This window comes from Conger conger, chromosome 1 (assembly GCF_963514075.1).
Source record: "Conger conger chromosome 1, fConCon1.1, whole genome shotgun sequence".
Classification (NCBI taxonomy): Eukaryota; Metazoa; Chordata; class Actinopteri; order Anguilliformes; family Congridae; genus Conger; species Conger conger.
This window is the reverse complement of record NC_083760.1, coordinates 87,119,806-87,190,491: the sequence shown is the minus strand read 5'-3', so window position 1 is coordinate 87,190,491 and position 70,686 is coordinate 87,119,806. Positions and strand designations below refer to the sequence as shown.

At 43.1% G+C, this 70,686-nt stretch overlaps 5 protein-coding genes and 1 long non-coding RNA gene across 10 annotated transcripts; all 6 read right to left on the bottom strand.

Annotated features, from left to right (window-relative positions):
• Positions 1-128: 128 nt before the first annotated feature.
• LOC133129502 (ornithine decarboxylase 1-like) lies at positions 129-7,989 on the bottom strand. 4 transcript variants are annotated; one of them, XM_061243649.1, is made up of 10 exons: positions 7,925-7,989; positions 6,325-6,469; positions 5,728-5,901; positions 4,915-5,087; positions 3,617-3,833; positions 3,102-3,188; positions 2,681-2,840; positions 2,134-2,249; positions 1,748-1,962; positions 129-359 (listed from the first exon to the last, which is right to left on the bottom strand). In XM_061243649.1, the coding sequence occupies exons 2-10, from the start codon at positions 6,424-6,426 to the stop codon at positions 215-217; spliced, it is 1,389 nt and encodes a 462-aa protein (XP_061099633.1). In that variant the 5' UTR covers positions 6,427-6,469; positions 7,925-7,989; the 3' UTR covers positions 129-214. The 4 variants fall into 4 exon arrangements, 2 of the variants coding, with proteins under 2 accessions (XP_061099633.1, XP_061099641.1); XR_009708817.1 differs by having other exon boundaries at positions 237-359; positions 1,748-1,949; XM_061243657.1 differs by lacking the exon at positions 129-359 and adding an exon at positions 938-1,469.
• A 29,570-nt stretch (positions 7,990-37,559) lies between these two features.
• On the bottom strand, positions 37,560-40,057 carry LOC133129357 (ornithine decarboxylase 1-like). Its single transcript, XM_061243392.1, has 5 exons — positions 39,882-40,057; positions 39,586-39,701; positions 38,725-38,939; positions 38,232-38,378; positions 37,560-37,788 (listed from the first exon to the last, which is right to left on the bottom strand). Exons 1-4 carry the CDS (start codon positions 40,036-40,038, stop codon positions 38,237-38,239), a joined length of 630 nt encoding a protein of 209 aa, XP_061099376.1. The 5' UTR covers positions 40,039-40,057; the 3' UTR covers positions 37,560-37,788; positions 38,232-38,236.
• Positions 40,058-40,367: 310 nt separating this feature from the next.
• LOC133139737 (ornithine decarboxylase 1-like) lies at positions 40,368-41,871 on the bottom strand. Its single transcript, XM_061259276.1, has 3 exons — positions 41,852-41,871; positions 40,961-41,177; positions 40,368-40,544 (listed from the first exon to the last, which is right to left on the bottom strand). The coding sequence occupies exons 1-3, from the start codon at positions 41,869-41,871 to the stop codon at positions 40,368-40,370; spliced, it is 414 nt and encodes a 137-aa protein (XP_061115260.1).
• LOC133129364 (ornithine decarboxylase 1-like) lies at positions 41,818-44,958 on the bottom strand. Of its 2 annotated transcripts, none has more exons than XM_061243405.1 (4): positions 44,813-44,958; positions 43,465-43,616; positions 42,936-43,109; positions 41,818-42,291 (listed from the first exon to the last, which is right to left on the bottom strand). In XM_061243405.1, exons 2-4 carry the CDS (start codon positions 43,564-43,566, stop codon positions 42,037-42,039), a joined length of 531 nt encoding a protein of 176 aa, XP_061099389.1. In that variant the 5' UTR covers positions 43,567-43,616; positions 44,813-44,958; the 3' UTR covers positions 41,818-42,036. The 2 variants fall into 2 exon arrangements, with proteins under 2 accessions (XP_061099389.1, XP_061099398.1); XM_061243414.1 differs by lacking the exon at positions 44,813-44,958 and adding an exon at positions 44,076-44,226.
• Positions 44,959-47,711: 2,753 nt separating this feature from the next.
• On the bottom strand, positions 47,712-53,428 carry LOC133129375 (uncharacterized). The gene is made up of 2 exons (XR_009708809.1): positions 52,497-53,428; positions 47,712-50,344 (listed from the first exon to the last, which is right to left on the bottom strand). It is a non-coding gene; the product is annotated as an uncharacterized LOC133129375 (long non-coding RNA).
• A 3,503-nt stretch (positions 53,429-56,931) lies between these two features.
• On the bottom strand, positions 56,932-67,490 carry LOC133129341 (ornithine decarboxylase 1-like). Its single transcript, XM_061243356.1, has 10 exons — positions 67,366-67,490; positions 65,507-65,649; positions 65,000-65,173; positions 64,206-64,378; positions 62,908-63,124; positions 62,400-62,486; positions 61,828-61,987; positions 58,999-59,114; positions 58,613-58,827; positions 56,932-57,750 (listed from the first exon to the last, which is right to left on the bottom strand). Exons 2-10 carry the CDS (start codon positions 65,606-65,608, stop codon positions 57,606-57,608), a joined length of 1,389 nt encoding a protein of 462 aa, XP_061099340.1. The 5' UTR covers positions 65,609-65,649; positions 67,366-67,490; the 3' UTR covers positions 56,932-57,605.
• Positions 67,491-70,686: the final 3,196 nt, after the last annotated feature.

The following is a 70,686-nucleotide window of genomic DNA, read 5'->3' as shown; positions in this document are numbered from 1 at the left end:
ATTGTGCGCTGTTCGTGTGCGGAGTTTGATAATTAAAATCTTTCATTCAACAGCCAGGAAAGAACACGTCGTCCCTTCACCTCCAGCTATTCCCTCATTGGTCTAGCTGTGCAGGTTCTACAGCTCCAATTCATAAAAAAAGAAAATTCACACCCTACACCATCGAGGAAAGGATCAACATGCACACTCTTGCCTCTCACCCTCCCTAAACTAATCATTTCCCCTCCTTCCCTTTAAGGTTGTGCTTGCGGGCGAGGCCAGGTTTCACAAGGCAGCAGGCATCCGGCTCATCATGGGGACTGGGCTGTTGAAGAAGGACTTGGTCCCCCTTAGCAGCAGCAATCTGCAGAAGGCGTTGCCTGGAGACAGGAAAGGAGGAGTGGGCGGGGGTCGGGGGTCAATGGAGATTAGTATCTACAATGGCATCCAGCAGCTAGTAGGTTGAGCCAGAGGGTCTACCAATCAAGAACTAACCAAGCCCACACCTGCTGGCCATGTGCAGTGTGCTGGACATGGAGCAGGGATTTCACCTGAATGCCAAGATAACCTTTCATAACCTTTTTTCATTCACTGTTGAAATCCATGTTGTCATTATCAAACCACATTATCAAACCACTTTTTGAATGGAGGCCCAAATGAGGAGTTCAGAAGTATGCTGGAAGCCTTGCTGTCAGCTTCTTGAATGAATTGATCTGATCTCCAGAAATAATCTATGATTTCTTGCAGGAACTTTAAGCAGGCTAGAGAGGAATAGCTTCATTCGGTGATTCATTTTAATAACTTTTTTATGTTGCTTAGCCAAAGTCTAATTTATATACTGTGTTGTGAAGCATTGACAAGTTTTCTACTCTGTCAACTAAATACACTGACAGTGGACACACAGATGTTCAGAACAAAATACAGATTTGAAAAAAACACACCACACCATCATTGACCAAGAGACCGAAATCAGCCGCACAGCAAAAGCTGGCACCCTCGCATTCCAGCATGTTTTTGTCAATTTTCATCCACCTTCCCTGTAAAATAAATGTTTGGCAGGTTCTGTGTTTTCATTGTCAGTTTTTGTCTAAGTTGTTCGTGTTTCTGTGTATTCATTCCCTCTTTACTTACCGTAGTCTGTTTCCAGGTTGTTCCATTCATTCATTCATTTAATCTGTGTCTTGTTTCATGTCTCCGCCTTCCCAGTCCTTATATGTACTTCCTTCCTATCTGCCGTCATCGATTCCACGTGTCTCGTTCTGATCCGAGTTTAGTTGCGTGTATTTAAACCCATTTGTTTCTGTCTTTCGTAGCCAGATTGTTATGTGTCATGACCATACTCACCAGTGTTTATTTCTGTGCAGATTTCTGTTCTGATTCATCCTTCTGCATTGAGTTGATCCATAGTTTTTCGATCCTGTTTGGTTTATCGGTTTTTGTTTCTGGATTCTGTTTTTATTTGGACTGCCCGTGTGTTATCATCCCTTTGCCTGTGACATTGACGACATCTTGGATTACCCCCGCTATATCTGTTTGCCGTTGTACCGACCCCCTTGTTTGAATCTCGTTTACGAACCGCTTGATCTCTGTTGCTACGGCTTGCTGGTTAATAAACCCTGCCTGTCTACTCTGCTGCAAGGTTAATAAAGACTTTAAACTTACTCCTGTGGTCATGCTGCTGGGTCTATTGTTCTGGTCCCTGACAATGTTACAAATAAGGGAGAATTTCAGGTAAAGGACAGAAAACATAAGATACTCAGGCATATACCATGCTTTCCGGGTCATCACAAATTGGGTTTCAGGCTTTGGGAAGCCGTTGAATTCGGTCATGGTGGTGACAGTGTAGGCTCCCATGTGGTTGAACAACATCCATTCACCCTCCTGTGCCTCTGGCAGGCTGTAATCTTCCACAATCTGGTCGTGCCCATCACAGGTCTGTCCGTAGATGGTGCTGGGGTAGAAGCGCTCACCTGGCTTGCTTCTCTGCAGTGAGACAGGGATACATGAACTGAAGAGGACTCAAACACAACCTGGAACTGCAACAGTACATAGTTACTTATGCAGACACACTCACAAATGATCTGGCACTGCAGATTGGCAGGGTTGCCAGGACTATAAAAGCAGCAAAACCAATGACAAACTTTGTGCTCGTACCTTGTGTGTACTTGGCAGGACATAGGCATAGGGGAAAATGACGCTTCCGAATGAAGTGTGGATGCCATCATTCACATAGTAACTAATAGTCTTACTGTTGGCCCCGTCTTCTTTGCCTATGGGAGTGAGAGGAGAGTTGGAGTTGAGAGCTGCATGAGAAGAAACAGGTGCCATCTTACAGGTGACCTTGCTCCACTTCATTACATTACATTACATTACATTACATTAATGGCATTCTTATCCAGAGCGACTTACAGTCGATAAGACTGAGCAGGAGACAATCCTCCCCTGGAGCAATGGAGGGTTAAGGGCCTTGTTCAAGGGCCCAACAGCTGTGCGGATCTTATTGTGGGTACACCGGGGATCGAACCACTGACCTTGCGGGTCCCAGGCATGTACCTTAACTACTGCATCTACCTTAACCACTACGCTACTACGCTACAGGCCGCCCAACTTCAGATCTCATGAAGTATGTTGTGTGTTCAGACTATGTGGAAACAGAACTGTGCCAGACTGGGGATAAGGCTTAATTACGGAGCAAACTCACCATCATAGGCCGACTTCTCCATGTCCACCCTCTTACCGATGATATTGACAGCCAGCGTGTAGGCTGATGATGGGAAGAAGCGACCCGGCTCGCTGATTATTTGGACTCCGGTGCTGACGGGGAAGTACTTGTCCAGTGTTTTGTTTATGTCAACCGCCATCTGGGAATGGGGATATCAGGGTCAGATCCAACAAAGGAACACTCTGAGTAACTCTTGTAAAAGTGGTGATTGTCTAAGTCTGGCCCTGAACGGCAGCAGTAATGTTTGTTCTCACTTCTACCTGATTGTTAAATGACTGTCTGATCAAAGTCACTGATTGGCCAGAGACTCCACTCACCTGGCATTCAAGTTCAAAACCATTCCCTGTGTGGTGGTGAATAATAGAAACCAGCAGCAGTAGCAGAGTTTCAGAAAAATTACCTCCTTAAATAGAGAAATATTGGGAAGGCTAAACCCAGGGTATCCTCCACCAAGGTCCAGAAGGGTCATTTTGTAGCCAATCTTTGCCTGAAAAACAAGCAGCCATGAATGATTCTTTACATCCTTTACACAATACAGACTCAAACCACACACACAAGACCACAGCTCATCAAGCCACAGATGCTTCAGTGTCATAACCATGTAACCAGCTGTGACAAATCTCCAGTCCAGTCCTCGATAGTTACAACATCTACTGGTTTCTGGTGTGTCTCAGTACTTCAGTAATTTTAGTTGTGTACAGTATTAGCTAAAGACCCACACAAGGGCGTGGCTGCAAAATGTAACTTGATCGAAAGATCAGAAATTATGAGAACAGCCGCCCTTCTAGGCCTGGAATTTGAGATCGCTGATCTGATGGGTTTATTGTCAAAATGGTTACATTTACAGCATTGTATGGCATTTCCAACTGTAGCTGCCAACCGAGTGGAGCTTTTCACACGGTGCCAGGTGCTCACCGCCATGTCGAAGACGTCACGGGCATTTGTGATGGCCTTCGTGTAGGCCACTGGGGTCATGCAGTAGCTGCCCACGTGGAAGCTGACCCCGATGACGTCCAGCCCCAGCTTCTTTGCTTGCTTCAGGAGCTCCGGGCATCTCTCCAGCTTCGCCCCAAACTTTTTGCTCATTGTCAACATGGAACCCGAGTCATCCACGGCAATGCGGAGGAGCAGCCTGAGGAAGAGGAAAGGGTGGGAGGTCAAGGGTGAGTTTTTCCAAAGCAGATGCACAAATGTGGAAACTCAAAGTGTCTGCAGAGTATCGTTTTTACATTTGAAGCATCCATCTGTCCAAATATCTGACCAAATTTTTATCATCCATCTATTCACCACCCCAAATATCCATTCCATCCAAATGTCTGTATATCCAAATATTTATAATATCTATTACTCATCCATCTAAATATGCATCCATCAGTCTACCCATCCAAGCATCAGCCCGTCACACAGTGCAGTCTGTGAGTACTTTGAAAGTGGCACGGCTTCTGTTCTTTTGGCTCTGCGCTCCACCACATTGAATTTTAAATGAAACGAGGAAAATTGTGTTGAAGTGCAGATGGTCACCTTTAATTTGAGGGTGTTACCATCCACATCGGGTGATCCGTGTAGGAACCACATCCATTTTTATACAGTGTCCCTCCAATTTTAGGGGACCAACAGTAATTAGACAGTGTGGGGGAAATTCCAAGGAGGGAGGTCTTGCAAGCAACCTTTCCCGTTTAAAAGAACCCAGTTCTTTCACAGCAAGGAGAGTTTCAATAATACAAACTTTATTAACCCTATAACAAAGCATGGAGAATGCCTCACACCAATGTGAGAAAACACTCTAGATTTTAGCAGACAGGGTGTCTATTCTTATACCATTACACATCCTAAGTTGTCGCATGCATACATTACGGTGAAAGCCAATCATCTTCATACAGTGTTTCAGTATTTTTCCATCACGCGTTGTACTCCTGGGCCCACATCTGCTCCTTAAGTCATATAACATTTGTTTTGCAATTAACACACTGCTAAAGGTTACATTTATCATCTGTGGTTCCTCCTAGGCTGGTTAAGGAGGAACCGACCTTGGATGCGCTTCCTCCTCATTCTTTTCTATCATAACAAGCACCTGAGCGCACCCAACGATGGGAGGGTGTTCTGTCTTATCTCCTGAAGCCGCGGTCGAGCACTCATCCCTCCCTTACATTTTTGCTGGTTATCTGGGTGGAGTGCCAAGCAGAAAAGAGCAAAAATATATAGAAACCACTCACTTGGCATTTTCACAGCATTGGGCGATCTTAACAAGCTCGGCCTCGTTGTCAAAGGTCATCTTCTGGATCCCATGGGCAGTGGCGTATTTGAGGTTGGAGGGCTGCTTGATGGTGTTGGAATAGATGATCCTGCTGGGGTCCACCCCGAGAGACATCATGAGATGCATCTCATACTAAAAGCGGAGAGGGACAAAGGAAAAAACTGGCTCACAGGGCATCCCGAGTGGTTCAGATTAGGACAACAAATGTTGAACTGGAGTCCATTCCATGAATGAACTAGCACACTACTAATAAGCAAGCATGAGAACACACTCAGCCCACAATATCATTTGTATCCTGATACAGGGGTCAAAAAATATGTATTGAAAGAAAAAAGAAAAACACCCATTGCCTAAACTCGGAATAATATATACATTTAAATCACTGCCATGTATAGCGTATCATGTAAACCAGGGCCGCCAAAACCTGTTCCTGGAGATCTACCGTCCTGTAGGTTTTCACTTCAACCCTAATTTGGCACACCTGATTCAACTAATACCTACTAAGTAGCTCAATGAGATCTGAAGCTGTTGAATGAGGTGTGGCTTTGTTAGGGTTGAAGTGAAAACGACAGGACGGTAGATCTCCAGGAACAGGTTTGGGCCGCCCTGATGTAAACAATGTCCTGAATAAGCAACCTGGAGCAAATATCAGTGTTTAATATGTGTAGCCGACATTTTGTTACATATTTACTAATTAGCCAGATAAAGCCCAGGTAATTGCTGAGAACACAATCATGCATACACTGACACACGTCTGGCTTGGGGTTAGTACCTTGCTGGCGCAGTCGAACCCTGTCCCCAGAGCGGCGAGCGTCCTGACAATGGGGCGGCTTGCGTTGCACTTGACAGCGTAGAAGGGCGTGACTCGAGGTATCTCACGTACCCACAACAGGTACCTCCTCATTACCTCCCCCAGGTCCGCCACGTAGAAGGCATCCTTGGCATCCTAGGGAACGGCGAAAGGGGACGTTGAGGACACCGAGCTCGAAACACAACAGACAGGCATCAACGCAGCGGCAGCAAGGCCGGACGCCAAACCATGGATCTCGAATTCTGGTGGAGAGAGATCTGCCCTTTCTGCAGTTTCAAATGCTTAACACTTGTGTTGTGTTAAGGGTCATACCTGCCAGTATGTTTAACAGCAGAGAAAACCCCCTAAATGATCTTTTCTCAACCTGAAATTTAATGAAAGTTGGTGATGAGTGACAGGTTGTTGTTTTTTTTGTTTTTTTTGGGGGGGGGGGGGGGGGGGGGGGGGGGGGTAATTCAATTCAATTAAGCTGCTCTATTTTAAGGGTTTAGTGAAGGCTGTATACAACTTGTTTCCAAGACCTGACCAGCAGCCTTCCGGGACAGCTCAAACTCTCACCGACGCAGACAACGCCTTGATCCTCTGATCGATTAAGTCCTGGACAGAAGTCCCATCCTTCAGGAAGGTGAAGCCAAAGTCCTCTGGAGTGAAAGTGCTCATGGTTGCCAGTTTTTTTATTTGTTTCTTTTGAAGATGTTTCTATCTGTAAGGACAAGGGGAAAAGAAAACACCTCTGCTTATATGTTAACCCTTGTCAAAAATGACCCACCACTATGTTTAACAGCAGAGGAAAACCCCTTAAATGATCTTTTTTCAACTTGAAATTTGATGACAAGGTTTGTGATGAGTGACAGGTTGTTTCTTTCATGCAAAATAGATTTGCGGTTTAAAATTCAATTAAGCTGCTTTATTTGAAGGCATTTTCAGAATTATTTTTGTACGTTTGTATGTGTGTGTGCGTGCGAGGACATAACTATTTAAATGTTTTTAATCTCAGCAAATCTTTCCATTTTCACCACTGATCTCATTATTATTTTAAGTCTGCCTGGGCAGGGGCAGTGCTCTTGCGGACTAATAAAGATGGGTAGTTTCTCCACTAAAAACTTGAATTATTTGGTTGAGAAAAACAGATCACTAGGTGCTCAAAGAAAAGGCTGAAGAGCTCAGGAGAAATATGAGGTAATGAGCAGAAAAATACAGAGATGGTGCCAAGAGCGTAGTAAAAGAACTGGGAAAGTCGAACCATGTGGCAAGCCAAGACAAGCCACGCCCTGATGAAGGTTTTTGTTGCCAAACGCATTGGCGTCAGATGTTTTAATGAACCCTTATGGATATACCAGGTCTATAAGGTAATTTAACTCCTCCACGACGTTTATGTGCCTCGAACCTCACTTAAGTAAACCCAGTTCTACATTTTTTTCTGAATTATTTGGTTTGTGAAAAGGATCACATCATCTTGGCTCAAAGGTAAAAAGAAATTCCAGGAGCTGTGATTTTATATATTCAGGTTTATAAAGTGATGATCTCTTGTGACAACAATTGCTATGTCTTGTGCTTATAATATTCTAAGAATATAATTAAATATTTTCAGTCATTTGTCACTGACAACTAACCCATTTGTACAAACAATGCTGTGAAACCATTTTGCCTCTATTATTTCAAGTATTGTTTTTCAATCCTCCTTTCCTCAACTACCCCCACACGTCTGTGTTCGACAAAGCGCAAGGAAATGCAATGCGTCGTGATTTAATGGCATGATAAATGCGCATCATTCAGTAAAAGCAATGACAATAATGATCACAAGTCTCAGTAGTGATGTGTATTTAATTACTGAAATTAATTACTGAGTCACTGAATCTTCCATATGAATGCATTCTTCATGGCATGCAATGGCATGCTATTTCTGATTCTAATGTGGCTTAAGATGGTGCAAAATTCTTCTAAACATGATGCAACCCATTTTAAAAATCAATGTTGACTCATAGGTTTCCCAAATACAATATTTGAAATTATTCTGAAGTGATGTCACTGGGCAAAAATAACTGTGGTGAAACCCTTTTTTTTTGGCCATTGATGGCTTTCCATAACCTGTGTTCTTGCCTTTAAGCAGAAGCTTATGCTGTTAATCAATTGAAATAAAGCATGAAAAATCACTCACCTTATAAACAGCATTCACAATGCCCTGACCAGCCGAGCTTGTAACTGTAACTATGGTACTGTTCCCGGCTGGGAGTGGCATTGAGGTAGTAGGCTACCTGTATTTATAGGCAGGGAATCGTTCTATACAAATTGCAGTGTCAGTGATATCTTGATATGGTTGGTATACACAAAAACAAGTGACCTCCTTTCCTTCACTTGTCTCCTCCTCTTTGGAACTATTCTGTCACTGTTTAAGAAGAAGAAAAGTACTGAGGTGTGTTGCATGCAATAGAAAGGCTACTTGTTGGCAAACATGCATTGTATAATACTTTGAGCTACGAACATTGAGTAGACAGTTTTATAATTTCCCTTTGTAATATAAGTATTCTGTTGTACAATTGTATCTATGAAATGAATGAATGAATGTGGTTTTCATTTCCAGTCAGCTCACATATTTCGATAGTTGGTGTGTTAGAGTTAGAGATGTTTTCTCCACGGGTAATGTCAGGTCTCAGCAAAAAATATTTTGCCGAATGATTTTTTTAAGAACCGTCAAAATGACAATTGTGTTTTTAACTCCTTAAGTATCACCCCTTTTCTTGAAAATGACATACCCAAAATTAAATGACTACTGTTCTTGAACTGTTCTTGTCTTCTGAAAGGTAACCCTTTGGGGTTTGTTTTCCACGAGTCAGAATTACTCTTGTAAATTTTTAAGTATTACTAAATCAAAGTTAAATCTCATACACATTGGAAGTGGAAGATGTTTTTCTTTTTATGATTTTCCATTTTTGAGTGGATCCAGATTATTGTGGCAGTGCCTGGCACGCTCGGAGCCATAGCCAAAACACTTTCCCCTTTAAAATTTGATGACAATGTCGCCAAAAATGAGCATTCTGTATTTTTTTCCATGTAGGAGACATGGAAACTAAATTATATTATGGGTCTTATGAAGTATATAAATATAAAATACTGTATTTTGCTCATTACATTATACAACACCTTTAATTCTGAAAAAAAAAACTTCTGCCCCACCTGTCACCCTCCCCCTACCTCTCCCTCCCAGGTCGAGAAGATTGTACAAAATCAGTACAATAATCACAATGATAACATCTTGTATACTAATATATTCATTGAGGTCCTTTGTCACAAATTTGTTGTAAAATGTTTTGGCTTTAAAATCTCAAGAACAGTTTTTGCCGAAGTGTACCACTCTCAGTGTACGTATTGACAATGCTAAAATACTTCTCAACCGTTACTTCAACACCGTACTGCTAGCTGGTTGTAGGTTCAGCTGAAGGTGTCCTGTATTTTTTCCTGACGGATGGGGATCACACATTTACTGGACAACAGGATTACCCATACTGGTCTTTGTACGTGGGCTCTTCTTGCTCCAGAGAGCCAATACAAAACGTAGGTAATAGCATTTATATGTACAAGTACTTTTGTAGAAGTATGCAACATAAAAACAACAACAATGATAATTCCCCCAGAGAACTTCTAAGTAAACAATGGACATTCTATGAACGTTTCTCCAAGTTTTCCAGATTTTCTGAATTACATTATAATGAATTTGGTCAGCTGGACACTTGCCATTGAAAGAACACTGACATTACCTTATTTTGTGTAGTATATGGATTTCCAAAATGTGAGATCCCCCCACATTTGTTTTGCCACCCACATGTTACAAAATAAGGAACTGTTGTCGCTAAAGCAATGGCATCTTAAAATAGGTCATATGGATAGAATTGTGAGTTTTAACGCTTTCAAACTGTATCTCCTGTTACCACAATGATTGAATATTGCGCCGTTAAACATGGAATGGAACGAAGCCCTGGGCTTGTGAGACTTTGGCGACATTGGCTCGTCTGACAGTGGGTTGGTTGCCGGTTCGATCCCCCGCCCTGGGTGTGTTGAAATGTTCCTGAGCAAGACACCTCACCCCTAAATGGTCCTGATGAGCTGTTGGTGCCTTGCATGGCTTCCCCTTCATAATGATTAATTATCGCTCAAAGCTAGGGAGGGAATGTGGTCAATTAAGGTGCTGTCCACCAGTTGGCAGCACCGGCCCTATAGATAGGTGTGGCCACAGCTGTGATTGATTGTAATCACTGTAGTTGTAGCCAATTACCTCGTTACTTTTTCAGTGGAGAGAGGTTTTGGGTTTAGAGAATTGGAGTGGTATGGACTGCTGCCTTTTCGGAAAGTGTTTGAAAGAGTTCTTCTGTTTGGGTTGCCAGTTTTTGCCTCGTTTCGTTTTATTAACTTTTGTTCCATTTTTGACCAATAAAAGGCTTCAAGCCTACCCTCCCCTTTGAGTTCTTCTGTCTGTTCACCACATGAGCAGTGGCCACCCCCAGCCCTGCATCACAGGGGTTAAATTATCGTTGTTATTTTTGTTTGCCATGCATCCATAAGTATGCCCACAGGGGGGCCCTCTTGTAACTCACCCAGGGTTGCCAAAATGGCGGCTTACAGAATCCATAAACTCATTAACATATGTGACCTGTTCTATCATGATCAGTCATAAGTCGTGAAGGCAAATTTCACATGAATCGTTTATGTAAAGACTTTGGTTTAAAGTTTTCATCTTCATCTTGTGGAACAATATCTTGGCTTTCATAACCAGCATGTCTTAATTAATTTCAAATTTAGAGTAAAAATAACACGGAGTCCTGCATTATTTAGAGGCCAGCCAGCTTGTCAGCATTCACTAGTCACAAACAACCAAATTTACTTTCATGGTTGAAAATGTTGTGTTATTTGTTCTGTTTGGTTTCCTTGATTGGTTCTCGTTAGGTTGTGGCTCTTTTTTCCTTGCAAATGCCCCCTTATCAAACATTGTGACAACAACAGCATTTGGTTTTGTTTTGTTTTGTTTTGTTTGTTTTTCCATGTGTGCATATCTTGATCTTATCAAAAACTGTTGTCCCGACAGCATTCATGCCTTTTTTGGCTACATAACATGTCATCTGCGGGATTTTGTTTTTTGTGTTAGCTGGTAAATGTTGCTTTATAAAGGATTTTGGTGAGTTTGTGGCTCTTCTTTCCATGGGTATAATCAGGCCACATATTTTTGTAGCTAGCAAATGCATCCCTATCAAAAACTATCAAAAGTTCAACTGCATTCTCTTCCTGTGTACATGCATAAAATGAGAGCATATCAAGTCATCTGATTCTTATCTGTGTTTTTTATGATGTTTTATGATGTTTTTTTAAATGTTGCTTTGTGAACAAAGTGACCCCCAAAACATTTTCTACCTGTTAACACCAAACATGCTGTTGAAAAACAGAATAGGATGTTGTCACCAGAAGGATTTTGATTAGTTTGTGCCTCTTTTTTCCATGGTTATAGAAAAAAATATGGTTATATTTTTGATAGCGTGCAAATGGGCGCTCATCAAAAGTGTTCTGGCAGATTTCCACGAGCACCCCAATGTTGCTGATAGAGGTAGCCGAAAGCTCTGTGCTTGAAAATTGTTTTGGCATGTGTCCTTACAGACCTCATGTGAGGAAAACCCATCTTTGATTGCAGTATTTTTGAGCCTTTGAGGAGAAATCCAGGCTTTGCGCATACACACAACCTGAAGTAAATGGTTGGCATTTTATATAGCGCCTTTATCCAAAGCGCTGCACAATTGATGCTTCTCATTCACCCACTTACACACCAATGGTAATTGGCTGCCATGCAAGGCACCGACCAGCTCGTCAGGAGCATTTGGGGGTTAAGTGTCTTGCTCAGGGACACTTTGACACACCCAGGCGGGATCGCACCAACAACTATGCCATACCGACTGCCAGACGACTGCTCTTACATCCGGAGCCTATGTCACCCCGGTTGAAAGCATCCAACCATTCAAATATCTATCCACCCATCTAAACTTCTATTATCCATCCATCAATCCATCTAGTCATCCATCCACACAAATATTCTTCTATCTAGATGTTTATCCATCCAAATATCATTCATCTATCCATCTGTGAATCCATCTATTCATCAATCCAAATATCCATGTAGCCATGGATAGTTAACAATTCCCTTGCTGGAAACAGCCATTTTCCTATAGGGATCGGATTGGTCACAACAATCCTAATATTTTCACACACCAGTCAAACAACAATTTTCCCAACCGCTGAAAGAAAGAGACCTATCACAGACCCATACCAGAGGATCAAAAAGGGCATACAAATGACTAAATTCAGCGAATTAATAAACATTAAACTTAGATGTGATGTGTAAAAAGAACTAACTATTACCTCACAAAACTCAGTATCATATATATTTAACATCAGATCACTGATCACTATTTTCTTTTGATAAATGCTTTTATTTCTGAGCTAAGACTAGATCATGGGTATTTAACAGAGACCAGGGGGGAGGTATTTCACAAAGCTCGCTTAAAAAGAAAGCTTGATTGCTGCTGAATCATTGAAGCTAATTCAAGGGTGATGAAAACCTGGTTTGGCCGATGAAGTTACATGCCCGTTCATTAAGTGTTTAAACAGCCCAAATAAGTGAATGTCGATTGAAACATTAGATCTGAGTAAAATAGCAAAATAACATGTAGTGTTGTTTGGAGCACAGGAGCTGGTACTCATTGTGGATATTTAAGAAAGATTAAATCTATGATAATAACCAGTTCCGTCTGACTACTGACAATGATGAATTAAGCAATATCTCCTGAGGTGTAATATCAATGAAAACTTTGGCATCGGCTCTGCCTCTCATCATTCTCTGCGGTAATCCTACCAAAACAGGGAGTGACTACAAACGCCCCCTCATGGGGATCTGAGAAGCAGAGCTCACCGGCGGTTGCTGTGGTGGTGGTGGGAGCGCAATATTTTGAAGGCATGAATCAGGAATAGCAGGATCATTCGAGCAAGAGCTGCCAGCAAGTGTGGCAATAGCAAGCAATATGGGTAGCTCCCCCTCATCGTCAAAGGTCATCATCTGGATGCCTTGGGCGGCGGCATGTTTGAGGTGGGAAGGCTGGTTACAGGTATTGGCGTAGATGATCCTGCTGGAGTCCATCCCGAGAGACTTCACCAGCTCCACCTCATACTGTGAAAGGGGAACGGTGCACAGCCTTAATAGGATCACAGGGCATCCGGAGGGGCAAGCGTAAGACACTCAGCCCATGATATGATTGATATTCTGATATAGTGGTCCAACTTTTATGTTTAAATCACTTTAAATCAATAAATATACTTGATTATTTAAACAATTTCCCAAATAAACTGCCAGCAGCATCAGTCAGCATACGTATATGTGTAGCCGAATAAGTCAACATTCTTTTTTCTAGACAATTTGAATATATGTCATGAGGAACAGTTGACTTCCCACATAACTGACATCATTGGCACCAGATAAACTGCTAAAACCTTGATTACCTCAAGCTTCTTTTTTGCAAGGAGGGACGCAGGGATGGTTATGCACATTGCAATGTCATTGCAATGGGCATTGTGCAGCAGAGCACTAAAAGGTGCTTAATGTGCTGAAACACGAGGACACACAGACCAAATGTCAGAATGGGGAAGAAATGAGATATAAGTGACTTTGACCATGGAATGATTGTTGGTACCAGACAGGGGGGTTTGAATATCTGAAAAACCGCTGATCTCCTGAGAGTTTCACACACAACAGTCTCTAAAGTTTGTAGAGAATCGTGCGAAAAACAAAAAAACATCCAGTGAGCAGCAGTTCTGCGGGCAGAAACGCGTTGTAAATGAGAGAGGTCAGTGCAGAAGGGAGACTGGTCAAAGTGGACAGAAAGGTGACAGTAACGCAAATGTAAAACCCCACACTAACCCAATGACGGAATCTTGCGCGGGCGAAGGTATCTACGTGCCTGTCCTTCCGGTGTTGCTGAAAGAATGTTAATAGGGTTCAGCCGATAAATAAACCAAGGTCAAAGACAGTAGTACCACTCTGCCTTCCGCTCTCTACTGGTCCAGGCTGAGCAAGAATCTCCACAATAGGGCCAGTAAATTAACCTTTGTTGTATCTGATTCCATTTGAAACTAGAATTTATAATTTGGTTTTAAGCATGCGTGACGCTCAGAGTGCTTACACTCTCCCTTATATGCCACCATTGTACCTCAGAAACAACAGCACTGTTTCTAAAACCTGCAGTTGTTTTCCACTGGATTAATCATATATCTTATGTGTGGGCGGCCTGTAGCGTTGTGGTTACGGTCAATGACTGGGACACGCAAGGTTGGTGGTTCTAATTCCAGTGTAGCCACAATAACATCCGCACAGCTGTTGGGCCCTTGAGCAAGGCCTTTAACCCTGCATTGCTCCAGGGGAGGATTGTCTCCTGCTTAGTCTAATCAATTGTATGTCGCTCTGGATAAGAGCGTCTGCCAAGTGCCAATAATGTAATGTAATGTAACCATTACTCAGTATATGCTCCTGGGATTAGCACTATTGCTGAATCTCAGTTTGTTGGAGAACACATAGGTGGGGGTCTAGCCAACACAATACCTGCATAATAATATATTTTATATTATATTCACATAGTTAGTTGTGAGCCCAGGTAGGTATGCATTCAGATGGATCCTTAAAGCTAATTTGACATGAACCCACGTATAAACGTCCATGGGTTCTCTTCACATGAAATTACAAGAACCATGCCCCACCAATCCTGTTTTACGGGCAGAATTTGGCTGCCTTTCCCAACTTGGGAACCCCACTAAAGTACCAAGTCACTGATCAGTTGGTCTCTGGTCAGAATTGTCCCCCAGAGTATTCCGTCATAATTCAGGCTGAAAAGGATTGGAGTCATGGAGATCAGTTAAAACAAAGAAGAATTTATTCACAGGCAGGTAGGCCATTATCTTAGATTACTGAACACAGAATTTAAGGAAAGAAATACAAAGTCAATAATCTTACCCAGCCTGCTTCAACTACACACAAACACAGAAAATGCCCATGTGTGGGAAGTCGGATGTGATCTTCCCTGAACGGTTTGTCTCCTTTCCTTTTATGCAAAATCACGTGTTTGAACCAGGCAGCAGTGCTATAAATTAACCTGGAGGGGTGGTCATATCTGGAATTTAGACCCCCACCTTTGGGTGTTGTTAGAAGGGAAAAGCAGATGATAACCAGAGAGGAAATATAGTTTTTCCCTTGAGTTATTTAAACTATGCTTTATTCAACTCCATTTGATATGAAATGTGTCTCAGTTGATTCTTTGATTTTACCCAATTACATCCATATCAAACACATTATCATTATGTCTTATGATGTTGCAGTTGTCATGAAAATCCAGGAGAGAATTGAAGGGTGTAATGACAGGAGTGTCCGAATGGGGGCGCTGTGGGAGTGTCCTGAGTCTTTCCAATTCTTTTCCCATGGTTTGGCCAGGGGCTTAATGGCCTCTCTGACCTAACGGCCCCTAGAACACACATCCACAACAATGCCAATTTCCCTTTATCTCAGTCATCCCAGATGCCGACATTCTTGGGAGCAAATGGTCTGAATCGCCCAAAGGAAATCTTGAGCGGACTGAAGAGGGATGTAGTTGTGAGTTTTCATGACAACCACATTATGTAATAAATATGTTTTTGTACCTCTCATGGTAATATACCTTGTGATTTTCGATAAACGTGATTTGGGTGAATTAAAGGAGAGAGCCCAGATTGCTTGGTTTATTCTCCTTATAACCAAAATCAGGCCTTTGTTAACAATGGGTCCGCAATTAACCGTCTGGCGTTCATGACCATTTGGAATTCAGAGCCAGGCCACCCCCAGACAGCGAGATTTCAGTCAGGGGGTTGGAGTCAAATGGCTCTCCACAGGGACAGATTTCTGCACAGTTTTCCCTAAGCTCCTGGGTGGTTATGATATCCTAGGTATACTGTTGCGGAAATTAGACCATTGCACCTGTCGCACTGATCTGGGATTGTCATGAAACATCTTCAGTCTTTCATACAGAGACACAGAATGCGACGTGTACCCCAATTAATTAGAAAAGGAAAAGTCACTCCTCAATTAATTGTTTCCATAATAAAGTATATTTATTGATTTAAAGTGATTTAAATGCACATTTTTATTTTGAAGAAACGAGTTAATGCAGAATTTTTTTTCAATGTTGACATAAAAGTTGGACCACTATATCAGAATATGAATCATATCATGGGCTGAGTGTCTTACGCTTGCCCCTCCGGATGCCCTTTGATCCTGTTTCGGCTGTGCACCGTTCTCCTTTCACAGTATGAGGTGGAGCTGGTGAAGTCTCTTGGGGTGGACACCAGCAGGATCATCTATGCCAACACCTGTAAGCAGCCTTCCCACCTCAAACACGCCACCGCCCAAGGCATCCAGATGATGACCTTCGACGATGAGGGGGAGCTTCTTAAGATCGCCAAGTGTTATAAAGATGCCAAGTGGGTGACTGCTATATATTTTTTCTGTTTTTCGCTCTTCTAAATCACACTTTTCACACATCACACTCCACCCACCAATGTCCCCAGCAAGACCACTCCGGTCTGCCAGCCTTATGGTTCCCTCACTACGAGCACCTGGCAGTCGAGCTGCACGTTCACACCTGTTTTCCGTTCTGGTTCTGGTTCAACAGTGGTGGAATGACTTGCCTACCACTGTCAGGACAGCAGAACCCTCCCCCTATTTTGACGCAGACTAAAAACACACCTTTTCAAACTATACCTTAGTCCTCCCTCCTGACCCCCCCCTCCTTTCCGATAGCCCTCTTGTCTTACCCCAAAACATGTTTTTATAAAAATTGCACTTACAATGACTGTATTTTTGTTTAGAACAGCCCTTCATGTGTATTTTACTAGTTATGGATGTAATGCTTTAACTTGTGGAAGAACCTATGCACTTGTAAATCGCTTTGGATTAAAAGTTTCTGCCAAATGACTAAAATGTAAATGTAAAATGTAAGGATTGGCGCTGGCACAAAATGGGCTGAATTGATCTGCCCTGATGCAATTTTACAAAGCTGCCCTGTTGCCTGGTTCATTCTGCATGCTAAAGTCATTGCCCTGCCCGGCTCTTTCTGCTGCAATGCTTGTTTTGGAATGCTGCCATTTGTCCATATTGCTTGCTATTGCCACATTTGCTGGCTGCTTTTGAATTTTTGAATGAACCTGCTATTCCTGATTCATGCCGTCAAAATATTGCGCTCCCACCACCACCCCAGCAACCACCGGTGAGCTCTGCTTCTCAGATCCCCATGAGGGGGCATTTGTAGTCACTCCCTGTTTTGGCAAGCTTACCGCAGAGAATGATGAGAGACAGAGCCAATGCCAAAATTTGCAATTATATTAAACCTCAATAGATATTGCTTAATTCATCATTGTCAGGAGTCAGACGGAACTGGTTGTTATCAGAGACTTAATCTTTCTTAATCTCCACAATGAGTCCCAGCTCCACTGCTGCAAACAACAGTACATGTTGTTTTGCTATTTTACTCAGATGCTTCAGTCAACATTCACTTAATCGGGCTGTTTAAACAGTCAATGAATGGGCGTGTAACATCATTGGCCAAACCAGGCTTTCATCACCCTTGAATTAGCTTCAGTGCTTCAGCAGCAATCTAGCTTTGTGAAATGAAATTCATCCAGGCAAGGATGCCAAACTAATTCAAATCAGATTTATTTTAGAAAGTGCAGATTTTATTAGCGAGCTCTGTGAAATACCTCCCCCCTGGACTCTAGTCAGATCAAAAAAAAATTGTGATCAGTGATCGAATGTTAAATATATACCATTTTGTTAGGTATTTTTACACAATATAATTTGCTGAATTTTGTCATTTGCGATTCTGTTTCTGACAGTGGTTGGGAGAATTGGTGTTAGACTAGTGTGTGGAAATATTGGGATTGAATTGATAATGGATATTTGGATGGATAAACATCTAGATAGAAGAATATTTGGGTGGATGGATGACTAGATGGATTGATGGATAGATAATAGAAATTTAGATGGGTGGATAGATATTCGGATGGTTGGATGCTTTCAACCGGGGTGACATAGGCTCCGGATGTAAGAGCAGTTGTCTGGAAGTCGGTATGGCATAGTTGCTGGTGCGATCCTGCCTGGGTGTGTCGAAGTGTCCCTGAGCAAGACACCTAACCCCCAATTACTCCTGTCAAGTGGGTTTGTGCCTTGCATGGCAGGCAATTCCCTTTGGTGTGTGTGTAAATGGATGTAGATGAACAAGAAGTAACAATTGTACAGCGCTATATAAATGCAGACATAAACAATGTCCTGCAGACACTTCAGTTTCCATACTGATAGTGCATCTGCTTTAGACAAATTCACCCTTACCCTGCCCCTTCCACCCCTTCCTCCTCCTCCTCTTCCTCAGGCTGGTCCTCCGCATTGAGACGGATGACTCGGATTCCATGTTCCCACTGAGCAACAAGTTCGGTGCGACAGTGGAGATGGGCAAGTTCCTCTTGAAGCGGGCGAAGGAGCGGGCCCTGGACGTCATCGGGGTCAGCTTCCACGTGGGCAGCGCCTGCAAAAACCCAGAGGCCTACACAAAGGCCATCGCAGACGCCCGCATCCTCTTTGACAAGGGGGTGAGTGCCTGGCAGCTGGGAGATACAGTTGGAACTGCCATAAAGTGTTGTAGAAGTACCCGTTTTGACAATAAACCCCTTAGTTCAGATATCTCGAATCCCAAACATAGAGGGCTGCAGTTTTCTCAGTATTTCTTCTTTTTTTTCCCGACCTTTCAATCAGCAGTAAAAATTTTCCCCTGGAAAGCAGGCGGCCTGTAGCGTAGTGGTTAAGGTGAATGACTGGGACACGCAGGGTCGGTGGTTCTAATCCCGGTGTAGCCACAATAAGATCCGCACAGCTGTTGGGCCCTTGAGCAAGGCCCTTAACCCTGCATTGCTCCAGGAGAGGATTGTCTCCTGCTTAGTCTAATCAACTGTACGTCGCTCTGGATAAGAGCGTCTGCCAAATGCCAATAATGTAATGTAATGTAATGTAATGTAAGGTGTGTAGGTCTTTAGTTCATAAATGACTAAAATTAAACAAAAACCAGCAAGGGACTGGACTTGAGATGTCTGTCATAGCTGATTGCTTGGTTGTGACACTGAAGAGTTTCATCTGCGGTTTTCATGAGCTGTGAAAAGCTTGTGTAAGTAGTAGCAGTCTGTATTGTGTATATATTCTCATGATGCTGTCTGATTGTTTTACAGGCAGAGCTAGGCTGCAACATGACCCTTCTGGACATTGGTGGGGGATTCCCTGGTTACGACATTCCTGACTTTGTGTTTAAGGAGGTAAAACTTGTTTAACTTCTCTCAGAAATCACCCAAGAGGTGTACATTGGAGCCTCAGGTCTTTTCTGACAAGAGGCTGACATGGATGTGGAGGCTGGTGGTGGGCCTGCACTCACTGGAACAGACCTATGGAGTAGAGATGAATGTGTAAATTAGGGAAGCTACAATTAAGCCTTGAAGGCCAGTCGTGTTTTGTCACCAGAAAGGGAATGGTTTCCACCTGGGATGCCAGGTGATCAGAGTCTCTGGCTCTGACTTTATCCACCAGTGGGGCAACATTGGCTCAGGTGGTAAGTGCAGTCGTCTGGCAGTTGGAGGGTTGCTGGTTTGAGCAAGATACCTAACGGCCAAATGCTCCTGACGAGCCTTGCATGGTAGCCTATTGCTGTGAATGTGCGTATGAATGGGTGAATGAGAAGCATCAATTATACAGTGCTTTGGATAAAGGCACTATATAAATGCCAACCATTTAATCGGTTAAGAAATGAAGTAGAAGAGGGAACAAGCAGTAATGCTGGCCTTCATGGATAAGATTATCTCTTGTCTAAGTGGAGATATTTTGAGTGTTCTGTCCTTCAGTTGGATGGGCTTGAGGAGCAGGATCTGGTCTGAGGGTTTTCATCATGGTTGATATGACCTGTGCGTCCCCATTCCCAGTTCGCGGCTGAAATAAACCCGACACTGGACAAGTACTTTCCCGCCAGCAGCGGAGTCCGAATAATCAGTGAGCCGGGCCGCTACTTCCCATCTACAGTCTACACACTGGCTGTCAATATCATCGGCAAGAAGGTCGCTGCCATCAGTGAGAAGGAGAAGCAGGACGGTGATGGTGAGTTGGGTGGCGGGAGGGTGGATGGGGGTTGGGGGAATGGCATGGTCCATGTGTTCCAGCATTAAGCTCTATAGCCAATCCTGGCTGTGCACTGTTTGCACAGAGTCTGCACACTCATTGTGTCTCATGAGATCTGAACCTGTTTCTTCTCATGCCCACCTCTAACGCACCCACCGCCCTCTGCCACAGGCGAAGATGTGCACAAAAACAGGATGATGTACTACGTGAATGATGGGATCCACGGCTCATTCAAATTCGTCCTTTTTCCCAACGCCTTGGTCCTGCCAAATCCGTGCCAGGTAGGAGCGCAAACCCCATCACCTGGCGTGCTGCTTTCATAGTGCATAGTCATAGTGCAGCCAAGTCTCAGTGCCGGATCATGTTTCTGTGTGCTCACCCCACCCTGCTGCAGTGCCAGGTTGTATTTGGCTGTTACCCCTGTCTTGCTGCAGAAACGCCAGCTAAATGAGCGCACCTACTCCAGCACCATCTTCGGCCAGACCTGTGATGGGCACGACCTCATCATGGAGGATTTTCAGCTTCCCGAACTGCGGGAGGGCGAATGGCTGCTGTTCCACAACATGGGGGCCTACACCATCACCACCTCCACCACCTTCAACGGCTTCCAGAAGCCTGACATCCACTACGTGATGTCCCGGAGCATGTGGTGTGTGCCTGAGTGTCTTATGTTTTCTGACCTTTACCTTATATATTCCCTGATTTGTAGCATTTTGTTTTACGGGGAAGGTGCACAATGATTAACAAAAACACAGGCATGAATGCAAAGGTGCCAGCTTTTGGTATGCAGCTGATTTCGGTGGCTTGTTCATTAAAGGTGCGCTGTGCTTTTTCCTTGCCTTCACAACAACATTTAAGAAAATAAATCGATGTTACTTTTGTTGAGAAGCCAACTAAAACCATCAGGAACTTTCCATGAAGAGGACCATGATATCAATTATGCAAAGGGGAAAAGCTACCACTAAAATGTAACATGCTCACTGCATATTCAGTAAAGGATTAAAGGATTGTCATGGTGAACATAGCTGTGGGTTTGAAAGCCACTGTAGATCCTGACCCCCTCCTTTCCTTCCTGTATCCAGGCAACACATTGAGGAGATCTCTGCTGCTAAGGGCCTGTACGCCCCTGAGGAGGAGGCCAGTGAGGAGCCAGAGATCTGCAGCTTTCTGAAACCGGGCCCCGCCCGCAAGCTGTACGAACAGTACGCCAAGCAAGCTGTACCCAGGATCATTGAGGTGATGGAACTGCAGAGAAAGAGAGAGATGCAAGACCGTGTATGAACTCTTTCCCAAGGGCATAGGGTGTGAATTTTGAATAATTGGGGAACACTTATAGATAATGACTAATTCAAAGACGCAGCTTATGATACAAGCTTATGATCGCTTACTTCAGCCTTTGGCTCCTGGCTTCATTGACGAATGGCCTCTATCTCACTGTTGGGGGACCAGTTTCTAGTTGTGTCCAATCCCCAGACATCACTGCCTGGGCATCTGTTCTCAGGCTATCACTGGGGAGACCTCTATTTCCTTACTTATACTTCTACATGTATAGGGCATAGTGTGTCATCCTGTTAGACTGCTTTCTTATTCTGATGGTTGATCCTCCCTTCAGCTGAATAAAACTATCTCTGATGAACCCATCGCTCGCGAGTGCAAAGTCTGTTGTTTGAGTGAGAGGCTGAATTTCCACGACAGTACCATCAGCTCCATTTAGGATATTGAATGCTTTTCCGAAGTCTATGACGTTCCATTCTATGGACTGTGCGATTGTGATGTGCAATGTTGCTGTGTGATCTGTGCATGATCAGTCTCTCCTGAGCCTTGACTGCTGGACCCTGGCCCTCTGTCAACAGCTCCTTGGAGATATCTGAGAAAAGTCTGTGTTCAGTGCTGATCACATTGCCCCTTTACTTTCTTACTGCTATTCCTAAATTGACATTAATGATGATGGAGATGCTCTGTGTGTGTGTGTGTGCGTGTGTGTGTGAAAGTGTGTGTTTACATCTTTACATTTACATTTACATTTTTGTCATTTGGCAGACACTTTTAATCCAAAGCGATTTACAAGTGCATAGGTTCTACCACAAGACAAAGCATCACATCCATAAGTAGGAAAATACACATGGAATGCTGTTCTAAACATATAGTCATCATAAGTGCCTTTTTTTTTTTTTGGGTAGACAAGGAGGATAGGGATATCAGAAGGGGGGGGCAGGGGAAATCAGGAGGGAGGACTAATGTAGAGTTTGAAAAGGTGTGTTTTGAGTCTGCGTCGAAATAGGGGGAGGGATTCTGCTGTCCTGACAGTGGTAGGCAAGTCATTCCACCACTGAGGAACCAGAATGGAAAACAGGCGTGAACGTGCAGCTCGACCGCCAGGGGCACGTAGAGAGGGAACCATAAGGCGACCAGAGCTGGCAGACCGGAGCTGGGGAGTAGGGAGTGATCAAGGATATCTGAGAAAAGTCTGTGTTCAGTGCTGATCACATTTTACTTTCTTACTGCTATTCCTAAATTGGCATTAATGATGATGGAGATTCTCTGTGTGTGTTTTTGAGTGTGTGTGTGTGTGTGTGTGTGTGTGTGTATGAATGGGTGAGGCTGGTTGGGTATGCATCTGATTATCTGCAATGTGCAAAGGAGGGGATCTCCAGCTGTCTACACCCATTGAGGGTTGTTTGGGTTCCCCCATCTCATTATGTACTCTTGTATCTCTGGGACATACAAGGACATACAATCTCCATGCATTTAGTCAGCTCTTCAGAAATGACAACCAAAAATATATGTTGTAAGACTAAATTTGCTTAGAAGTCAAGCTCTATGCTTCATGGCAGGTTCTTCATAATGAGTAATTATGCTGACCAGAGCAACAGCACAGTGCAATGCGTAAGTATTTGGGCAGTGGGACAATTTCTCTTCCTTTGGCTCTGTACTCCAGCACACTACAGCAATATTTTCTTTGGACAGCAATGGATGTCTATGATATCCAGTTCATTGGCATTGGCTAGACGGAAACATAATCGTTTGTGAAATTGAGGGCGACAGTCTTCTTGCACTTCTCATCCTCATAAAGAGCCGCTCCCACCACAGCGATTATCTAATCAGTCAATTGTGTGGCAGCAGTGGAATGCATACAGTCATGCAGATACAGGTCAGGAGACATTACATTAATGGCATTTGGCAGACGCTCTTATCCAAAGCAACGTACAGTTGATTCGATTAAGCAGAAGACAACCCTCCCCTGGAGCAATGCAGGGTTAAGGGCCTTGCTCAAGGGCCCCTATGGCTGTGCGCATCTTATTGTGGCTACACTGGAGATCATGTCAAGTACCTTAATCACTACGCAACAGGCCGCCCTAATGATTATTGGTGGCAGACTGGGTCACACACACTAGTCTCTAGAGTTTGCAAAGAATGGTGCAAAAAAAAAAAAGACACCAATGAGTAGCAGTTCTACAGACAGAAATGCCTCGTTCATGAGCAATGTCAGAGGAGAACAGCCAGACTGGTCAAAGCTGACAGGAAGGTGACAGTAACGCAAATGACCACACATTACAACAGTGGTGTGCAGAACAGCATCTCTGAACACACAACGCATCATAACTCTGAGTGGATAGGCTACCGCATTAGAAGTCTTAAAAAGTCTAATAAATACCAAATAAAGTGCTCGGTGAGTGTAAGGCCATGTGGCCCGGATCTAGCTGGCCCTTAGCAGCCTTTATGGGCCTATTTCGGGGGTGGAGGCTTGTACAAAGATTGCCCGGGGTGTTTTTAATAAGGTTAATATCACCTGCGTGAGAGTCTGGCCTGGAAGAGAGTTCATGGCCGTTGGCCCTGGTATGTGAGACATGTAGTCGAGCCTATAGGTGAGGTGTCCATTTCCTGCTTTGTCACTGTGAGTGTGAACGGAACAACATAACATGAAACAAACATAAATCATGACATAACAACTATAACATGAATAAACTATATAATGTGACATGACAAGACTAGGAAATAACAAGAACTAAGACAGAGTCTGAATATTTTATTTTCAGCTTGTCCTACAAGTGATACCGTCATACAACAACATAGAGTGAGCAATCTTGATAAGCTTACAGGACCATACAGGTTTGAGCTCTAGCTAATGTGGCACAGGTTCTTGCGTCGATGGGCTCGATGAAATGCAACTGAACCTGGTTCATGATTGAGAGCTGCAGGCATATACGTGAGGCAACATGTAATGTGTGTGGAGGGGGGGGGGGGGGGTTGTGCAACATGGGGAACATAGAACAGAACTTCGTGTGTATTTCACTAGTTATGGATGGTGATGCTTTAACTTGTGGAAGAGCCTATGCACTTGTAAATCGCTTTGGATTAAAAGCGTCTGCCAAATTACTAAAATGTAAAATGTAAAATGTAACATTCTTTGGACTGATGCGAGTAAAATTGTTCTTTTCAGGTCTAGTGGTCACCGACAATACGTCAGACGACCCCCAGGTACTGAATTCAGGCCACAGTACAGCGTAAAAATAATGGTATGGGGATGTTTTCATACTACAGTGTTGGGTTCGTATACCAGGGATCATGGATCAGTTTGAATACGTCAAAATACTTGAAGAGATGATGTTGCCATATGCAAAAGAGGAAATGCCCCTGAAATGGGTGTTTCAACAAGACCACGACCCCAAACACATGAGTAAGCAAGGAACATCAAACAAGGATTGAGGTAATAGAGTGGCCAGCTCAATCCCCCGACCTCAACCCCATTGAAAATTTGGGGTGACATTCAAAATCCAGTTTCTGAAGCAAAACTTCACAGGAACCAAGCAGGCCTTGGGTCTTGCTCAAGGGCCCAACAGTTGTGTGGATACCCGGGGATCGAACTACTGATCTTGCGGGTCCCAGTCATGTACCTTAACCACTCCGCTAGTTTCTTCATCCTGGGCTGAAATACCTGTTTCTAGGTGAAGTTGGTTGACTCGATGCAACACAGATGCGCAGCAGTCATAAAAAACAATGGTTTTGCAAATAAATATTAGTTCAGTAATTTAAAGTGAAGTAAAATATTGAGAAATGTCTTCAGTTTATACAGTAATGCTTGAGTTTGATGTGAAAAATGTCGACACTGCCATTTCTTTGAACAGATTAATATTCCTTTTCTTTGCTTCCTGTAAAAGAATAATGCAGACTTGATAAAATGTGTTAATGCTTTGATTTGGAATTAAATGTGTAATGTTCCACTACATTTAAAACGTGGAACTAAAAGCTATTAAAAAATAGTTGCACTTTATTCACTTTTTTTAACACTAGGACTCGGAACCATACTTTCCTCTAGGGTCCTCATTGCACTTGTCCCTGTGTTTGATTTGCACTTCATTGTACGCCACTCTGAATAAGAGCATCTGCTAAATGCCTGTAATGTAATGTAAAGTAGCCACACAGACAATTTTCACTACAAAGGCAACTTTTGGCCCCCCTGTTCTTCAGGACTCAGGCCTTCTTTTCCCACAATTGTCACAATTGTCTCCTAATTTGTTCGGATCAATTAATCTCCCCACAGACACATTATATAAAGGCTTAGAGGTTTGACACATCGTGTGATCAGATATACACTCCTGTATACCACTGTTGCAGTGTTTGGTTATATGCCAAGTCACATATGCTGCCCAATGAAAAGTTATTACGCCTACAGCATTCGCTGCCTGTTGAAACTAGTAACACATGCTTTGCTGTGTATCGTAACTGTCAACTGTCAACACTCTGGCAACTGTCAACCTGTTAACACTCTCGCCTCCCTCCCCTTGCTTTCCCCTGTCACCTCTGGCAGCAGCACACCTGGATGATTGTATAACATAACTACGTATCTAGTTTACTAATAAATTGATCGAGGTCCATTGATTTAAGTTTTAGTGAAAGTGTGTCAAACACTATCCCTAACTCCTCCACCATCAATGTCTTCCATAAACCAGACATCCATATATACCTTCAATTTACTGTCATGTTTTTACCGATTTTAGCATTATTTTATTTTTTTACGGGGAAGGTGCACAATGATATATATTTTTTCAATGTGAATCAATATATAGCTGCCAGCTTTTTCTGAGGGGTGGGGGCCTCAGTTCTGCGACTTGACTCTTTCAAGGACCGGTTACTTGGTCAAAGCGCAGACTCTGAGCTTTTATTAAAGGGTATTTTCATAAATTTTGGTTTCACCAAATTACAGCACTTTTTATATGTACTGTAATCCCCCATTTCAATGTTCGAGACAAATTAAATTAAAAGAGTCATGACATTATGAATTTGGTTGCATATCCTGGTCCTGGACAAACTGTGTATACAGAGACGTTGTGTGTGGTCATTCTGACCCCAGGCTCTGTATAGCTGAATAAAATATATACAATATATAACCCGTTCATTTTAATATCTGTCATGTCAAGATGTTTATATTTCAATCATTTTAATAATTTTGTGTTGGTTTAAACTGACCTCAAACATAAAAGGCATCATAAAATGTCAACATAATATGATTTAATAAGACACCTATTGAAGGAAAATGTACTCTTATAATCCCAGGAATTTCAAACAATTTCTGCCTTCATTTACTTTTATATGAAAACTATTTCTAATTGGAACTAGACTGACACTAAATGTATCATACGAGATTGGAACCTGAGAACAACTGACTGAGGTGAAATATTGACTGAAGCCTTGAGCAACACATAAGTGATTAATTTGATAGCACTTAAGAAAATAAATTACAAACAATGCACAGAATTTACTCTTGCTTAATACACTCTCTCCCCACTCACTCTCTCCCCACTCACTTGTCAAAAATCAGCATTGCAACCCTGTCATTTCCCCCTACGTCCACGTAGTGGCAAGTGGCAAGTTTAGAATCTGAGAAAAACTACTGACCAAAAAACTGAAATATTGACTGACGCCTTGAGCGACACGTAAGTGTTTTATCTGACAGTACTTAAGAAACTAAATTACCAACCATGTATAGTATTTCCTCTTGCTTAATAAACACTCCCCCAGGCAGATTTTATCTGCTCTGCTGCTCACAGGAGAGTAACAGCACCACCTCCTGGTGAAGAGGATGAATTTAACAGGGCTTCAGATAAGTAATGAACTCACCGCATCCAGCAGTGCTTCTCAAACTCAGTCCCGTGGGACCACTGTGGATGAAGGTTTTTGTTCCAACCAAAATTGTTTTAAACTATTAGTTTTCTTAATCACACTTTTCATGTTTTGAGGAATTATTTACCCACAGAACTGCAGGTTTGCCTCTCCTGGACTGTAACCTTGTCTCAGTGGAGAAGTTTGCACACCCCCACGACTCCCCTCAGAGCAAAGCCAGTGGGAGTTTATACCCCCGGCAGGTTAAATCAAACTGGAAAGGCAAAGGATTGGAGGCAGATAAAGCAGTCTCGGGTCCTCTGGGTTGAGCGTGGGGTTACATACCCCACCCCCAAGGAAGAATTTAACTTTTTTACATTTTACTTTCTTGTCATTTGGCAGACGCTTTTAATCCAATGCGATTTACAAGTGCATAGGTTCTTCCACAAGTTAAAAACACCAAATCCATAAGTAGCAAAACCCCAAAGTAGCTGTTCTACACAAAAAGACATAATAGTCATTGCAATACTTTTTTATTTTTTTCAAGGGTTAGGGATAGAAGAGGGATATCAGAAGGGAGGGCGGCACGGATGGCGCAGTGGGTAGCACTGCCGCCTCACAGCAAGGAGGTCCTGGGTTCGAATCCCCGTCGGCCGGGGCCTCTCTGTGCGGAGTTTGCATGTTCTCCCCGTGTCTGCGTGGGTTTCCTCCGGGTACTCCGGTTTCCTCCCACAGTCCAAAGACATGCAGGTTAGGCTGATTGGAGAGTCTAAATTGCCCGTAGGTATGAGTGTGTGAGTGAATAGTGTGTGTGCCCTGCGATGGACTGGCGACCTGTCCAGGGTGTATTCCTGCCTTTCGCCCAATGTATGCTGGGATAGGCTCCAGCCCCCTGCGACCCTGTTCAGGATAAGCGAGTTCAGATAATGGATGGATGGATGGATGGGTAGGTAAAGGCAAGCATTGCTGGGCTGAATGGGCTGTTCTCGCTGGGCTGTTAAGATCCCGATGATGAAAAGTTCATGCTATTTTTAGTCAGTTGATAAATGTTAATGTTGATATATTTTTTTAGGTAATGCTATGAAGTTCAAGGCTTTTAAATGATATTCATAAACTGACGATTTCCCACTCTCTTGGTGTGCTGGAGCGATGTTCAACCATAGTTCTTTCTTGGTTTTGTTGGACACCGTAGTCCTAAAACTGGAAAATAATGTTACTGTATTCAGTGCCACGTCTAACAATATCTCTATCTCTTGCGCTTTTATTGAAAACGTCAGCTAATCAGAGAAAATAGTGAATTACACCAGTAATGTGATGATGCTTCTGCCAAATCAACCGCCTGAGTGATAGTTCGGGGAACACAGGAAGAAAAGAAAACAACTTTAGTAAGGTATACCTTAGAGAGTCTTCATAAAGTGCTAAGAGACACCGTTATCGGGAAACCCCGATATGTATATTTTATTCCAAGTTTAGACAATGGGTGTTTTTCTTTTTTCTTTCAATATATATTTTTTGACCCCTGTATCAAGATACAAATGATATTGTGGGCTGAGTGTGTTCTCATGCTTGCTTATTAGTAGTGTGCTAGTTCATTCATAGAATAGACTCCAGTTCATTTGTTGTCCTAATCCGAACCACTCGGGATGCCCTGTGATCCTGTTTTTGCCTTTGTCCCTTTCCGCTTTTAGTATGAGATGCATCTCATAACGTCTCTCGGGGTGGACCCCAGCAGGATCATCTATGCCAACACCATCAAGCAGCCCTCCCACCTCAAATACGCCGCTGCCCATGGGATCCAGAAGATGACCTTTGACAACGAGGCAACGAGGCTCAATCGCGATAAGTGACAGACACTATCTGACGTACACTGCTGCCTTTGTCATTTTGTTACACCCAAACGACAGTCTCCAGATTGCAGTTGCAAAATCTAGAATCTAGACTAGAGATCAACTGTCTAATTACTTTTGGTCCCCTAAAATGGGAGGGACACTGTATAAAAATGGATGTGGTTCCTACACGGATCACCCGACGTGGATGGAAACACCCTCAAATTAAAGGTGACCATCTGCACTTCAACATGATTTTCCTCGTTTCATTTAAAATCCAATGTGGTGGAGCACAGAGCCAAAAGAACAGAAGCTGTGGCACTTTCAAAGTACTTACAGACTGCACTGTGTGTTGGGCTGATGCTTGGATGGGTAGACTGATGGATGCATACTTAGATGGATGAGTAATAGATATTATAAATATTTGGATACACAAATATTTGGATGGAAGGATATTTGGATTGGTGAATAGTTAGATAGACAGATATTTGGACGGATGGATGCTTCAAATGTAAAAACGATACTCTGCAGACACTTGGAGTTTCCACATTTGTGCATCTGCTTTGGAAAAACTCACCCTTGACCTCCCACGCTTTCCTCTTCCTCAGGCTGGTCCTCCGCATTGCTGTGGATGACACACATTCCCTGTTCTCAATGAGCAAAAAGTTTGAGGCGAAGCTGGAGAGATGCCCGGCACTCACGAGCAAAGAAGCTGGGGCTGGACGTCATCGGGGTCAGCTTCCACGTGGGCGGCTTCTGCATGACCCCAGTGGCCTACACGAAGGCCATCACAAATGCCCGTAATGTCTTTGACCTGGCGGTGAGCACCTGGCACCGTGTGAAAAGCTCTACTCGGTTGGCAGCTACAGTTGGAAATGCCATACAATGCTGTAAAAGTAACCATTTCGACAATAAGCCCATCAGATCAGCAATCTCAAATTCCAGGCCTAGAAGGGCGTCTGCTCTCATTATTTCTGATCTTTTGATCAGAAGTTACATTTTGCAGCCACGCCCTTGTGTGGGTCTTACTGTACTAATACTGTACACAACTAAAATTACTGATGTACTGAGACACACCAGAAACCAGTAGATGTTGGAACTATCGAGGACTGGACTGGAGATTTGTGTGTGCGGTTGGAGTCTGTATTGTGTAAAGATGTAAAGAGTAATTCATGGCTGATTGTTTTGCAGGCAAAGATTGGCTACAAATTGACCCTTCTGGACCTTGGTGGAGGATACGCTGGGTTTAGCCTTCCCAATATTCCTCTATTTAAGGCAGTAATTTTTCTGAAACTCTGCTACTGCTGCTGGTTTCTATTATTTACCACCACACAGGGAATGGTTTTGAACTTGAATGCCAGGTGAGTGGAGTCTCTGGCCAATCAATGACTTTGATAAGACAGTCATATAACAATCAGGTAGAAGTGAGAACAAGCATTACTGCTGCCATTCAGGGCCAGACTTAGACAATCACCACTTATAAGAGTTACTCAGAGTGTTCCTTTGTTGGATCTGACCCTGATATCCCCATTCTCAGATGGCGGTTGACATAAACAAAGCACTGGACAAGTACTTCCCCGTCAGCACCGGAGTCCAAATAATCAGCGAGCCGGGTCGCTTCTTCCCATCGTCAGCCTGGCTGTCAATATCATCGGTAAGAGGGTGGACATGGAGAAGTCGGCCGACGATGGTGAGTTTGCTCTGTAATTAAGCCTTATCCCCAGTCTGGCACAGCTGTGTTTCCACATAGTCTGAACACACAACATACTTCATGAGACCTGAAGTGGGGCGGCCTGTAGCGTAGTGGTTAAGGTACACGCAGTGGTTAAAGTACATGACTGGGACCTGCAAGGTCGGTGGGTCGATCCCCGGTGTAGCCACAATAAGATCCACACAGCTGTTGGGCCCTTGAACAAGGCCCTTAACCCTGCATTGCTCCAGGGGAGGATTGTCCCCTGCTCAGTCATATCGACTGTAAGTCGCTCTGGATAAGAATGCCATTAATGTAATGTAATGTAATGTAATGAAGTGGAGCAAGGTCACCTGTAAGATGGCACCTGTTTCTTCTCATGCAGCTCTCAACTCCAACTCTCCTCTCACTCCCACAGGCAAAGAAGACGGGGCCAACAGTAAGACTATTAGTTACAATGTGAATGACGGCATCCACACTTCATTCGGACTCGTCATTTTCTCCCTATGCCTTTGTCCTGCCAAGTACACACAAGTTATTCATTGGTTTTAGTCCTGGCAACCCTGCCAATCTGCAGTGCCAGATCATTTGTAAGTGTGTCTGCATAAGTAACCATGTACTGTCGCAGTTCCAGGTTGTGTTTGAGTCCTCTTCAGTTCATGTATCCCTGTCTCACTGCAGAGAAGCAAGCCAGGTGAGCGAGCAATATTCTCCCTTATTTGTAACATTGTCAGGGACCAGAAGAAATGGACCCAACAGCAAGACCACAGGAGTAAGTTTAAAGTCTTTATTAACCTTGCAACAGAGTAGACAGGCAGGTTCTATTAACCAGCAAGCCGAAGCAACAGAGATCAGGTAGTTTGTGAACGAGATTCAAACAAGGGGGTCGGTACAACAGCAAACAGATATAGCGGATATAGATATAGCAATGTCACAGGCAAAGGGTTGCCTGGGCAAAGGGTTGATAGCAAACGGGCAGTCCAAAAAAAAACAGAATCCAGAAACAAAAACCGATAAGCCAAACAGGATCGAAAAACTATGGATCAACTCAAAACAGAAAGATAAATCAAGAGGAGGAGGTCTAAGGCAAAATGTGTCACGCTAGAGAGTATGGTCCTGACACATAACAATCTGGCTAAGACGAATGAATGAATGGAACAACCAGGAAACAGACTACAGTAAGTACAGAGGGAATTAATCCACGGAAATGCTAACAATTTAGACAAAACCTGACAATGAAAAAACACAGAACCTGCCAAACATTTATTTTCAGGGAAGGTGGATGAAAATTGACAAAAACGTGCTGGAATGCAAGGGTGCCAGCTTTTGCTGTGCAGCTGATTTCTGTCTCTTGGTCAATGATGGTGTGGTGTGTTTTTAAATTTAATCAACCAAATGAAGCTATTCTTCTCTAGCCTGCTTAAAGCTCCTGCAAGAAATCATAGATTGTTTCTGGAGATCAGCTCAATTTATTCAAGAAGCTGACAGCAAGGCTTCCAGCATACTTCTGAACTCATTTGGGCCTCTGTTCAAAAAGTGGTTTGATAATGACAACATGCATTTCAATCGTGAATGAAAAAAAAAAAAAAGACTTGGAAGAAATGCAAAGTGAACAAAGCCATGCTGCAACTTGAGCCAGCGAACATTTTTGTGGTGAAAGGTTGTCTTGGCATTCAGGTGAAATCCCTGCTCCATGGCCAGCACCCTGCACATGACCAGCAGGTGTGGGCTCGGTTAGTTCTTGATTGGTAGTTCTCTGGGTCAACCTAGTAGCTGCCGGATGCCATTGTAGATACTAATCTCCATGATCCCCCCCCCCCCCCCCCCCCTCCGTTCCTGTCTCCAGGCAACGCCTTCTGCAGATTGCTGCTGCTAAGGGGGACCAAGCCCTTCTTCAACAGCCCAGTCCCCATGATGAGCCGGATGCCTGCTGCCCTGTGAAACCTGGCGTCGCCCGCAAGCACAACCTGACAGGGAAGGAGGGGAAATTATTTGTTTTGGGAGGGTGAGAGGCAAGAGTGTGCATGTTGATCCTTTCCTCGATGGTGTACAGTGTGAATTTTCTTTTTTTACGAATTGGAGCAATACTTACAGATAATGACAAAATCAAAAACAAAGCATTTGATCATGATCCATTCAATACACATCTCACTATTCTCTTTCCTTTTCCTAACTTCATGTTTGCCCATCGACTGTTTGTACCCCCATTTTCACTCCCAACTTTAGCATTTTCCCATTAGAATGATGTCTCTGGCTCCTACCCTGCCACCTAGGTGAAGTAGGTTCAAGGTGTCATAGAACGTGGCCTTGAGGTCATCATCTGCAGCATTGGTAGGTGCATAGAACAGGATTATGAGGGGTTTCATTCTCCCGCTATTTGGTTCTGAAAGAAGCAGTGATGAGGCAACAGACGATTGGTTCCAATGGAATCGGAGCCTTCCGGGTCTTGTTAGTCATCACAACGCCTACTCCCTCTGTGTAATTCACTCGCTCTGCTTCATGCCTGGAGTAGATCACGCACTGCACTGGGTTAAGTCTTCATTATCAACCAAATGCTTAGTTATGGAGTTCATGATTCACCACATGCTTTAATTTGATCAGTTATAGTTTAAAACATGATATGATGTCACAGGTTCAGGATAGTGTTTTTGCAACCAAAATGTCACTGGATTTCTTTTCACTTATTTTGTTCATTCTGGTCACACACTGGTACCTTTTCCTCAAAAATAAATACAGTTACAACATTTGTAGCAAGTTGTGCTTTTATTTTCTTTTTCTTTTTTGAAACACCTTTACTTGCTACCCTTTGTGTGTTTGTGTGTGTTTCTTTTTCCTTCTCTTCCCCCGACACTTTTCTGAACAGTAGATTAGCATCAATATTGTTCTTTCCAGGCCGATACTGGACTTAGAAATCATATTGAACTTGGCTGTGGTAAGCACACACGTGAAGGAATTATTATCCGTACGTACAGTAAATTGGGTGCCGTATATGGTAATCGCGGAATTTGTCAAGTCATTCCACCACTGAGGAACCAGAACGGAAAACAGGCGTGAACGTGCAGCTCGACCGCCAGGTGCACGTTGTTTGAATTGCTAAATAAATTAAATACAATAAAATAAAAACGGAAAACCCCTCTGGGACTTTGTTACATCTACTTATTCATACGATTATCTAATCAGCCAATTGGGTGGCAGCAGTGCAATGGTAAATGGTTGCGCTGTACAATTGATGATCTGTACAAAAAAAGCGCTGTACAATTGATGCTTCTCAATCACCCATTCATACACACACTCACACACTCACACACCAACGGCGATTGGCTGCCATGCAAGGCGCCGACCAGCTCATCAGGAACATTTGGGGGTTTGGTGTCTTGCTCAGGGACAGTTCAACACAGCCTGGGTGCGGGATCAAACCAGCAACCCTCCAACTTCCAGACAACTGCTCTTACTGCCTGAGCCATGTCACCCCATACAATGCATACAATCATTTTGATACAGGTCATAAGCTTTGAGTAATGCTCACATCAACCATCAGACTGGGGAAAAATGTGATCTGTGAATAAGTAGGTGTAATAAAGTAAAAATGTTCCAAATAAAGTGCTCGTTGAGTGTATTTATTATTGGTAGCCGTAATACAAACTTAATGGCGAAGATAATGATAATTACATTTCTGTGTGAAGCTAATTGAATGGCTCAGAGCTTAAAGCTAGAACACTGTGTTATTGTAAGCCGGTAATCATTAACATTTGGTCTCATGCACTGGTCAGCTTGCTGACTTCCCCCTCCCGGAGCATACATTGTTAGCCCCCACCTTTTGGCACGCATGCCTGTGGGGGAGGGCTAGAGAAGGGTTCCTGGAGGAGCCCCCCTTCTCTCACAGTCCTTACAAGTTTAGAGCACAGGAATACTGGAGATGGCATCAAGATGCTTCATGATAATCCCAGGTTAGAATATAGTAATGTTTGGTGTTATTCTGATTGGTTCAGTGCGAAAAGCTGTCTCTGTAGAAGTCATTTGTTTTAGCTCCCTGACCAAGGTCTCACTGGTGGGAGTTTGGCTGTGAATTCCATTTGGGTGGCCCGTTTTTAGGGTCAAGAACTAAGGCCTAGATTTTGGAGAAGAAACCAACCAATCTGGGGTTTTGTCTCCTTTCCTTTAATTCACCCAAATCAGGTTTATCCAAAAGGTATATCACCATGAGAGGCACAAAACATATTTACAGCATAATGCAGTTATCATGAAAACTCCCAACTACATTCATAGATATAATATCTTGCAACCTTTTCCCCCCCGACCATCCGACATCTGATCCGCTCCTTACTTAACACACCTCAACCCACAGTCAGCCCTACGGCCCTGGGTATCCAAAGACAAATTGGGACTCAGGAAGGGCTGCCTTGTGTGGGAAACCTGAGATCTGGGGCTTCTGGTATGTGTCAAACTGTTTGGACTACCTTTGGGGAGGTTCAGGCCATCGGCGCCGAAGGAGATAAGGGGAAGACGTATGAAGTGATTTAAGGGCAGTTAAGTAATGGGAAAAGAACATTGGTGCCCACCCCATACCTGGTCACTTGCAAGGGGGAAGACTCCAGATAATGCCACAGTGCCCTCATTTGGGCACTGCTCTCCTAGATTAAATATTCAAAACTGCTGTTGAGATAATAAATAGACCCGGAAAAACCTTGAAAACATTGCCCATGTGATCTTTGTATTATTGCATAAAGTCTTATGTAATAGTAACAGGAATTGCATGTAAAATGGATAAACAGGAGGGAAGTTTCATGATAACTGCAACATAATAAAACATAAGGGTGATCTGTTTGGTATGGATGTGATCCAGTAAAATCAAAGAATCGGATGAGATACATTTCATACCAAATGGAGTTTAATAAACCATAGTTTCAGTAACTCAAGGGAAAACCTGCATGTCCTCTCTTGGTAATCATCTCATTTTCCCTACTTAACAACCCCCAAGGGTGGTGGTCTAAATTCCAGATTTGACCACCCCTCCAGGTTGATTTATGGCACTGCCGCCTGGTTCAAGCCTATGATTTGGCATTAAAGCAAGGGAGACAGACCAATCTGGGAAGATCGCATTCGACTTCCCACACAGCACATTCTATGTATGTGTAGCAACGGAAGATCGCATTCCACTTCCCACACAACATGTCTAATGTATGTAAGTATCAGGAAGATCGTGATCGACTTTCCACACTGCATGTCTTGTGTGTGTTTGTGTGTAGCCAAAGCAGGCTAGGTATGATTATTTACTCTATCTCTATTCTTAATTTGTGTATTTTGTAATTGACTGAGATATTCTAAAGCTACTAACCTACCTGTCTGCGAATAAACTATTTTGTTTGTAACTTGCGTGATCTCCATGACTCCAGACCGAATGATCAGCGGCTTGGTACTTTCGTGGTGTTTCCAAGCTTGGAAAGGCAGTCAAAAGTCAAAAGTTAAGGGGAAGGGGGAGATCTGCTGAAACTCCACTGAATCAAGCCTTTATGGCAGAGTGGCTAGACGACTGCCACTCCTGAGTAAAAGGTTTACGAGAGCCCGCTTGGAGAGCATGAGGAATATAGGGTCTCTGGTCTGATGAGATAAAAATGTAACTCTTTGAGCAGAACTCCAAGCACTATGTCCGGTGAACACCAGGCATCACCTGGCTAATACCATCCCTACGGTGAAGCATGGTGGTGGCAGCATCATGCTATGGGGGTGCTTCTCAGTGGCAGGGACAGGGATGCTGGTCTGAATGGAGGGATGGAAGAATTCAGCCAAATGCAGAGAGGGCCTTGAAGAAAACCTGCTCCAGAGTGCACACAAGTTCAGACTGGGGTGACCCAAAGCATACAGCAATGACAACGCTAGAGTGGCTTTGGGACTCTGGCTGCCATATTTGAAAACGGTAAAAAAATGCTTTCTATAATACCCTTTTTGCACTACTTTACATTACATGTTATTTGGCTGACGCATCTATCCAAAGCAACTTACAGTTGATTTGACTAAGCCGGAGACAATACTCCCCTGGAGCAATGCAGGGTTAAGGACCTTGCCCAAGGGCACATGTGGCCACACCAGGGATCAACCGTCGACCTTGCAGGTCCCAGTCATGTACCTTAACCACTTCTTCAATATGAACTATTCACAATGAGACTTCAGTGGAACATGCAGTATTTAGGTGGGTATTATTTAATCATCTTGATCTAGTTCCTTCCTCAAGATTGTAATGGCATGTGTGATAGTATGCTGCAGTAACCACAGGCACTGTTGTTAGATCATGCTGCTAATCATGCAATGATTAGGCTCGCGATTGGTGACAATATTAAGTGTTTAGGTTGGGTCAGTCTTTTTTTTTATTGTTATTGTGAATTTAATTGTAAGCCATTGCTGATTTCTACATTTCTACATGCACTGGGTAATTTAATGCAGGTGGACCACCTCTCCTAATGAAGCACTGGGTGAAATCCTGGACTTAAAATTTCCTTACATTAAAAGTAAAGCTTTCAACTTGATATCTCAGCCTAATCTTGCCACACTTACATTCATACACACACAAGGAGAACCAAGTGGACTGTCAATTTATTTTTGAGAAAAAAGTATCAATGTGTCACTGGAATGGAACAAAATAAGAAAATAAGAAAGAAATCCAGTGACATTTTGGTTGCAAAAACAGTATCCTGACCGTGTGATATCATATTGTGTTTTAAATGTGAGATCAACAGCTCCACCTCTTGGTCAAGAGGATGCACTTCCCAGGACTTCATCATCCACATTCCAACCATCGTGGAATTTGAATCTAAATCACATTTCTCACATTTTGAGAGATTGATTAAGCTCTGAAAAGATTATAGAAATATGAATATAGGAATAGTTATGCATGCCACAATGAATAAAAGTCCCATATGCACACTGATTGCATGATTACAGAGAGTTTATTACAGGAAAAGTTGATTACAGATTTCAGGGCTTTGAAAAAAGAAAAATAGTTTCGGATTTTTTCCCCATTTTCTCCCAATTTGGTTGCCAAAACGACCCCTTCTCCTGGCAACCGGAAAGAGATCAACACGCCTTCTTCAAGCGCATTGAAGAAGCTCTGGTTTTGGAACAGGCCCCTGGTGTTGCTGTTTGGACCTGGTGGAGATCTGACAGGGGGATAAGATCAAGAATGTGGACTTGTAAGACAGACATTTACAGGATCCCACACACCTCCAGATAGGTAGATGAAAGTGGAGCTGAATACAACACACCCTCAGGAAACCAGCCGAGCCCTGAAGTCACACATCCAGGGAAAGAGAGGTCCTCCCGACTATCACTGGAGAGACCTAAAAATGATCTAAAGGCCCAGGTAATGATCTCTAGGATTGGACTAGACTGATCTTGAAAAAAAACTGGCCCTCCTTCAGTGAGATGGAGGACATTCATGGCTTCTGAATGAACTAAGTCAGGCAGGTTTGTAGTTTGTATGATTATCATATGCTTTGTCTGAATTATTAATTATCTGTAAGTATTTCTCCAATTAATCAAAAAGAAAATCCACACCCTACACCATCGAGAAAGGATTAAGATACACGCTCTTGCCTCTCACCCTCTCTACTTCCCCTTCCCCCCTTTAGCTCTCCACTTGCGGGTGGGGCCAGGCATCGCTGTGCAGACGGCATCCAAGTCAGCGTTGAGACAGCACAGCTTCAAACGATCTTGGCCCGCCTTAGCAGAGATCTCCTGAAGCTGTTGCCTGGAGACAGGAAAGGGAGGGGGGTGGGGGGGGGGGGGGTCAATGAAGATCAGGACCTACAATGGCATTCAGCAGCTAGAGTTGCTGTGTGACTTTGTTTACTTTGCATTTCTTCCACGTATTTCTTTTCATTTGCTATTGAAACGCATGTTGTCATTATCAAACCACTTTTTGAATGGAGGCCCAAATTAGGAGTTCAGAAGTATGCTGGAAGCCTTGCTGTCGGCTTCTTGAACAAATCTCCAGACACAATCTATGATTTCTTGCCAGGCCTTAGAATTGGTTCTATCAAATCAGGGCAAATATTAGGAAACAGAAAGAAAACGTAACATACTCTGGCACATACCATAATATCGGGGCCATCACAAAGTTGGTTTTTGGCTTCGGGAAGCCGTTGAAGTTGGTGGCAGTGGTGATGGAGTAGGCCCCCATGTGGTAGAATATCATCCATTGGCCCACCTGTATATCCGGCAGGTTATATTCTTCCACAATGAGGTCGTGCCCATCACAGGTCTGGCCGAAGATGGTGCTGGGGTAGACACGCTCACCTGACTTGCTTTTCTGCAGTGAGACAGGGATATAGTAACTGAAAAGGGCATTCTGAAAACATGGAGCCTGAAATTAATGTTTGGACACTACTAAAAGCATTGAAGGTTTGCACTACTAAGTGTCATTTTGGAATCTCAATTTTTGGAAAACTGTCTAGACCTAGATTAGAAAGGGGATTTGTCCAGTGTTGTGACTTGGCTCCACTGTTTCTAAGCACACATGCCACAGCAATAATAATCTGTATCCAAATACAGAACATTTCTTCTCGGAGAAATGTTTGAGTTTCTGTAACTTTGTTTTCATAATATTTGGAGTAATTCCGAAACTGGGCAAGCAAACCCCAAAGAGATACCTTTTAGACAAGACCAGGATTATGCCTGTAGTCAAAATGGTTCAAGTATAGTAACCATTTTATTTTGGGTCCGTCATTTTTAAGCTTGGGTCAAGAATCGGGGCGATACTTAAGGGGTTATGTAATAATATGTGATAATATATGTCATGAATGCCTGGGAAGAAATGGATAAGATCAAGTGCTAAATAGGACCGAATGAGCGCATGGTACACATGGATTATACAGCGTTACATTACAAGTTATTGTGGCTGATGAATTTATAATAGCGGTGGCATGTTGGAATACAGCGTTTGCTTTTGTTCGTACCTTTTGTGCACTTGGCAGGACGTAGGTATCGTGGAAAATTACGAATCTAAATGAAGAGTGGAGCCCATCATTCACAAAGTAATTAACGATCTTCTCCTTGGCCCTGTCTTCTTTGTCTGTGAGAGAGGGGGGAAGTAAGTGGGGGGGAAGTTGGGGTTTAGAGCTGAATGAGAAGAAACAGTTGCCATCTTACAGGTGACATGAAGTATGTTGTGTGTTCAGACTCTGTATGCAGAGCTGTGCCAGACTGATAGAGCTTAATTCCAGAGCATGTGACAAACTTGGCACAAACTTACCATCACTGGACTTCTTGATGTCCACCCTCTTACTGACGACATTGACAGCCAGCGTGTAGGCTGTCGATGGGAAGAAGCGGCCCGGCTCACTGATTATTTGGACTTCGGAGCTGACGGGGAAGTACTTGTCCAGAGCGAGGTTTATTTCAACGGCCATCTGGAAATGGGGATGTATTGGTCAGGTCAGGTCATGATCGGATCACGATGAAAACCCTCCTGTTCTTCAGTATCTCTTCTGCAAGTCCAGATTGTCTAAGTCTGGCCAGCAGTAATGCTTGTTCTCTCTTCTAACTGATTGTTAGCGGACTGTCTGATCAAAGTCACTGATTAGCCTCCTCTCACCTGTCATTCAAGTACAAAACCATTCCGTGTGGTGGTAAATAATTGAAACCAGCAGCTCTACTGGCCTCCAAAGCCTGATTTGAGCACGCTAAACCTACACATTCATTTATACAGCGTCGGTGAGTGCAGGCTCACCATCAGCCTTCACATCCACATCAGCCTCTTATGAGACGAGACCTGAGGCTCCCCTGCACACCTGCTGTGTGCTTTCTGAGAGAGTGGAAAAATGATTACCTGTTTAAAGTGAACAACATTGGGAATGTCAAACCCAGGGTATCCTCCACCAAGGTCCATGAAGGTCATTTTGTAGCCAATCGTTGCCTGCAAAACAATCATCCATGAATGACGCTTTACATCCTTTACACAATACAGACTCCTACCACACACACAAGACCACAGCTCATCAAGCCACAGATGCTTCAGTGTCACAACCATGTAATCAGCTCTGACAAAACTCCAGTCCAGTCCTCGATAGTTACAACATCTACTGGTTTCTGGTGTTTCAGTACTTGAATGGTTTATTGCACTCATGTATTAGAGAAGACCCACACATCTTTCTAGGGGCAAAATGTAACTTATGATTGAAAGATCAGAAAAAATAAGAACAGCCCTCTCGACCTGGAATTTGAGATTGCCAATTTGGGTTTGTCAAAATGGTTACCTTTACAACATTGTATGGCATTTCTAACTGTAGCTGCCAGATGAGTAGAGCTTTTCACATGGTTCCAGGTGCTCACCGCCAGGTCAAAGATGTCTTTGGCATTTTTGATGGCCTTTGTGTAGGACACAGGATCCATACAGTAGCTGCCCACGTGGAAGCTGACCCCGATGACGTCCAGGCCCAGCTCCTGCGCACGTTTCAGGAGTGCCGGGCATGTCTCCAGCTTCGCCCCGAACTTGGTGCTCATGGAGAACATGGAATGCGTGTCATCCACAGAAATGCGGAGGACCAGCCTGAGGAAGAGGAAAGGGTGGGAGGGGCTCAGTCAAGGGTGAGTTTTTCCAAAGCAGATGCACAAATGTGGAAACTCGAGGCATCTGCGGAGTATCGTTTTTACATTTTATTTATTTTCCATCTAAATCTGTTATCCATCTTACTATTGATCACCCCAAATATCCTTCCATCCAAATGTTTATCCATCCAGATACCTATCGATACACCCAAGCGAATATGTACAGTATTATCGATTATTCATCGATCAGTCTACTCATCAGCCCTTCATACAGTGCAGTCCATAATTATTTGGACAGTGCCACAACTTCTCTTCTTGGCTCGGTGCTCCACCACATCGGGTGGGTATTTGACAAATGTCAATCAATGCATTTCAATGAATATAATGGTGTACAATATATTATTGTTGTGATTATTGTACTTCGTTCTTAAATCTTCTTTAAAGTAGCTATCTGAGGAGAGCACAAGGAGAGGGAGAGGTAGGAGGAGGGTGACAGGTCAGGATACTTTAGTGAGCAAAATACAAGTATGAGACCCATACTATCATTTAGTTGTCATGTGCCATTTCGCAGTCTTCAAATGTCCTTTTCGTAAAACTGTCTAGACATAGCTTAGAAAAAAAACAATGCAGAACACTGCATGTGAATGGGACAAAATGTATTTGGCACATGCTTACATGGGACATTTGCTTACCATAACTCTTGTATTCTTTGGTCTAGATTTAAAATTGAGACATACATTCAGAAATTGTATATGATGGAAATTGGCAATACACCCTGATCTGATGCTCATGGATCTTACAGGGAAATAGTTAATTTCATTGGCTTATAATCAAGCAGCACCACAACCACTGATTCAAGATTAGCCAAAGGGGACAATTGCTGTAAATTGCCTAACATTTTTTGTACTTGATAAGAATGACAATCTTTTTTTTTTTTGTCTCAATACATGACTGTTAAGACAGACGATCTTAACAAGCTCTGCCTCGTTGTCGAAGGTCATCTTCTGGATCCCAAGGGAAGTGGCGTATTTCAGGTAGGTGGGCGGCTTGATGGTGTGGGAAAAGATGATCCTGCTGGGGTCCACCCCGAGAGACGTTATGAGATGCATCTCACACTGAAAGTGGAAAGGGGCAAAGGCAAAAACAGGATCACAGGGCATCCCGAGTGGTTCAGATGAGGACAACAAATGTTGGACTGGAGTCTATTCTATGAATGAACCAGCACACCGCTAAGAAGCAAGCCTGCAAAGACACCATCATTTGTATCCTGATAAGTCAAAAATATATACACATTTAAATCACTGCCATGTATAGTTTATCATGTAAACAATGTCCTGAATAAATAACCAGTGTTTATTTAATTATGAATGGAATTAACATGGCAGCTGGCACCATCTAAATTGAATTAATCCAAACAGAATTATTTCAAATAATTGGTTTTTCACCATGGTGAACGCAGTAGTCCCCGTTTCCACCAGCAGCAGTGAGAAGTTGTGAATTCACCATGCTGTCAATCTCATTTTGAAATGGACATGAATACATGAATGAGTGCATCAGGTATTCCAGTGGGCCTCTTATGCAGAAAGAAACTGAGGGAGCTTAATTGTGTGACAAGAGCTGCAGGGTCTCGAATCGACATCATTTTGCATGAAAACATTTCATAATGGCTACATTTTCTCTCATATTTACCAATTAGCCAGATCAAATTGCTGAAAACACAATCATGCATACACTGACACTTCTGGCTTGGGGTTAGTACCTTGCTGGCGCAGTCGAACCCCGTCTGCAGGGCCGCAAGCGTCTTGACAATGGGAAGGCTGTCGTTGCACTTGACGGCGTAGAAGGGCGTGACTCGAGGCATCTCACGTACCCACAACTGGTACCTCCTCACCACCTCCCCCAGGTCCGCCACAAAGAAAGCCTCTTTGGACTCCTAGGGACGAAACGCGAGGTCAAGGACAACAGACAGGCACCAAGTGGAACGGCATCAAAGGCAAGACTCCAAACCATGGATCTCAAATTCTGGTTGGGGTAGATCTGCCAGCATCTGCTGGTTTCAAATGCTTAACCCTAGTGTTGTCTCAAGGGTCAAAAATGACCTGCCACTATGTTTAACAGCAGAGAACCCCCTAAAGGATCTTTTTCAACTTGAAATTTGATGACAAATTTTGTGATGAGTTACAGGTTGGGAGTATACTGAATGTTAGGACTACACAACGGTTAACTCAAGGAACTGAACGGTTGAAGTCCAGACAACTGGTTTCCAAGGCCTGCTCAAGCTCTCTCACCTCCGCACGCAACGTGTCGATCTTCTGATCGATGACATCCTGGACAGAAGTCCCATCCTCCAGCAAGGTGAAGCCAAAGTCCTCTGGAGTGAAGGTAGTCATGGTCTCACATGTTCTTTTATTTGCTCCTTGGTTTCAGATTTCAAAACTATCTGCAAAGGCAAAGGAATATGTGGAAGTGTAATTTTAGATATTTGATTCAAGTTATTCTAAAGCGTTCTGCATTTTCAGAACGGAGGGACACAGTGGTCTTATAGGGTAAAAACAGGTTAGTTATGTGAGCAGGTGCATGACCATGCAAAGCTATGAAAGTCAGATGCAGATGTGTTGTGTGCCTGTGCCTGTCTGTGAACACCTTCAGGCCCAGTGATGCAACAAGAAAGTCAGGAACCAAAAGCACATGCACATCAAAATGTTACAGCCCAAATTGAAGCCAAACCAATAATCAAACAATCTCTATAATCTGAACCAAGTAAAATGTCATTATAATTCTTTCAGATTCTAAATAGGACATTTTTGGATTTAAAGAAATTATGAATTTGATCAGTCAATTTGAAATGGGACATAATTATACTAATATACCCAAACACATCTCATGCCAAACAACCTACGTCCAAAGCTGCCCCCTGATGAAACCTGAGAATTATCTTTCGGAGTGGAGCCGTCTCAGGTATCCAACCGCAGAATATTTCTGATAGAAATATTACAGCTTGGTGTCCTGATTTTTCCCACTATAGAGTGTAGGGCAGGGGTCGGCAACCCTGGTCCTGGAGAGCTGCAGGGTGTGCTGGCTTTCGTCTCCACCTTAAATTAAGCAACCAATTCCGACCCAAGAAACCAGGTGAGGTAGGTTAACTGTGTAATCAACAGCTTTCATAGATCAATTAATGCCAAGTAACAACGAAAGCCAACACACCCTGCGGCTCTCCAGGACCAGGGTTGCCGACCCCTGGTGTAGGGGAAGACAACTTCAATAGTGTTCAGTTAGTGGGCTCCAGAATTATTGACACCCTTAATAATATAGGTTGTATACAAATAGGTTGTATACAAGTGGTTCCAACAAACAATATCCTTGTTAAGATGTTCAACCCTCTAAGTACTGAACACAAGTGGTCTGGCGTGCTAGATTGAAATGAATAATTATGGTGAATGACAATTATCAATTAAATCACCAAATTCTTGGATGTCAGTCTAATAAAATCAACCAACAAGTCAAAACAAACTCTATATCAGAACATAACAGATTAACTCATGAAAAAGGAGAAATCATACATTCTTTATTGAAGAGAGGAAGAGAGGAAGAGAGGAAGAGAGGAAGAGAGGAAGAGAGGAAGAGACCATGCCTTACCAGCATATTACCCCAGGAACCAGCACCAAAACGATCCTCCAAAGATCCAAAATCTAATGCACAAACAGTTCCTGTGGTCATCTTAAATACCACAGCCAGGCTACCCATGGATGCCCTGATTGGGTGATGGCTGAGGTATGGAATGAAGGTGGGATGTCCTTTATGACAAGAACTCTGTGCATTAGTGTTCTCCAGTGGGTTGTTAGCATTTTCTCCTGGATTAGTTAAGTATAATTTGTTTGTGCTGTTTCTCATTAAGTTTAGTTGTCACTATAGTGTTGTTCTGCTGTGTATTTGTTTGTTTGATTGTTTGTTAGTTAGTGCAAGTGGTGTTCATTTAGATTACAGTGAAACTGGGTTGTGTGTTTGTTTCTATCAGGTGAGCTAGGCTATTGTTTTACTGGCTGGCAGGCCACAGCTTTTGTTGTAGGAGGAGCCAATAGTTTGCACCCTGTTCAGGGTATAATTACTGGCACAGCTGAGCTCACTTCAGTGTGCATTAGTGTTCTCCAGTGGGTTGTTAGCATTTTCTCCTGGATTAGTTAAGTATCATTTGTTTGTGCTGTTTCTCATTAAGTTTAGTTGTCACTGTAGTGTTGTTCTGTTGTAGTTGTCCCAACGGCTGTGCGGATCTTCTTGTGGCTACACCGGGATTAGAACCACTGACCTTGGGTGTCCTAGTCATTTACCTTAACCACTACGCTACAGGCCACTTGAATCTGGAACTGCTTCCAACGGTATTGTAGATTTCAGCTGTCCAATTTCAACAATCATTATCTACAGAGAGACTCAATGAATTATTATAATTGATCATTCCATGATCAAAGTCACTTACATCACATTTCTTTTGGCCCATTCTGCTGGTTGATGAGCTCCAGACTCATGTCTGCATGATTGTATGCATTGCACTGCTGACACACGAGTGGCTGATTTGTAATTGCATTCATAAGTCGGTGGACAGGTAAAAGTGCTCGGTGAGTGTATAAGTTCAAACCCAGGGATATCAATGACTATGAAACGTTCTGCATGGAGAAATGTTCACAAATCCCTCCAAATGTGTTTTCAAACCTTAGGAAAATACTGATGGCTGTCATCTTTGCCAGGGGTGTTTGCACAAAGTATTAAACCAGGGGTACCAATAATTTTGCCACCTATGGTTTTCATTATACCTACAGGCAATTTAGACTCTCCAATCAGCCTAACCTGCATGTCTTTGGACTGTGGGAGGAAACTGGAGTACCTGGAGGAAACACACGCAGACACAGGGAGAACATGCAAACTCCACACAGAGAAGCCCCAGCCGACGGGGATTCAAACCCAGGACCTCCTTGCTGTGAGGCAGCAGTGCTACCCACTGCACCATCCGTGCCGCCAGTTCTGAGTACTTGAAATAGTTAATTCTTTGATATTTGTGCCATTTGGCACTTATGTGTATTTCAGTTACAAGTTTGCTGAATGTTCACAGTAAAGTTGCACTCAGGTATTCATCAACCTAATAGTGAAAATAGTGTGGTCCACTCTCAAAAATAAAGGTAGGAATAGTGCCTACAAATGCTGGTCACTGGGGTGGTACCCTATAGGTGCATAAAATTGTACCCCTAACCAGCAATATTAAACTCATTTGTACCTTTTTTGCTAGGAAGACTCATTTGTACCCAAAGAGAACATTACTGTACCTTCAGGGTACCTTTTGGAAATTTGATCCTTGAGGAACAAAAATGTACCTCCACTGTAGCTTTATTACTGAGAGTGTATCATTAATGTAATTATGTACAAATAGAAAAATCCATAGGCTATTTCTAGTTTGGTTGTAGGCTACATTACATTATTGGCATTTGGCAGACACTCTTATCCAGAGCAACGTACAGTTGATTAGACTAAGCAGGAGACAATCCCCCCCTGGAGTAATGCAGGGTTAAGGGCCTTGCTCAAGGGCCCAACGGCTGTGTGGATCTCAGTTGGGCAACACCGGGAATCAAACCACCGACCATGTGGGTCCCAGTCATGCACCTTAACCACTACGCTACAGGCCACCCCACTGCAGGCTACCATACAGGACAACTTTAAAATTAGTTACAAAAATTGTGATTTCTGATTGAAATATGATATATATTCGGCCAGATCACCCTCCTGTATCCCAAGATAAAAACACGGCTGGCATATATGATTCATAACTAAATTGGCATGCGCTGCTTCAGAAACAAATACACATGCAGCACTCTGTATTATGGTATTATGATGATGACATCACAAGAACATTACAAATTCTCAGACATCTCATATTGTTACCAGTGATAACCAAATGTACACTTCCATAAAAAGATTATGGGCAGTTCTACTGCCTGCTCCTGCTTATTGCCTCATAACTGGAGTGGAATTTCCTTCCCAAATTCACATTTCATTTCCCAATACACTTTAGGGTTTCACAATACGTTACAGATCACCTGGGGGCAACATCGACTCAGCCGGTAAGAGCAGAGGCCTAGCAGTCGGAGGGTTGCCGGTTGAATCCCACCCTGGGTATGTCGAAGTGTCCCTGAGCCAGACACCTAACCCCAAAATGCTCCTGACGAGCTGGTCGGTGCCTTGCATGGCAACCAATCACTGTTGATGTGTGAGTGTGTGCATGATTGGCTGAATAAGAAGCATCAATTGTACAGCACTTTGGATAAAGGCGCTATATAAATCCCAACCATTTACCTTAAATTTTACCTGCACACCGTCCTTGCACTCTGCTGAATGTAGCCTACATCTGCAAGTCACACAGGCAGATGCCCACATGCCATTGGCCTTCTGTCATTCATGTGCAGTAGCATAATCGATTACCCTACTTTGCACAAACCCTCCATGTGGTGGGAATTTTAATTTATTCCTGTAAGAAAACACTCAGAGACAGAGACAGTAAATAAAATCCAATCTTTACTATGCGCATAGGGTCCAAGTTACATGCAAAAACAAGGACAAAGGTTCCAGGACCTTTGTCTGGATATATGTAGGCACAGAGCGCAACAAATGTACGCCCCTTCATTAGTATTCATTCATATTTCTGATAATCAATATTCAAAGACAATCCACCGCTCTTCTCCTTACTGTAGATTGTTTATTCATATCTCCCCCTTCAAGGTACGTCATGCAGATGCATGTTCTCAAAACATTCCAGCATGACGTATACGCAGGGGCCTGTGCATTTAACTTGCGTGTCTGAGAATAATCTCTTATCTTGTTTTAACTCCCTGTTTCTAGGAAGATAATCCCCATGGTAGCTTCCGTCATGAGGTATTATGTTTTTGGTTCTGCAGGCTCTTAGGCACCAAGACAAGATAATCCAGAACACACAGTTAATGGCCGTGGCCTTGGAGGCCCATGGTACAGACAGGGAGACATCTCCACTCACACAGTTACAGAATATAATATTGAGTAGCACAAGGCAAGTTATGATACTTTAATAAGTGTGCATACTCTGGATCATTCCAGCATAAGCAACCAATAATAGTATAAGAAATTAGTAAAGGATAAGCAATTAATAATATGATAAGTAATTAATAATGAAATAATCACATGAATATATAATTTCAACAACATTTCCCTTCTCTTTTTAATTGATTATCCGCTAACATGCCACTTCTCTCGATTTTCGACATGTGCTTGATTCACAGGTACTTTATTGTTGAAACAGGTCGTTTAATGGTCCTATCGCATCTTGGTATGATCTCTCCGACATGTCAGATGGAGCGATTACTTCATTGAAGTCCTGTAACATAAACAACTGAAATTGCGGGTTAGCACTTAACATTCCTGATATCAATCCTTTAATTATGGGAACCCCACAGCAGCTACAGAAGAACAGTACTGCGAATCCTGTTACTATGAGGGTCAGTACAGATGTTATTGCTGCTTTCCATTCCCCAGAAATGAGCCACTGCCACCAGGAGTCGTCAAGTACGTAGTCGTTTTGTTGTGCATCCGACAGGTCTTTCAAGTGCTGCAAAGCCTGATCTATTTCTCCGCCTTTCTCATCATTTGCTGGTATGTAAGTGCAACACGAGGCTCCCACGATATGACACACTCCCTCCTGCGCCGCCGTCAACAGGTCTAGCACCACCCAATTTTGCAGTGTCATTAGCCGTAAAGCAGTCAACTGTTGCTGTATGCTTCTAGTTATGTTGCTGGTCTCATTTATAAGTGCACTTAAACGGTAATTCACAGTCTCCAAATGAAGCATTATCTTCCCCACCCCTGTCCAAGGAAATAGAGCGAGGGCTACCTTCTGTCCGGTTGTCCACAATTTTGTGTCATCTGGGACATTGGTGCCCCAGATAGAATAATGAAGCGCACTGGCGTCTCGCCTCCCCCGCGTGGTCTCATGCGCGCTCACAATGTACGTGTGATCTATCAGTTGTATATAAGCACATACCCCTCCCCAGTTTGGCGGTAATGCCACATATATCCGATGCCACACAACCAGTACCAACTGTCCACAGCTCTCGTCCCATTCCAATGCGGTGCCGATGGGTTACATAGCGTGCCATTTAGACTGTTCTCTCTAGCATTTGGACTGTTCTCTCTACCGGTGGAAAAGGACTGTCCGTCTATGAGCGGATATCCACAGAAAATCAGTAGTTTCCCCTGACACCCCTCGGGTTACTCCCACAAATCCAGTGCCATTTCCCTTGACACAACGCCAAAACTTTTGCCCCGATTTATACTGGACTACCATGAGTGGAATATTAGAGCTCATATTCCCCAATTTTAGATATCCATCTTTATCGGTACAATATTTTAACCCAAATCCATTATCAGGTCGAGTGGGGGTGTACTGGGATCCATTGATGTTAATGTACTACGAGCAGTGGATGCCGCAATAGCCACTTTACTGTATCATTCACACTTCGCGTAGGCCCTGCGGCCTGTATCACCTCTAGCCTGGGTGAAGTTATAGAGGCCGGCAATTGTGCACACATAACATTCAGTGCGGTTTGCAGAATGCGCTAATCTATTTGCATATCTTCACCATGAATTAGTAGCATATATGTGTGCAGGATTTCCTGATTCAGATAGGTAATCATCCGCCCCTAGATATCTTTTAGCTTTAGGCGAGGTTGGCGTATGACCTTCACTGACCGTGCATGTCCCTATGAACAACAGAAACAGGGCAGAGAGAGGCATATCTGGGAACCGGTCTGGAGTCTCTACTGACTGTGGAGAGTAAACAAGTTCTTCACCAGGTTTGAGACGGACAAGCTCTATATGCTGCGCCCCCCTTTGTAGCTGGACTCTCTCCAAGTCTATCCTGACCTTTTAATAATATTGAGATGCACCTACACACCAGCAACTGGAGGCGATACTACCTTACAGTGTGATTGATGTATCCACGTCTCTCTCTCCTGGATTCTCACTGCAGTAGGTGTGGTCAGGAGCACTTGATATGGACCCTTCCACGTCGGTTCACTCCACTTTGTCTTTTTACCGACACTTCGCACCAGGATCCAATCTCCAGGCTTAATCTCTCCTGGTGGCAGCTCCGCTGGCAATCTGGGAGGAAGCACATGTCGAATCTCACTCTTATTAGTAACCTAGGCGGGTCAAGACTTAATTCCTAAATTTTGGCCCATTATCACTATATAATGCCTTTGGAATCCCCCAGCTATGAATGATTTCGCTACTCAGACATTTTGCTACTGTGATTGCATCTATAGATGTGGCTGGGAAAGCTTCTACCCATTTAGAGAAAGGTCATATCATTACCAATACATATCTCTTCCCTTCACACGGTGTTAGATGTATAAAGTCCATCATCCATGTATGGAATGGCTCAGGGGGTGTAAGAATTGCCCACTTTTGTGCAACCACCCCACCCTGTGTATTATAACTTTGTGATGTTGGGCATTTCTTAGAAAAGTTTTTTTTTTTTAGGTAAGTGGTGAGTCCAATGGTATAGTAACTTTGATCTATTACCCCCCTCATCCCTTCTCTTGATACATGGCACTGCCCATGTACCAAATGAGCAGCAATATGGAACCACCCCAAAAAACGGCTAAGGAAAATAAAGCAACCCTTAAAAAAAACCAGGGCGAATAACCCAACCAAAATGAGTGCTAAAAGGCGAGCGCTGCAAGGCGATCCCAAAATAACAACCTAGTATAAAAGACTAGGTAAGCAAAATAAAAAACCTTGAGTCGCAGCTCAGGAAAACGCAGAAACTACATACCAGGGACAACGTCCCTCACCCACAGGCTCACACGAGCCGAAAACAAAAGAGAAAACCAAAAGAACCAATAGGCGTTCGCAGTGTACACCACACTAGCGAGCAGAACACCTTCCTCACCTTATTTTCTTTTAAATGAATTTGAAAACCCAAACCAGCACAATACCTGACTCCTATAATCACTGAGTCTACCGTGTGCTTTACCAGCGTGGTGACAGAGCGAACAGTGACACCAAACCCACAATGGCGTCTGAGGCTGCCATAGGGACGGCATATATCAAATCTAACAGTGGCTGCACAATCTGTACATAGTCAGGAATGCAGCTCCGGAAAAAATTTACAGTACCCAAAAGTGACATCATGTCCTTTTTAGTTCTAGGTTTCGGCATCTGGGCTATTGCCAGTTGTCGCTCAGGCAATATAGTCTTTCCCGTTTTTGAAATGTTATGGCCCAAATATTGAACTGTTTCCTGCCACAGTTGCAATTTGCTTTTGTTCACCTTGTGACCCTGTGAGGCTAAAAATTTCAAACAAGTCACAGTATCTACTTCACATTGTTCCACCGCACGCGAGCAAATGAATGTCATCGACATATGTTATAATTTGGCTCCCTTGAGGGGGAGTACATTTCGCTATGTTTACCTCCATTGCTTGCGTAAATATTGCTGGTGATTCCACATATCCCTGCGGACAGCGAGTATATGTATATCTCTTTCGCTGAAATGTAAATGCAAACCAAAATTGTGAATCTGGGTGAATGGGCACAGAAAAGAAAGCATTCGCTAAATCAATCACAGAAAAATGAGCAGACTGCGGTCACATATAATTTAAAATAGTATTGGGGTCCGGTGAGACAGGAGCCTTTGGAATTACCGCTGCATTTACTGCTTGTAAATCCTGCACTAATCTCCATTCTCCGTTCGCTTTACGGACTGGAAAAAGAGGCGTGTTACATGGAGAATTTGGGAAAGACACAATTACACTTTTATCAAATAATCGTCCGGCGACAACTGTAATGATGCCACTGCTAACTCATCGGTGTAATAAAACCATAGAGCTGTAGCAGAAGTCGGGGTACCCCATTTAAATTTGGATTCGTATCTCGGAGCCGCTCAGCTTCTTCATGCCAATGAAGTGCTGCTTCATAACCAAACAAAAAACAACTTTTTGTCATCACCTGCCCGCCTCATTATATCACGCATAAGTTTATTCGTATGGGCAGGCTTCAGCAGTCCACTAAAACCAAATTCCTTTACCCAAAATGATTCCCATTTCCCCGAACCATTATGCCGACACTCCACACTCTCCCCAGTCATAGTCAAAGTCACGTCATCTGTCCCACAACAGTCTTTACAACAGTTACAACACCCCCCTTTACTGTTAGTGTGTTAGTGTTACTGTTAGTATTTTTTTGTTTTTTTGTTTTACTCTCTCTGTCTCACATAAACACAAGCCGAATTCAGGGATACCGTCACTCACCCGTCTGCCTCCTAGCCCAAAGAGCCTTGACTCGCTCCGGCTTTTGGAGAAACTCCCGACTGGCCTCCTACTAGCCCAAAGAGCCTTGACTCGCTCCGGCTGAGGTCTTTAGCTATATCGTCTCGCAGACGACCCGTGCACGGTTTGCAGTCAGCGCTGATTCTCCAGGGAGTACAGGTGAGATATTGGTATCCCGGACGAGCCCCCAATGTGGTGGGAATTTTAATTTATTCCTGTAAGAAAACACTCAGAGACAGAGACAGTAAATAAAATCCAATCTTTACTATGCGCATAGGGTCCAAGTTACATGCAAAAACAAGGACAAAGGTTCCAGGACCTTTGTCTGGATATATGTAGGCACAGAGCGCAACAAATGTACGCCCCTTCATTAGTATTCATTCATATTTCTGATAATCAATATTCAAAGACAATCCACCGCTCTTCTCCTTACTGTAGATTGTTTATTCATATCTCCCCCTTCAAGGTACGTCATGCAGATGCATGTTCTCAAAACATTCCAGCATGACGTATACGCAGGGGCCTGTGCATTTAACTTGCATGTCTGAGAATAATCTCTTATCTTGTTTTAACTCCCTGTTTCTAGGAAGATAATCCCCATGGTAGCTTCCGTCATGAGGTATTATGTTTTTGGTTCTGCAGGCTCTTAGGCACCAAGACAAGATAATCCAGAACACACAGTTAATGGCCGTGGCCTTGGAGGCCCATGGTACAGACAGGGAGACATCTCCACTCACACAGTTACAGAATATAATATTGAGTAGCACAAGGCAAGTTATGATACTTTAATAAGTGTGCATACTCTGGATCATTCCAGCATAAGCAACCAATAATAGTATAAGAAATTAGTAAAGGATAAGCAATTAATAATATGATAAGTAATTAATAATGAAATAATCACATGAATATATAATTTCAACAACACTCCATCCATCATCCATTCTGTTGTGTGAACAACAGCCTGTCTGTGATAATGGATTATCTGCACTCCATCTGTGCACTTGGCACCATCTAGTGGCTATGTCTGTTTACTGCGAAGTAGACGTCCCAGCAGTCTTCATTCATAGTAGAAGTAGTTCTTTATTTCAGTCCTAAATTAAAGGTACAATAGGTCATTTCTGACTTCTAAGAGGAATTGCAGCAACAAACACACTCAAACCACAACATGGTTTATCCCACCCCTTTTCAGTGAACACGCTGACATTTAAATGCCGTACTGGCCTGTCAACTGCATATTTTGAAACCCGAATTTAAGGACTATAAACACAGGCAGAGTCATTACATTACATTACATTATTGGCATTTGGCAGACGCTCTTATCCAGAGCGACGTACAACAAAGTGCATACCCATAACCAGGGCTAAGTGCGCTGAAAGACCCTAGAGCAGAGGTGGGCAAAGAGGGCCGTATCCATTTCTGGATTTCATACCAACTTCTGGCCTTAATTACATAATTAGCCTTTTATGCCATCTGACATTTTAGCTACAGTACATTTCTTGATGAATGACAGCCGAAGACTGCTCTTGTGTCCCCCGGTTTTACTGTGCTCTGATCTTTGAGTGAACCAGTGTTGGTGCATGCAGCCAATTAGTTCATTTAGCCAGGTTAATTGGTGGAAACAAAAACCTGCATACACACCGGCCCTCCAGGACCGGAATTGCCCACCCCTGCCCGAGAGGGAAGTACAATTTCAATTGCTACCCGTACAACAAAGATAAGGACCAGGGCCTTTTATTTTTTTTTCAACAAATAAACAAACAACAAAGCAAAAGTGACCAAACTTAACTATCCAAATACTGCTTTCCTAGCCAACTAAAAATACCGAAATACTACATAAATCACAAAGACAACAATTACGGATCACAGGGAGGTAAGGAGGGATGGGGAGAGGTGCTGCTTGAAGAGGTGCGTCTTCAGTTTGAAGGTGGGGAGAGATTGTACAGTTCTGACCTCAATGGGGAGTCTTATTGTGAATAGTTCATATTGAAGAAGACCACTTCAATTAAATAAGCAAAACAATTGTCTATAAATCAGTTGGGGATTGAGGACACTTCAATTTTAATGGAGAACGGTAACATTGCTAATATAGGACAAAAACGGACTGTTTGAAAAACACACTTGATAGCACTTAGTCTTCCAACGGCCACTGAAACAAGAAGGCCTGTAGTGCAGTGGTTAAGGTACGTGACTGGGACCTGCAAGGTCGATGGTTGATCCCTGGTGTGGCCATGTGTGCCCTTGAGCAAGGCCCTTAACCCTGCATTGCTCCAGGGGAGTATTGTCTCCTGCTTAGTCTAATCAACTGTAAGTCGCTTTGGATAGATGCGTCAGCCAAATAACATGTAATGTAAAGTAGTGCAAAAAGGGTATTAAAGTAAGCATTTTTATACCGTTTTGCACAAAATCCTCAAAGCCACTCTAGCGTTGTCATTGCTGTATTGGTTGTGTGCACTCTGGAGCAGGTTTTCTTCAAGGCCCTCTCTGCATTTGGCTGCCATGATCCTTCCCTCCATTCAGACCAGCCTCCCTGTCCCTGCCACTGAGAAGCACCCCCATATCATCATGCTGCCACCACCATGCTTCATCGTAGGGATGGTATGAGCCAGGTGATGCCTGGTGTTCACCGGACATAGTGCTTGGAGTTCTGCTCAAAGAGTTACATTTTTATCTCATCAGACCAGAGACCCTATATTCCTCACGCTCTCCAAGCGGGCTCTCGTAAACCTTTTACTCTGCCATAAAGGCTTGATTCAGTGGAGTTTCAGCAGATCTCCCCCTTCCCCTTAACTTTAGACTTTCATTTGTCAAAAATAAAATGCTTCAATTCATCATGAAAACATGTATATTGTGCATTGGTAATTTCCCAAACATTCAAACTGATAACAATAATCCATTGGCAGTTCACATTCCCAATTCCTAGTGTATTGCACAGATAACACAGTGTTCTAGCTTTAAGCTCTGAGCCATTCAATTCGCTTCACGCAGAAATGTAATTATCATTATGACCATCTTGGCCATTAAGTTCGTATTACAACTACCAATAGTAAATACACTCACCAAGCACTTTATTTGGAACATTTTTACTTTATTACACTTACATTTTTCCACAGTCTGATGGTTGATGTGAGCATTAACTGAAGCTTATGACCTGTATAAAAATGATTGTATGCATTGTATGGGGCGACATGGCTCAGGCAGTAAGAGCAGTTGTCTGGCAGTTGGCGGGTTGCTGGTTCGATCCCCCACCCGGGCTGTGTCGAAGTGTCCCTGAGCAAGACACCTGCTCCTGAGGAGCTGGTTGGTGCCTTGCATGGCAGCCAATCGCCATTGGTGTGTGAGTGTGTGAGTGTGTGAGTGTATGAATGGGTGAATGAGAAGCATCAATTGTACAGCGCTTTGGATAAAGGTGCTATATAAATTCCAACCATTTACCATTGCACTGCTGCCACCCAATTGGCTGATGAGATAATTGTATGAATAAGTAGGTGTAACAAAGTCCCAGAGGGGTTTTCCATTTTTATTTTATTGTATTTAATTTATTTAGCGATTCAAACAATTGTAATGTTTTTTTTGTTTTTTTTGGAATGGAAAGACATTGGAAGAGCATGAGGAGAGACTTCTACGAGAGTTGGATCGATAATTGTTTGGCCCCTGACAGAACTGGCCGAGGGTTGTGCCCCCACCCAACGTCAAAAGAAGTTGAGCAGTCGAGGAAAAGCCAAAACCTACCTGAAGGAGTCAGAGCCCTTCGGCGAGAGGTGGGAGGCATCCTGTACTGAATCATTCCGACTGGATCATACACGGCCTTACTCGCGCTCCAGTATTGCCATTTGTGGATCCCAACAAGCTACACTCATCGAGCACTTTATTAGGAAAATTTTTTACTTTATTACACCTACTTATTATCTAATCAGCCAATTGAGTGGCAGCAGTGCAATGCATACAGTCATGTTGGTACAGGTCAGGAGCTTCAGTTAACATTCACATCAACCATCAGAATGGGGAAATGTCCTTCATGTTGGGTAGATGTCCTTCATGTTGATGCAAGCTTGACAGGACAGTGCTGTCCTCTACCAGGAATATCCTGAAGAGTTGAGGCAGGAAGTTGAGTTTGTCAAAACATAACTACGTAATCCATCAGCTAGAGTTTCTGTCACTCAAGTGGGCAGTCGTGGACAAATTCCACAATTACCATATTCCTTCACGTACCTGCTTACCACAGCCGAGCTCAATATGATTTCCAAGTCCAGTATTGGCCTGGACAGAACAATATTGATGCTAATCTACTGTTCAGAAAAGTGTCGGGGGAAGATAAGGAAAAAGAAACACACACAAACACACAAAGGGAAGTAAGTGAAGGTGCCAAGGCAGTGTTGCAAAAAAAGGAAAAGAAAATAAAAGCACAACTTGCTACAAATGTTGTAAATGTATTTATTTTTGAGGAAAAGGTACCAGTGTGTGACCCGAATGAACAAAATAAGTGAAAAGAAATCCAGTGACATTTTAGTTGCAAAAACACTATCCTGAACATGTGATATCATATCATGTTTTAAACTGTAACTGATCAAATTAAAGCATGTGGTGAATCATGAACTCCAAAACTAAGCATTTGGTAGATAATGAAGACTTTAAAGACATAACCCAGTGCAGTGCGTGATCTACTCCAGGCATGAAGCAGAGCGAGTGAATTACACAGAGGGAGTAGGCGTTGTGATGACTAACAAGACCCGGAAGGCTCCGATTGCATTGGAACCAATCGTCTGTTGCCTCATCACTGCTTCTTTCAGAACCAAATAGCGGGAGAATGAAACCCCTCATAATCCTGTTCTATGCACCTACCAACGCTGCAGATGATGACCTCAAGGCCAGGTTCTATGACACCTTGAACAGTCGATGGGCAAACATGCATTTGGGAAAAGGAATGAGAATAGAGAGATGTGTGTTGAATGGCTCATGATCATATGCTTTGTTTTTGATTTCGTCATTGTCGATAAGTATTGCTCCAATTCATAAAAAAAGAAAGTTCACACCCTACACCATCGAGGAAAGGATCAACATGCACACTCTTGCCTCTCACCCTCCCAAAACAAATCATTTCCCCTCCTTCCCTGTAAGGTTGTGCTTGCGGGCGAGGCCAGGTTTCACAGGGCAGCAGGCATCCGGCTCATCATGGGGACTGGGCTGTTGAAGAAGGGCTTGGTCCCCCTTAGCAGCAGCAATCTGCAGAAGGCGTTGCCTGGAGACAGGAAAGGAGGGGGGGGGGGGCGTCAATGGAGATTAGTATCTACAATGGCATCCAGCAGCTAGTAGGTTGAGCCAGAGGGTCTACCAATCAAGAACTAACTGAGCCCACACCTGCTGGCCATGTGCAGGGTGCTGGCCATGGAGCAGGGATTTCACCTGAATGCCAAGACAACCTTTCACCACAAAAATGTTTGCTGGCTCAAGTTGCAGCATGGCTTTGTTCACTTTGCATTTCTTCCAAGTCTTTTTTTTTTTCATTCACGATTGAAATGCATGTTGTCATTATCAAACCACGCGTCTCGTTTTGATCCGAGTTTAGTTGCGTGTATTTAAACCCATTTGTTTCTGTCTTTCGTAGCCAGATTGTTATGTGTCATGACCATACTCTCCAATGTTTATTTCTGATTGATTTCTGCTGTGACCCATTTTGTCTTAGCCCTCCGCCTCTTGATTTATCCTTCTGTTTTGAGTTGATCCATAGTTTTTCGTGTTTGGCTTATCGGTTTTTGTTTCTGGATTCTGTTTTTGTTTGGACTGCCCGTGTGTTATCAACCCTTTGCCCAGGCAACCCTTTGCCTGTGACATTGACTACATCTTGGATTACCCCCGCTATATCTGTTTGCCGTTGTACCGACCCCCTTGTTTGAATCTCGTTCACAAACTACCTGATGTCTGTTGCTTCGGCTTGCTGGTTAATAGAACCTGCCTGTCTACTCTGTTGCAAGGTTAATAAAGACTTTAAACTTACTCCTGTGGTCTTGCTGCTGGGTCTATTGTTCTGGTCCCTGACAATGTTACAAATAAGGGAGAATTTCAGGTAAAGGACAGAAAACATAAGATACTCAGGCATATACCATGCTTTCCGGGTCATCACAAATTGGGTTTCAGGCTTTGGGAAGCCGTTGAAGTTGGTCATGGTGCTGACAGTGTAGGCTCCCATGTGGTTGAACAACATCCATTCACCCTCCTGTGCCTCTGGCAGGCTGTAATCTTCCACAATCTGGTCGTGCCCATCACAGGTCTGTCCGTAGATGGTGCTGGGGTAGAAGCCCTCACCTGGCTTGCTTCTCTGCAGTGAGACAGGGATACATGAACTAAAGAGGACTCAAACACAACCTGGAACTGCAACAGTACATGGTTACTTATGCAGACACACTTACAAATGATCTGGCACTGCAGATTGGCAGGGTTGCCAGGACTATGAAGGCAGCAAAACCAATGACAAACTTTGTGCTCGTACCTTGTGTGTACTTGGCAGGACATAGGCAAAGGGGAAATGGACGAGGCCGAATGAAGTGTGGATGCCGTCATTCACATAGTAACTAATAGTCTTACTGTTGGCCCCGTCTTCTTTGCCTGTGGGAGTGAGAGGAGAGTTGGAGTTGAGAGCTGCATGAGAAGAAACAGGTGCCATCTGTAAGCCAGTCATAAGTAACATTTGGTCTCATGCGCTGGTCAGCCTGCTGACTTCCCCCTCCTGGAGTATACATTGTTAGCCCCCACCGCTGGCACACATGCCTGTGGGGGAGAGCTAGAGAATGATTCTTAGAGGCGCCTTCTTAGGCCCTGGGGGCCCCCCTTTTCTCACATTCCTGACAGGATACAGAATACTGGAGATGGTATAAAGATGTTTCATGATAATCCCAGGTCAGAATATAGTAATGTTTGGTGTTATACTGATTGGTTCAGTGCGACTGTTGTAATGGTCTAGTTTTTGTAACAGTCTACCTTTGATAGCATAACCATTCAGGAGCCGAGGGGAAACTGGGCAAAAGCTGTCTCTGTAGAAGCCATGTGTTTTAGCCCCTGCCTGGTGGGCCTGGCTGTAAATTATAGATGGGTGACTCACTTTTAGGGTCAAGAATTTAGGCCTGGATTTCGGAGATAAGGAGAAGAAACCAAGCAATCTGGGGTTGTGTCTCCTTTCCTTTAATTCACCCAAATCAGGTTTATCCAAAAGGTATATTTCCAAGAGAGGCACAAATACATATTTACAGCATAATGCAGTTATCATGAAAACTCCCAACTACAGCATTCATAGATATGATGGGGCGGCCTGTAGCGTAGTGGTTAAGGTCAGGAAGGGCTGCCATTTGTGAGGGGCCTGAGAGCTGGGGTTTCAATGTTGTTTAGACTACCTGTTGGGGAGTTAAGATGTATGGGTGGTCCAAGGCCAGTTGGGTCATGGGAAAAGAATCCTCCAGAACATTGGTGACCTCCCTGTGACGCCCATGTGATCCTTGTATTATTGCATTAAGTCTCATGTAATGGTAACAGGAATTGCATGTAAAATGGATAATCAGGAGGGAAGTTTCATGATAACTGCAACATAATAAAACATAAGGGTAATCTGTTTGGTATGGATGTGATCTGATAAAATCAAGGAATCGGATGAGATACATTTCATACCAAATGGAATTTAAAAAAATATAGTTTCAGTCACTCAAGGGAAAACCTGCATGTCCTCTCTTGGTAATCATCTCATGTTCCCTACTTAACAACCCCCACCCTGGTGGGGGTCTAAATTCCAGATTTGACCACCCCTCCAGGTTTATTCATGGCACTGCCGCCTGGTTCCAAACGTATGATTTGGCATAAAAGCAAGGGAGACAGACCAATCTGGGAAGATCGTATTCGACTTCCCACACAGCATATTGTACGTGTATGTAAGTATCAGGAAGATCATATTCGACTTCCCACACAACATGTCTTGTGTATGTATGTTTGTATGTATGTATGTGTAGCAGCGGAAGATCGTATTCGACTTTCCACACGGCATATTCTATACTCTGTGTTTGTGTGTAGTCCAAGCAGGCTAGGTATGATTATTTACTCTACCTCTATTCTTAATTTGTGTATTTTGTAATTGATTGTGATATTCTAAAGCTAATAACCTACCTGTCTGCAAATAATCTATTTTGTTTGTAACTTGCGTGATCTCCATGACTCTAATTCATCTTGTACCTTTTCAGCCTAAATTACAACTGAATACTCGGGGGGAAAATGGGGGCCAAAGACTGACCGATCGGCAGTTTGGTACGTTTGTGGTAGTTCTAAGCTGTGAGGCCAGCAAGTTTCTGCCAATTAAAGGGTCAGTGACGCACGACTCTTGTGATTTGGTGCGAAGGGAACCCTTGGGCGTTACAGCGCTGGTTCCTGCCAAATTAGCTCTAAGGAGCCCAGTTAATGCTACACCGACCTGGGCTCGCAACTATCGTGCATGTATTGTGTTGACTGGACCCTCAGCCTCTGAGTTCTACACCAAACTTAGATTTCAGCAATAATGTTAATCGCGAGAGCATATATTGAGTAATGGTGGCGCAGGTACAAGTCGAATGTAATCACTCCCGAGGTCCGCGTAAATTGCAAACCCAAATTTCTAAATTATATTTTAAATGGAGTCAGATAAACGAGTGAAACTATAGTAACCGTATAAAGTGTACAATACGGCCCCGTTTGAGAATGGAGAATATTAAGAATTGTATTGATCCGTTTCTGGCCAGCTGTAAGCGGGATATGGGGCAGGTCAATCCATATCCGACCCGTGGCAACGGACCCAGTATATTCTTAAACGTAATTGTGCTCTGTTCTTGTACGGAGGATAATAATTAACCCTACTAATGTTCTCCCAGCAACGCCAGAAGGACAAGAACGCAAAACCCCCTTCGGCCCCCGCTAAATTCCGTCATTGGGTTAGCGTGGGGTTTTACACATCTTACAGGTGACCTTGCTCCACTTCATTACATTACATTACATTAATGGCATTCTTATCCAGAGCGACTTACAGTCTATAAGACTGAGCAGGAGACAATCCTCCCCTGGAGCAATGCAGGGTTAAGGGCCTTGTTCAAGGGCCCAACGGCTGTGCGGATCTTATTGTGGCTACACCGGGGATCGAACCACCGACCTTGCGGGTCCCAGTCTTGTACCTTAACCACTGCATGTCCCTTAACCACTACGCTACAGGCCGCCCCACTTCAGATCTCATGAAGTATGTTGTGTGTTCAGACTATGTGGAAACAGAACTGTGCCAGACTGGGGATAAGGCTTAATTACAGAGCAAACTCACCATCGTCGGCCGACTTCTCCATGTCCACCCTCTTACCGATGATATTGACAGCCAGCGTGTAGGCTTTCGATGGGAAGTAGCGGCCCGGCTCGCTGATTATTTGGACTCCGGTGCTGACGGGGAAGTACTTGTCCAGAGCGAGGTTTATTACAACGGCAAACTGGAAATGGGGATGTATTGGTCAGGTCAGGTCATGATTGGATCACAATGAAACCCTCCTGTTCTTCAGTATCTCTTGTGCAAGTCGAGATTGTCTAAGTCTGGCCAGCAGTAATGCTTGTTCTCTCTTCTAACTGATTGTTAACTGACTGTCTGATCAAAGTCACTGATTAGCCTCCTCTCACCTGTCATTCAAGTACAAAACCATTCCGTGTGGTGGTAAACAATAGAAACCAGCAGCACTACTGGCCTCCAAAGCCTGATTTGAGCATGCTAAACCTACACATTCATTTCTACAGCATTGGTGCAGGCTCACCATCAGCCTTCACATCCACATCAGCCTTTTATGAGAAAAGACCTGAGGCTCCCCTGCACACCTGCGGTGTGCTTTCTGAGAGTGGAAAAATGATTACCTTTTTAAAGAAAAGAGAATCGGGAATGTCAAACCCAGGGTATCCTCCACCAAGGTCCAGGAAGGTCATTTTGTAGCCAATCTTTGCCTGCAAACAATCAGCCATGAATGACTCTTTACATCCTTTACACAATACAGACTCCTACCACACACACAAGACCACAGCTCATCAAGCCACAGATGCTTCAGTGTCACAACCATGTAATCAGCTCTGACAAATCTCCAGTCCAGTCCTCGATAGTTACAACATCTACTGGTTTCTGGTGTTTCAGTACTTGAATGGTTCATTGCACTCATGTATGAGAGAAGACCCACACATCTTCTTTCTAGGGGCAAAATATAACTTCTGATTGAAAGATAAGAAAAAATAAGAACAGCCCTCTCAACCTGGAATTTGAGATAGCTGATTTGGGTTTATTGTCCAAATAGTTTCCTTTACAACATTGTATGGCATTTCTAACTGTAGCTGCCAGCTGAGTAGAGCTTTTCACATGGTGCCAGGTGCTCACCGCCAGGTCAAAGATGCCTTTGGCATTTGCGATGGCCTCTGTGTAAGCCACAGGATTCATACAGTAGCTGCCCACGTGGAAGCTGACCCCGATGACGTCCAGCCCCAGCTTCTTTGCTTGCTTCAGGAGCGCCGGGCATCTCTCCAGCTTCGCCCCAAACTTTTTGCTCATTTTGAAAATGGAATAATTGTCATCCACGGCAATGCGGAGGACCAGCCTGAGGAAGAGGAAAGGGTGGGAGGGGCCCGGTCAAGGGTGAATTTTTCCAAAGCGGATGCACAAATGTGGAAACTCAAAGTGTCTGCAGAGTTTTTACATTTGAAGCATCCATCCGTCCAAATATCTGTCTAAATTTCTATTATCCATCTAACAATTCACCACCCCAAATATCCTTCCATCCAAATGTCTGTCTATCCAAATATTTATAATATCTATTACTCATCCATCTAAATATGCATCCATCAGTCTACCCATGCAAGCATCAGCCTGTCACACAGTGCAATCTGTAAGTACTTTGAAAGTGCCACAGCTTCTGTTCTTTTGGTGCTCCACCACATTGGATTTGAAACGAAATGAGGAAAATCGTGTTGAAGTGCAGATGGACTCCTTTAATTTGAGGGTGTTACCATCGACATCGGGTGATCCGTGTAGGAACCACATCCATTTTTATACAGTGTCCCTCCCATTTTAGGGGACCAAAAGTAATTAGACAGTGTGGGGGAAATTCCAAGGAGGGACGTCTTGCAAGCAACCTTTCCCGTTTAAAAGAACCCAGTTCTTTCACAGCAAGGAGAGTTTCAATAATACGAACTTTATTAACCCTATAACAAAGCATGGAGAATGTCTCACACCAATGTGAGTAAACACTCTAGATTTTAGCAGACAGGGTGTCTACTCTTATACCATTACACATCCTAAGTTGTCGCATGCATACATTACGGTGAAAGCCAATCATCTTCATACAGTGTTTCAGTATTTTTCCGTCACGCGTTGTACTCCTGGGCCCACATCTGCTCCTTAAGTCATATAACATTTCTTTTGCAATTAACACACTGCTAAAGGTTACATTTATCATCCGTGGTTCCTCCTAGGCTGGTTAAGGAGGAACCGACCTTGGATGCACTTCCTCCTCATTCTTTTCTATCATAACAAGCACCTGAGCGCACCCAAGGATGGGAGGGTGTTCTGTCTTATCTCCTGAAGCCGCGGCCGAGCACTCATCCCTCCCTTACATTTTTGCTGGTTATCTGGGTGGAGTGCCAAGCAGAAAAGAACAAAAATATATAGAAACCACTCACTTGGCATTTTCAAAGCATTGGGCGATCTTAACAAGCTCTGCCTCGTTGTCAAAGACCATCTTCTGGATCCCATGGGCAGCGGCGTATTTGAGGTGGGAGCGCTGCTTGATGGTGTTGGAATAGATGATCCTGCTGGGGTCCACCCCAAGAGACGTTATGAGATGCATCTCGTACTAAAAGCGGAAAGGGGCAAAGGATCACAGGGCATCCCGAGTGGTTCAGATTAGGACAACAAATGTTGAACTGGAGTCTATTCCATGAATGAACTAGCACACTACTAATAAGTATTAATAGTAATAAGTACTAATAAGTATATCCTGATACAGGGGTCAAAAAATATATATTGAAAGAAAAAAGAAAAACACCCATTGTCTAAACTCGGAATAAAATATACATTTAAATCACTGCCATGTATAGCGTATCATGTAAACCAGGGCTGCCAAAACCTGTTCCTGGAGATCTACCGTCCTGTAGGTTTTCACTTCAACCCTAATTTGGCACACCTCATTCTACTAATACCTACTAAGTAGCTCAATGAGATCTGGAGCTGTTGAATGAGGTGTGGCTTAGTTAGGGTTGAAGTGAAAACGACAGGACGGTAGATCTCCAGGAACGGGTTTGGGCCGCCCTGATGTAAACAATGTCCTGAATAAGCAACCTGTAGCAAAAATCAGTGTTTAATATGTGTAGCCGACATTTTGTTACATATTTACTTATTAGCCAGATAAAGCCCAGGTAATTGCTGAGAACACAATCATGCATACACTGACACTCTTCTGGCTTGGGGTTAGTACCTTGCTGGCGCAGTCGAACCCCGTCCCCAGAGCAGCAAGCGTCATGACAACGGGGCGGCTTTCGTTGCACTTGACGGCGTAGAAGGGCGTGACTCGAGGTATCTCACGTACCCACAACAGGTACCTCCTCATTACCTCCCCCAGGTCCGCCACGTAGAAGGCATCCTTGGCATCCTAGGGAATGGCGAAAGGGGACGTTGAGGACACCGAGCTCGAAACACAACAGACTGGCATCAACGCAGCGGCAGCAAGGCAAGACGCCAAACCATGGATCTCAAATTCTGGTGGAGATCTGCCGTTTCTGCAGTTTCAAATGCTTAACTCTTGTGTTGTGTTAAGGGTCATACCTGCCAGTATGTTTAACAGCAGAGAAAACCCCCTAAATTAAAATTCAATTAAGCTGCTCTATTTTAAGGGTTTAGTGAAGGCCGGTTATAGGACAAGGGGAGTATACAACTTGTTTCCAAGACCTGACCAGCAGCCTTCCATGACAGCTCAAACTCTCACCGATGCAGACAACGCCTTGATCCTCTGATCGATTAAGTCCTGGACAGAAGTCCCATCCTTCAGGAAGGTGAAGCCAAAGTCCTCTGGAGTGAAAGTGCTCATGGTTGCCAGTTTTTTATTTTTTGTTTTCAAGATGTTTCTATCTGCAAAGACAAGGGGAAAAGAAAACACCTCTGCTTATATGTTAACCCTTGTTAAAAATGACCCACCACTATGTTTAACAGCAGAGGAAAACCCCTTAAATGATCTTTTTTCAACTTGAAATTTGATGACAAGGTTTGTGATGAGTGACAGGTTGTTTCTTTCATGCAAAATAGATTTGCGGTTTAAAATTCAAATAAGCTGCTTTATTTGAAGGCATTTTCAGAGTCATCTTTTCACCCTTAGGACACAGGGAGTATACAGAATGTTAAGGCTACACAAGGGTTAAACCACTTCTCCCCACACCACCAACTGCACCCAGATCAGATCAATGAGTTGCATAATCAGGTACACAGTTCTGAAGGGCGGTCTGTAGCGTAGTGGTTAAGGTACATGAGTGGAACACGCAAGGTCGGTGGTTCGATCCCCGGTGTAGCCACGATAAGATCCGCACAGCCGTGGGGGCAGTGATACCAGCCAAGTTGGGGCAGGAGCAGGCCCCCAACTACCACTGAGGTCATGACCTCAATATTATCTTTGTATGTATGCGTGTGTGCGTGTGAGGACATAACTATTTTAATGTTTTTAATTGAAGCAAATCTTTCCATTTTCACCACTGACCTCATTATTGCTTTAAGTCAGCCTGGGCAGGGGCAATGCTCTTGCCGACTAATAAAGATGGGTAGTTTCTCCACTAAAAAGTTGAATTATTTGGTTGAGAAAAGCAACAAATCACTAGGTACTCAAAGAAAAGGCTGAAGAGCTGGTGCCAAGAGCGTCATAAAATAACTGGGAAAGTCGAACCATGTGGCAAGCCAAGACAAGCCACGCCCTGATGAAGGTTTTTGTTGCCAAAACGCATTGGCGTCAGATGTTTTAATGAACCCTTATGGATATACCAGGTCTATAAGATAATTTAACTCCTCCATGACGTTTAAGTGCCTCGAACCTCACTTAAGTAAACCCAGTTCTACGCCCCTCACCGTTTGTTTCAGAATTATTTGGTTTTTGAAAAGGATCACATCATTGTGGCTCAAGGAGCAGTGATTTTATATATTCAGGCTTATAAAGTGATGATGTCTTGTTACAACGATTGCTATGTCATGTGCTTATAATATTCTAAGAATATAATTAAATATTTTCAGTCATTTGTCACTGACAACTAACCCATTTGTACAAACGATGCTGTGAAACCATTTTGCCTCTATTATTTCAAGTATTGTTTTTCAATCCTCCTTTCCTCAACTACCCCCATACGTCTGTGTTCAACAAAGCGCAAGGAAATGCAATGCATTGTGATTTTACGGCATGATAAATGCGCATCATTAAGTAAAAGCAATGACAATAATGATCACGTGTCTCGGTAGTGATGTGCATTTAATTACTGAAATTAATTACTGAGTCACTGAATCTTCCATATGCATGCGTTCTTCATGGCATGCAATGGCATGCTATGTCTGATTCTAATGTGGCTTAATATGGTGCAAAATTCTTCTAAACATGATGCAACCCAGTTTAAAAATCGATGTTGACTTATTGGTTTCCCAAATACAATATTTGAAATTATGAAGTCATGTCACTGGGCAAAAATAACTGTGATGAAACCCTTTATTCTTTTAATTTTTTTGCCATCGATGGCTTTCCATAACCTGTGTTCTTGCCTTTAAGCAGAAGCTTATGCTGTTAATCAATTGAAATAAAGCATGAAAATCACTCACCTTATAAACAGCATTCACAATGCCCTGACCAGCTGAGCTTGTAACTGTAACTATGGTACTGTTCCCGGCTGGGAGTGGCATTGAGGTAGTAGGCTACCTGTATTTATAGGCAGGGAATCGTTCTATACAAAGTGCAGTGTCAGTGATATCTTGATATGGTTGGTATACACAAAAACAAGTGACCTCCTTTCCTTCACTTGTTCCCTCCTCCTCTTTGGAACTATTCTGTAACTGTTTATGAAGAAGAAAAGTACTGAGGTGTGTTGCATGCAATAGAAAGGGAACTTCTTGGCAAACATGCATTGTATAATACTTCAATATATTAATTATACTAATGATTCTTGACTCGTTTGGGTGTGTACATACTAGGGCTGGATCAGAATAACAGAATAATTTTTTTTGTCAAAATGACAATTGTGTTTTTAACTCTATCACCCCTTTTCTTAACACAAGCTTGAAAATGACATACCCAAAATTAAATGGCTACTGTTCTTGAACTTCTGAAAGGTAACCCTTTGGGGTTTGTTTTCCATGAGTCAGAATTACTCTTGTTAATTTTTAAGTATTACTAAAGCAAAGTTAAATCTCAAACACAGTGGAAGTGGAAGATGTTTTTCTTTTTTGAGTGGATCCAGATTATTGTGGCAGTGCCTGGCACGCTTGGAGCCAGAGCCAAAACACTTTCCCCTTTAAAATTTGATGACAATGTCAGCAAAAATGAGCATTCTGTATTTTTTTCCATGTAGTTTTCCAAAAAGGACATTTGGAGACATGGAAACTAAATGATAATATGGGTCTTATGAAGTATATAAATATAAAATACTGTATTTTGCTCATTACATTATACAACACCTTTAAATTCTGAAAAAAAAACTTCTGCCCCACCTGTCACCCTCCCCCTACCTCTCCCTCCCAGGTCGAGAAGATTGTACAAAATCAGTACAATAATCACAATGATAACATCTTGTATACTAATATATTCATTGAGGTTATCACAAATTTGTGATAAAACGTGAACTTCTTGGCATTAAAATCTCAAGAACAGTTTTTGCCGAAGTGTACCACTCTGTATGTATTGACAATGCTAAAATACTTCTCAATCGTTACTTCAACACCGTACTGCTAGCTGGTTGTAGGTTCAGCTGAAGTTATGCTGTATTTTTTCCTGACGGATGGGCATCACACATTTACTGGACAACAGGATTACCCATACTGGTCTTTGTACGTGGGCTCTTCTTGCTCCAGAGAGCCAATACAATACATAGGTAATAGCATTCATATGTATAAGTACTTTTGTGGAAGTATGCAACATAAAAACAACAACAATGATAATTCCTCCAGAGAACTTCTAAGTAAACAATGGACATTCTATGAACGTTTTCCAGATTTTCTGAATTACATTATAATGAATTTGGTCCGCTGAACACTTATCATTGAAAGAACACTGACATTACCTTATTTTGTGTAGTATATGGATTTCCAAAATGTCGAGATGGTGAGATCCCCACACATTTGTTTTGCCACCTACATGTTACAAAATAAGGAACTGTTGTCGCTAAAGCAATGGCATCTTAAAATAGGTCATATGGATAGAATTGTGAGTTTTAACGCTTTCAAACTGTATCTCCTGTTACCACAATGATTGAATATTGCGCCGTTAAAAATGAAACGAAGACAAAAAAAACCTACACTGGCCCAGCCCTGGGCTTGTGAGACTTTGGCGACATTGGCTCAGGTGGTAAGAGTGGTCGTCTGACAGTCGGAGGGTTGCTGGTTCGATCCCCCGCCATGGGTGTGTTGAAATGTCCCTGAGCAAGACACCTCACCCCCAAATGGTCCCGACGAGCTGTTGGTGCCTTGCATGGCTTCCCTTTCAGAACGATTAATTATCGCTCAAAGCTAGGGAGGGAATGTGGCACCAGGAGGGAAATATTAAGGTGCTGTCCACCAGGTGGCAGCACCGGCCCTATAGACAGGTGTGGCCACAGCTGTGATTGATTGTAATCCCCATAGTTGTGGCCAATTACCTCGTTACTTTTTCAGTGGGGAGAGTTTTTGGGTTTAGAGAATTGAAGTGGTATGGACTGCTGCCTTTGGAAGAGTTCTTCTGTTTGGGTTGCCAGTTTTTGCCTCGTTTCGTTTTATTAACTTTTGTTCCATTTTTGACAAATAAGAGGCTTCAAGCCTACCCTCCCCTTTGAGTTCTTCTGTCTGTTCACCACATGAGCAGTGGCCACCCCCAGCCCTGCATCACAGGGGTTAAATTATCGTTGTTATTTTTGTTTGCCATGCATCCATAAGTATGCCCACAGGGGGGCCCTCTTGTAACCATTCACCCAGGGTTGCCAAAATGTAGGCTTACAGAATCCATAAACTCATTAACATATGCGACCTGTTCTATCATGATCAGTCATAAGTCGTGAAGGCAAATTTCACATGAATCGTTTATGTAAAGACTTTTATTTTTGGTTTAAGGTTTTCATCTTCATCTTGTGGAACAATATCTTGGCTTTCATAACCAGCATGTCTTCATTAATTTCAAATTTCGAGTAAAAATAACACGGAGTCCTGCATTATTTAGAGGCTAGCCAGCTTGTCAGCATTCACTAGTCACAAACAACCACATTTACTTTAATGGTTGAAAATGTTGTGTTATTTGTTCTGTTTTGTTTCCTTGATTGGTTCTGGTTAGGTTGTGGCTCTTTTTTCCTTGCAAATGCCCCCTTATCAAACATTGTGACAACAACAGCATTTGCTTTTGTTTTGTTTTGTTTGTTTTTCCATGTGTGCATATCTTGATATTATCAAAAACTGTTGTCCCAACAGCATTCATGCCTGTTAGGGTACATAACATGTCATCTGAGGGATTTTGTTTTTTGTGTTAGCTGGTAAATGTTGCTTTATAAAGGATTTTGGTTAGTTTGTGGCTCTTCTTTCCATGGGTATAATCAGGCCACGTATTTTTGTAGCTAGCAAATGCATCCCTATCAAAAACTATCAAAAATTCAACTGCATTCTCTTCCTGTTTGGATGTGTACATGCATACAGTGAAAGCATATCAAGTCATCTGATTTTTATCTGTGTTTTTTATGATGCTTTATGATGTTTTTTAAATGTTGCTTTGTGAAAAATGTGACCCCCAAAACATTTTCTGCCTGTTAACACCAAACATGCTGTGTAAAAACAGAATAAGATGTTGTTACCAGAAGGATTTTGGTTAGTTTGTACCTCTTTTTCCCATGGTTATAGAAAAAAATATGGTTACATTTTTGATAGCGTGCAAATGGCCGCTCATCAAAAGTGTTCTGGCAGATTTCCACG

Coding starts and splice junctions, on each gene's coding strand:
- LOC133129502 (XM_061243649.1), bottom strand. CDS start 6,426: ATGAGCACTTTCACTCCAGAGGACTTTGGCTTCACCTTCCTGAAGGAT. Junction 5,902..6,324: donor TCAAGGCGTTGTCTGCGTCG/GTGAGAGTTTGA, acceptor GCCGTTCCCTAG/GATGCCAAGGATGCCTTCTA. Junction 1,963..2,133: donor TCCTGCCAAGTACACACAAG/GTACGAGCACAA, acceptor GTCTCACTGCAG/AGAAGCAAGCCAGGTGAGCG.
- LOC133129341 (XM_061243356.1), bottom strand. CDS start 65,608: ATGAGCACTTTCACTCCAGAGGACTTTGGCTTCACCTTCCTGAAGGAT. Junction 58,828..58,998: donor TCCTGCCAAGTACACACAAG/GTACGAGCACAA, acceptor GTCTCACTGCAG/AGAAGCAAGCCAGGTGAGGG. Junction 57,751..58,612: donor GTGATGACCCGGAAAGCATG/GTATATGCCTGA, acceptor TCCTGTCTCCAG/GCAACGCCTTCTGCAGATTG.
- LOC133139737 (XM_061259276.1), bottom strand. CDS start 41,871: ATGGTAAGCAAATGTCCCAT. Junction 41,178..41,851: donor ATGGTAAGCAAATGTCCCAT/GTAAGCATGTGC, acceptor CCTCTTCCTCAG/GCTGGTCCTCCGCATTTCTG. Junction 40,545..40,960: donor AAGACATCTTTGACCTGGCG/GTGAGCACCTGG, acceptor ATTGTTTTGCAG/GCAACGATTGGCTACAAAAT.
- LOC133129357 (XM_061243392.1), bottom strand. CDS start 40,038: ATGGCCGTTGAAATAAACCTCGCTCTGGACAAGTACTTCCCCGTCAGC. Junction 38,940..39,585: donor TCCTGCCAAGTGCACAAAAG/GTACGAACAAAA, acceptor GTCTCACTGCAG/AAAAGCAAGTCAGGTGAGCG. Junction 38,379..38,724: donor GTGATGGCCCCGATATTATG/GTATGTGCCAGA, acceptor TCCTGTCTCCAG/GCAACAGCTTCAGGAGATCT.
- LOC133129364 (XM_061243405.1), bottom strand. CDS start 43,566: ATGACTACCTTCACTCCAGAGGACTTTGGCTTCACCTTGCTGGAGGAT. Junction 43,110..43,464: donor TCGACACGTTGCGTGCGGAG/GTGAGAGAGCTT, acceptor TTTCGTCCCTAG/GAGTCCAAAGAGGCTTTCTT. Junction 42,292..42,935: donor GGTTCGACTGCGCCAGCAAG/GTACTAACCCCA, acceptor TTCCACTTTCAG/TGTGAGATGCATCTCATAAC.